General features: G+C 49.7%; 1 long non-coding RNA gene across 1 annotated transcript; it reads left to right on the top strand.

The window, feature by feature from the left end:
• Positions 1–30,947: 30,947 nt before the first annotated feature.
• On the top strand, positions 30,948–46,813 carry LOC143942399 (uncharacterized). The gene is made up of 2 exons (XR_013264766.1): positions 30,948–31,161; positions 46,378–46,813. It is a non-coding gene; the product is annotated as an uncharacterized LOC143942399 (long non-coding RNA).
• The last annotated feature ends 25,276 nt before the right edge of the window (positions 46,814–72,089 follow it).

The raw sequence follows: 72,089 nt of genomic DNA, 5'->3' as shown, positions 1-72,089 counted from the left end.
TGCAACCTGTAGAATTTTTTAAATGTCGCTTATGGAGATTTTTAAGGGTAAAAGTTTGACGCCATTCCACGAGCGGGCGCAATTTTGAAGCGTGACATGTTGTGTATCAATTTACTCGGCATAACATTATCTTTCACAATATAAAAAAAAATTGGGCTAATTTTACTGTTGTCTTATTTTCTTATTCAAAAAAGTGATTTTTTTTTTAAATTGCGCTTGTAAGACCGCTGCGCAAATACGGTGTGATAAAAAGTATTGCAATGACCGCCATTTTATTCTCTGGGGTGTTAGAAAAAAACAGTAATGTTTGGGGGTTCTAAGTAATTTTCTAGAAAAAAAAAACGTTTTAAACGTGTAAACACCAAGTATGAAAAAGAGGCCTGGTCCTTAAAGCGGGGTTCCACCCTAAAGTGGAACTTCCGCTCATCGGAACCCTCCCCCCTCCGGTGTCACATTTGGCACCATTCGGGGGGGTACAGATACCTGTCTAAGACAGGTATTTGCACCCACTTCTGGGCATAGACTCCCACAGGAGTTTATGCTTCTTCCTGTCCCGGCTGCTGTCTGCTGGGACACACACGGGTCCCAGAGACAGCGCAGACCATTCCTATTACGCTGCGTGAATTGTGCATGTGCAGTAGGGAACTAGGAAGTGAAGCCGCAACGCTTCACTTCCTGATTCCCTGACCGAGAATGGCGGCGGTAGCCGCTGAGAGCCGAGCGATTGATTGCGTACAATCGCGTAGTGGCGACAAACTACATACATTTTTAAAAGCCTTTACAGAGGAGGTCTACTGCTAAAATTACTGCCCTCGATCTGACCTTTGTGGTGATACCTCACATGCATGGTGCAATTGCTGTTTACATATGACGCCAGACCGATGCTTGCGTTCGCCTTTGCGCAAGAGCAGGGGGGGACAGGGGTGCTTTTATTTTGCTTTTTTAATTTATTTTTCAACTGTTCCTTCCAGTTTTGTTTTTTTTTATCATTTTTATTGTTATCTTAGGGAATGTAAATATCCCATATGATAGCAATACGTAGTGACAGGTACTCTTTTTTTTTTTTTTAAATGCCCTCAAAGCATCTGACCACACCAAGTTCAGTGTGAAAATGCTTTCCCAATTTCCCAATGGCAATGTTTATATCCGGGAGGGGAGACATTCCCTCCCACTGCTTGTAAAAGCAGTCTAGAGGCTAATTAGCCGCTAGGACTGCTTTTACATGAAAGCCATTCACTGGCTGAAAAGAATGATACCAAGATGATACCTAAACCTGCAGGCATCGTTCTGGTATAACCAAAGTCCAGCAACATACCAGTACGTTGCTGGTCCTTGTTGGACATATATTGTAATCTTTTTTTTTTTTTTCATGCAGCCTGTTGGCTGAACGAAAAAAAAGAGATTGATCGGTGGGTATGCCCACCATTAGAATACCTCCCTTCATCCACCCACTTCTAAGGATGGGCATACATGCACCATTTATATATGCCGAAGCATGGGGGCATCGGCCCCAAAAGTTAGGAGCAAATTGCTCCTCCGCCCCTGCTGCCCCCATGCTTCGGCATATATGCTCTTTTTTTTGTTGTTTAACTGTGGTGGTGAAATCACCTCCTACAGCGTTGGAGTCACGGCTTTATGTATCTTGGGAGCAAACGCTGTTGCTGTCAAGATAAATAAATCCGCGCTGCAACTGAATGGAGCACCTGAAAACAAAAAAATGGTTAACCATAAAACAGTAAACAGTAAAGTATAAAAAAATTGCATACCTGAAAAGCAAACAGGATGAAATATAATAACAATAAAACACCTTCTTGAACCTTCCTAACTTCCTGAAATGGGTTTTGGGCTGTGGGCTTTGGCAGTGGCGGCTGGTGAAGTTTTAGGACGAGGGGGCACCCCGCCCCTTCAGATCTGGCCCCTCCCACTTCTCACAAGCCACACCCCATATCAAAATCAAATCAACATATACCAGGCTGCACATTATACACAGGGCTCTACTAAAGCAGATGAATCGTGCCCATCTTGTGTATAACCACATCAGACACCTTTTCTGCAACCTGTAAATCGCACATATTTGCATTCTGCAACCTGTAAATCACACATATCTGTATTCTGCAAACTCTAAATCACACATATCTGCATTCTGCAACCTGTAAATCACACATATCTGCATTCTGTAAATCGCACATAACTGCATTCTGCAACCTGTAAAATGCACATATCTGCATTCTGCAACATGTAAATTGCACATATCTGCATTCTGCAACATGTAAATTGCACATATCTGCATTCTGTAAATCACACATCTGCATATTGTAAATTGCACATATCTGCAACCTGTAAATCGCACATATCTGCATTCTGCAACCTGTAAATTGCCCATATCTGCATTCTGAAACATGTAAATTGCACATATCTGCATTCTGTAAATCGCATTCTGTAAATCGCACATATCTGCATTCTGTAAATCACACATCTGCATTCTGTAAATCGTACATATCTACAACCTGTAAATTGCACATATTTACAACCTGTAAATAGCACATATCTGCATTCTGTAAATCGCACATAGCTACAACATGCAAATCGCATATATCTACAACCTGTAAATCGCACATATCTACAACCTGTAAATAGCACATATCTCCATTCTGTAAATCACATTCTGTAAATTGCACATATCTACAAACTGTAAATTGCACATATCTAGCCTAGCCGCGTACGGGGCACGCAAAAACCAATCACCGCCTGCAGGCTTTCTAAGGGTGTAAATTTTTGATTTCACTCCTCACTACCTATCTCAGTTTCGAAAGGCCATAAACTGCCAAGATAGCACAAAAAAAGTGGTCTGCAAAATGCTCACCATACCTCTCAGCAAATGGGTCATTGGGGTGTCTACTTTCCAAAATGGGGTCATTTGAGGGGGTTTTGAACTATCCTGGCATTTTATGCACAACATTTAGAAGCTTATGTCACACATCACCCACTCTTCTAACCACTTGAAGACAAAGCCCTTTCTGACACTTTTTATCTACATGAAAAAAAATATTCGCAAGAAAATGACTTTGAATCCCCAAACATTATATATTTTTTAAAACAAAGGCCCTGCAGATTAAAATGGTGGGTGTTTCATATTTTATTTATTTTTTTCACACAGTATTTGCGAAGGGATTTTTCAAACGCATTTTTTTGGGGAATAAACACACTTTCTAAAATTTGAATGCGCTAAAACACACTAAATTGCCAAAATGTTTGATGAAATAAAAAAGATGATCTTTGGCTGAGTAAATGGATACTAAATACAACCTGCTTTAAAATTGAGCACAAACGTGCAATGGCGTCAAACTACATACATTTTTAAAAGCCTTTAAAAGCCTTTACAGGGTACCACTTTAAATTTACAGGGGAGGTCTACTGCTAAAATTACTGCCCTCGATCTGACCTTCGCGGCGATGCCTCGCATGGTGCAATTGCTGTTTACATTTGACGCCAGACCGATGCTTGCATTTGCGCAAGAGCAGGGGGACAGAGGTGCTTTTTTTTTTTAAATGGGTTTTATTAGACCCTAGATCTCTCCTCTGCCCTCAAAGCATCTGACAACACCAAGATCGGTGTGATAAAATGCTTTCCCAATTTCCTAATGGCGCTGTTTACATCCGGTGAAATCTAAGTCATGAAATGCTCGTAGCATCCGGTTTCTTAGACCATAGAGATGATTGGAGCCATTCTGGTCTCTGATGAGCTCTATAGTCAGCTGGCCGAATCACCAGCTGCATTCTCAGGCTCCCTGTTGGGACAGGAGAGCCAGAGAAGAACATGGAAGATGGTGGGGGGGGGCATGGGGGCATTCCCTCCCACTGCTTGTAAAAGCAGTCTAGAGGCTAATTAGCCCTTAGGATTGCTTTTACATGAAAGCCGACCGCTGCCTGAAAAGGATTATACCTAAACCTGCAGGCATCATTCTGGTATAACCACTCAGTCCAGCAACATACCAGTACGTTGCTGGTCCTTGTTGGGCATATATTGTAATCTCTTTTTTTTTCATGCAGCCTGTGGGCTGAACGAAAAAAAGAGATTGATCGGTGGGTATGCCCACCATTAGATACCTCCCTTCATCCACCCACTTCTAATGATGGGCATACGTGCACCATTTATATATGCCGAAGCATGGGGGCATCCGCCCCAAAAGTTAGGAGCAAATCGCTCCTCCGCCCCTGCTGCCCCCATGCTTCGGCATATATGCTCTTTTTTTCGTTGTTTAACTGTAGTGGTGAAATCACCTCCTACAGCGCTGGAGTCACGGCTTTATGTATCGTGGGAGCAAACGCTGTTGCTGTCAAGATAAATAAATCCGCTCTTCAACTGAATGGCGTACCTGCTAAACAAATGATGGTTAACATGCAAATCGCACATATCTACAACATGCAAATCACATATATCTACAACCTGTAAATAGCACATATCTCCATTATGTAAATTGCACATATCTACAAACTGTAAATTGCACATATCTAGCCTAGCCGCGTACGGGGCACGCAAAAATCAATCACCGCCTGCAGGCTTTCTAAGGGTGTAAATTTTTGATTTCACTCCTCACTACCTATCTCCATTTCAAAGGCCATAAAATGCCAAGATGGCACAAAAAAATGGTCTGCAAAATGCTCACCATACCTCTCAGCAAATGGGTCATTGGGGAGTCTACTTTCCAAAATGGGGTAATTTGAGGGGGTTTTGAACTATCCTGGCATTTTATGCACAACATTTAGAAGCTTATGTCGCACATCACCCACTCTTCTAACCACTTGAAGACAAAGCCCTTTCTGACACTTTTTGTTTACATGAAAAAAAAATTTTTTGCAAGAAAATGACTTTGAATCCCCAAACATATATTATTTAAAGCAAAGGCCCTGCAGATTAAAGTGGTGGGTGTTTCATTTATTTATTTTTTTCACACAGTATTTGCGAAGCGATTTTTCAAACGCATTTTTTGGGGAATAAACACACTTTTTGAAATTTGAATACACTAAAACCCACTAAATTGCCCAAATATTTGATGAAATAAAAAAGATGATCTTTGGCTGAGTACATGGATACGAAACACGACCTGCTTTAAAATTGAGCACAAACGTGCAATGGCGTCAAACTACATACATTTTTAAAAGCCTTTAAAAGCCTTTACAGGGTACCACTTTAAATTTACAGGGGAGGTCTACTGCTAAAATTACTGCCCTCGATCTGACCTTCGCGGCGATGCCTCGCATGGTGCAATTGCTGTTTACATTTGACGCCAGACCGATGCTTGCATTTGCGCGAGAGCAGGGGGGACAGGGGTGCTTTTTTTTTTTTTTTTCTTTTTTTTTTTAAATGGGTTCTATTAGACCCTAGATCTCTCCTCTGCCCTCAAAGCATCTGACAACACCAAGATCGGTGTGATAAAATGCTTTTTTACCAATTTCCTAATGGCGCTGTTTACATCCGGCGAAATCTAAGTCATGAAATGCTAGTAGCTTCCGGTTTCTTAGACCATAGAGATGATTGGAGCCATTCTGGTCTCTGATGAGCTCTATAGTCTGCAGCCGGTGATTCAGCCAGCTTTCTCAGGCTCCCTGTTGGACAGGAGAGCCAGAGAAAAACATGGAAGATTGTGGGGGGGCATTCCCTCCCACTGCTTCTAAAAGCAGTCTAGAGGCTAATTAGCCGCTAGGATTTCTTTTACATGAAAGCCGACCGCTGCCTGAAAAGGATGATACCTAAACCTGCAGGCATCATTCTGGTATAACCACTCAGTCCAGCAACATACCAGTACGTTGCTGGTCCCTTGTTGGGCATATATTGTAATCTTTTTTTTTTTTCATGCAGCCTGTGGGCTGAATGAAAAAAAGAGATTGATCGGTGGGTATGCCCACCATTAGATACCTCCCTTCATCCACCCACTTCTAATGATGGGCATACGTGCACCATTTATATATGCCGAAGCATGGGGGCATCCACCCCAAAAGTTAGTTCCTCCGCCCCTGCTGCCCCCATGCTTCGGCATATATACGCTTTTCATTTTATTTTTTTAACTGTGGTGGTGAAATCACCTCCTACAGGGCTGGAGTCACGGTTTTATGTATCGTGGGAGCAAACACTGTTGCTGTCAAGATAAATAAATCCGAGCTGCAACTGAATGGCGTGCCTGCTAAGCAAATGATGGTTAACATTCAAATCGCACATATCTACAACCTGTAAATCGCACATATCTACAACCTCTAAATCGCACATATCTACAACCTCTAAATCGCATTCTGTAAATCACACATATCTGCATTCTGTAAATCGCATATATCTGCATTCTGTAAATCACACATCTGCATTCTGTAAATCGCATATATCTACAACATACAAATTGCACATATCTACAACCTGTAAATCACACATATCTACAACATGCAAGTCGCATATATCTACAACCCGTAAATTGCACATATCTACATGCAAATCGCACAAATCTACAACATGCAAATCGCACAAATCTACAACATGCAAATCGCACAAATCTACAACCCGTAAATTGCACATATCTACAACATGCAAATCGCACATATCTACAACCTGTAAATAGCACATATCTGCATTCTGTAAATCGCATTCTGTAAATCGCACATATCTACAACCTGTAAATTGCACATATCTACAACATGCAAATTGCACATATCTACAACATGCAAATTGCACATATCTACAACCTGTAAATAGGACATGTCTGCATTCTGTAAATCACACATCTGCATTCTGTAAATCACATATATCTACAACCTTACAATCGCACATATCTACAACATGCAAATCGCACATAATGATGGGCATACGTGCACCATTTATATATGCCGAAGCATGGGGGCATCCGCCCCAAAAGTTAGGAGCAAATCGCTCCTCCGCCCCTGCTGCCCCCATGCTTTGGCATATATGCTCTTTTTTGTTGTTGTTTAACTGTGGTGGTGAAATCACCTCCTACAGCGCTGGAGTCATGGCTTTATGTATCGTGGGAGCAAACGCTGTTGCTGTCAAGATAAATAAATCCATGCTGCAACTGAATGGCGTACCTGCTAAGCAAATGATGGTTAACAATAAAACAAAGTAACATTACAGTATAACAGTAAGACATATCATACCTGCAAAGCAAATACAATAAAAAAAGAATGAAAAAAAAAAACATTTTTAACGCAATCTGTGCCTTAAATATATGCCAAAGCAATTTGTAAATTGCAACCTGTAAATCACACATATCTACAACCTGCAAATCGCACATATCTACAACCTGTAAATAGTACATATCTCCATTCTGTAAATTGCACATATCTACAAACTGTAAATTGCACATATCTAGCCTAGCCGCGTATGGGGCACGCAAAAACCAATCACCGCCTGCAGGCTTTCTAAGGGTGTACATTTTTGATTTCACTCCTCACTACCTATCTCAGTTTCGAAGGCCATAAAATGCCAAGATGGCACAAAAAAATGGTCTGCAAAATGCTCACCATACCTCTCAGCAAATGGGTCATTGGGGTGTCTACTTTCCAAAATGGGGTTATTTGAGGGGGTTCTGAACTATCCTGGCATTTTATGCACAACATTTAGAAGCTTATGTCGCACATCACCCACTCTAACCACTTGAAGACAAAGCCCTTTCTGACACTTTTTGTTTACATGAAAAAACTTTTTTTTGCAAGAAAATGACTTTGAACCCCCAAACATATATTTTTTAAAGAAAAGGCCCTGCAGATTAAAAAGGTGGGTGTTTCATTTATTTATTTTTTTCACACAGTATTTGAGAATCGAATTTTCAAACGCATTTTTTGGCGAATAAACACACTTTTTAAAATTTGAATGCGCTAAAACACACTAAATTGGCCAAATGTTTGATGAAATAAAAAAGATGATCTTTGGCTGAGTACATGGATACGAAACACGACCTGCTTTAAAATTGAGCACAAACGTGCAATGGCGTCAAACTACATACATTTTTAAAAGCCTTGAAAAGCCTTTACAAGGTACCACTTTAAATTTACAGGGGAGGTCTACTGCTAAAATTAATGCCCTCGATCTGACCTTTGCGGCGATGCCTCACATGGTGCAATTGCTGTTTACATTTGACGCCAGACCGATGCTTGCATTTGTGCGGGAACGGGGGGGGACAGGGGTGCTTTTTTTTATTTTCAATTTTTTTTTAAATGGGTTCTATTAGACCCTAGATCTCTTCTCTGCCCTCAAAGCATCTGACAACACCAAGATCGGTGTGATAAAATGTGTTTTTACCAATTTCCTAATGGCGCTGTTTACATCCGGCGAAATCTAAAGCCGCGTACACACGGGCGGACTGTCTGGCCAACTAAGTCCGTCAGACAATCCGACAGACAGTCCGTCCTACTTTTGAATGAACGGACTTGACCACACACACGATGAACAGACAGTCCGCTGAAAGCTTGCGCGATGACGTGTACAGCACGTACGACGGGACTAGAAATACGACGTCCAATACGCTGCAATGCAACCTTCGGCCGTGTAAATCCTTTCTGAGCATGCCCCATACTTAGTCCGTCCAACTTGCCTACTCACGAGCGGACTGTCCGCTGAAACCAAAGTTGGACGGACAATATTACGGAAATTCCGAAAGACTTAGTCCGCCAGACTGTCCGCTGAAAAAGTCCGCTGAAGCCCACACACGAGCGGACTGTCCGCTGAAACATGTTTCAGCGGACTAAGTTGGACAGACAGTCCGCCCGTGTGTACGCGGCCTAAGTCATGAAATGCTCGTAGCTTCCGATTTCTTAGACCATAGAGATGATTGGAGCCATTCTGGTCTCTGATGAGCTCTATAGTCAGCTGGCCGAATCACCGGCTGCATTCTCAGGCTCCCTGTTGGGACAGGAGAGCGAGAGAAAAACATGGAAGATGGTGGTGGGGGCATTCCCTCCCACTGCTTGTAAAAGCAGTCTAGAGGCTAATTAGCCGCTAGGATTGCTTTTACATGAAAGCCGACTGCTGCCTGAAAAGGATGATACCTAAACCTGCAGCCATCAATCTGGTATAACCACCACTCAGTCCAGCAACATACCAGTACGTTGCTGGTCCTTGGGCATATATTGTAATCTTTTTTTTCATGCAGCCTGTGGGCTGAACGAAAAAAAGAGATTGATCGGTGGGTATGCCCACCATTAGATACCTCCCTTCATCCACCCACTTCTAATGATGGGCATACGTGCACCATTTTTATATGCCGAAGCATGGGGGCATCCGCCCCAAAAGTTAGGAGCAAATCGCTCCTCCGCCCTTGCTGCCCCCATGCTTCGGCATATATACTCTTTTTTTTGTTTAACTGTGGTGGTGAAATCACCTCCTACAGTGCTGGAGTCACGGCTTTATGTATCGTGGGAGCAAACGCTGTTGCTGTCAAGATAAATAAATCTGCGCTGCAACTGAATGGTGTACCTGCTAAGCAAGTGATGGTGAACATGCAAATCGCACATATCTACAACATGCAAGTCGCATATATCTACAAACCTGTAAATAGCACATATCTCCATTCTGTAAATTGCACATATCTACAAACTGTAAATTGCATATATCTAGCCTAGCCGCATACTGGGCACGCAAAAACCAATCACCGCCTGCAGGCTTTCTAAGAGTGTAAATTTTTGATTTCACTCCTCACTACCTATCTCAGTTTCGAAGGCCATAAAATGCCAAGATGGCACAAAAAAAAGGGTCTGCAAAATGCTCACCATACCTCTCAAATGGGTCAGTGGGGTGTCTACTTTCCAAAATGGGGTAATTTGAGGGGGTTCTGAACTATCCTGGCATTTTATGCACAACATTTAGAAGCTTATGTCGCACATCACCCACTCTTCTAACCACTTGAAGACAAAGCCCTTTCTGACACTTTTTGTTTACATGAAAAAAATTTTTTGCAAGAAAATGACTTTGAACCCCCAAACATTATATATTTTTTAAAGCAAAGGCCCATGCAGATTAAAATGGTGGGTGTTTCATTTATTTATTTTTTTCACACAGTATTTGCGAAGCGATTTTTCAAACGCATTTTTTGGGGAATAAACACACTTTTTAAAACACACTAAATTGCCCAAATGTTTGATGAAATAAAAAAGATGATCTTTGGCTGAGTACATGGATACGAAACACAACCTGCTTTAAAATTGAGCACAAACGTGCAATGGCGTCAAACTACATACATTTTTAAAAGCCGTGAAAAGCCTTTACAGGGTACCACTTTAAATTTACAGGGGAGGTCTACTGCTAAAATTACTGCCCTCGATCTGACCTTCGCAGCGATGCCTCGCATGGTGCAATTGCTGTTTACATTTGACGCCAGACCGATGCTTGCATTTGTGCGAGAGCAGGGGGGGACAGGGGTGCTTTTTTTTTTTTTTTCAATTTTTTTTTAAATGGGTTCTATTAGACCCTAGATCTCTCCTCTGCCCTCAAAGCATCTGACAACACCAAGATCGGTGTGATAAAATGCTTTCCCAATTTCCTAATGGCACTGTTTACATCCGGTGAAATCTAAGTCATGAAATGCTCGTAGCTTCCGGTTTCTTAGACCATAGAGATGATTGGAGCCATTCTGGTCTCTGATGAGCTCTATAGTCAGCTGGCCGAATCACCGGCTGCATTCTCAGGCTCCCTGTTGGACAGGAGAGCCAGAGAAAAACATGGAAGATGGTGGGGGGGCATTCCCTCCCACTGCTTCTAAAAGCAGTCTAGAGGCTAATTAGCCGCTAGGATTTCTTTTACATGAAAGCCGACCGCTGCCTGAAAAGGATGACACCTAAACCTGCAGGCATCATTCTGGTATAACCACTCAGTCCAGCAACATACCAGTACGTTGCTGGACCTTGTTGGGCATATATTGTAATCTTTTTTTTTTCATGCAGCCTGTGGGCTGAATGAAAAAAAGATTGATCGGTGGGTATGCCCACCATTAGATACCTCCCTTCATCCACCCACTTCTAATGATGGGCATACGTGCACCGTTTATATATGCCGAAGCATGGGGGCATCCGCCCCAAAAGTTAGGAGCAAATCATTCCTCCGCCCCTGCTGCCCCCATGCTTCGGCATATATACTCTTTTTATTTTATTTTTTTTAACTGTGGTGGTGAAATCACCTCCTACAGCGCTGGAGTCACGGTTTTATGTATCGTGGGAGAAAACACTGTTGCTGTCAAGATAAATAAATCCGCGCTGCAACTGAATGGCGTGCCTGCTAAGCAAATGATGGTTAAAATGCAAATCGCACATATCTACAACCTGTAAATTACACATATCTACAACCTGTAAGTAGCACATATCTGCATCCTGTAAATCGCATTCTGTAAATCGCACATATCTGCATTCTGTAAATTGCACATCTGCATTCTGTAAATCCCACATATCTACAACATACAAATCGCAAATATCTACAACCTGTAAATAGCACATATCTGCATTCTGTAAATCGCACATATCTACAACCTGAAAAAAGCACATATCTGCATTCTGTAAATCGCACATATCTACAACCTGTAAATTGCACATATCTACAACCTGTAAATTGCACATATCTACAACCTGTAAATTGCACATATCTACAACATGCAAATCGCACATATCTACAACCTGTAAATCGCACACATCTACAACCTGTAAATCGCACACCTCTACAACCTGTAAATAGGACATATCTGCATTCTGTAAATCGCACATATCTACAGCATGAAAATCGTACATATCTACAGCATGAAAATCGCACACATCTACAACATGCAAATCGCACATAATGATGGGCATACGCGCACCATTTATATATGCCGGAGCATGGGGGCATCCGCCCCAAAAGTTAGGAGCAAATTGATCCTCCACCCCTGCTGCCCCCATGCTTTGGCATATATGCTCTTTTTTGTTTTTGTTTAACTGTGGTGGTGAAATCACCTCCTACAGCGCTGGAGTCACGGCTTTATGTATCATGGGAGCAAACGCTGTTGCTGCCAAGATAAATAAATCCGCGCTGCAACTGAATGACGTACCTGCTAAGCACTTGATGGTTAACAATGAATGAATAATCAAGAATTTCTAAGCTGCCATGCGGCAGCCCCTTACCTCTCAGGCGGGCAGAACAGAGAAGTGCCGTGCCAACGTCACTTCCTTGAGTGACGTCGGAAGCACTGCCCACTGCTCACTCATGTACAAGTCTATGCACTTGCACAGCATCTGTCGCGATCGGCTGCGCCGCAGAGTGCTCTTTTTTGGCCAAAGGAAGCGCCTCGTCTGCAATCTTGTGATTGTTTAGATGTGGCGTTTCCTTAATTGCACTGCGCCCGGCGCCAGTGCACATAGGGAGGGTAATTTTAAAAACAAAAATTCTTAAAGGGACATGTTTAAAAAATATATTTTTTTTGTATTTTTTTTTTTTTTTTTTTACTACATGGGAGGGGAGTGGGCAGCTCCTGGGCGCCCCCTATGGACGGACCTCCACTGGGCTTTGGGCTGCAGGTTTTGGGATATGGGCTGTGGGCTTTGGACTGTGAGCTAAAGGAGAGGTTTGGGAATTAATGGAGAATGACAGAGGGAGGCACAAACATACAGAGACAATTCCATGACAAATAGTTTACAAGGACGTTAACTAAAATGTCTATCTTTATATTTGATTATTTTTTTTAAAACAAGACCAAAAACATACATACTATTGTATCATATCACTATCCTATCTCTATTTACAAAATATATATATAATTTTTTTATTTTTTTTATTTTTATTTTTCAAACAGAGGTGAGGGGAAAGGGAGGGGTTTGGGAGTTAACAGAGGATGTGACGAGGAATCGGAAACGCACATAAGAAACAATTTCATGACAAATAATTTACAAGTACATTGACTTAATAATATCCATCTTATCTATAAAAATCTATACAAGAACAAAAATCATACATACTGTCTTATCATATCACTATCTTATCTATGTTTACTTTTTTTTTTTTTACTTTTTTTTTTTTTTTTTTCAAACAGAGGTGAGGGGAAAGGGAGAGGTCCGGTAGTTTAACCACTTCATGCCCAAAGTATGTGATATGATGTCATAGACTTTGAGGGGGATATCTGAATGATGCCTGTATTGTATTTTTTCAGCCAGCGACACTGCGCACCGTAAGAACAATCCCAACAGCTCAGCCGCTTGACCGTTCTTACAGGCGGCGGGAGGGGATGTCTTCCCCCCCCCCCACTCTCTGGTGCTCTTCATGGGCTTGCCTGTACAATTGGCGACCCAGAGAAAGAATCGTCACCAACGGAAGTTTACCGTAGAGATTTATGACGTTATGTCACGTCCGGGCTGGCGGATGTAAACAAAGCCGAGAGCGTTCATTTTATTTTTTTATTTTTAACGATCTCAGCCTTTCCAGCCTGGAGGAGAGATGTGGGGTCCATAAAGAGGACCTGTCACACACTACTCATATAGTAAACTCTGTTTTAAAAGTATATATTCAATTTAAGTATGTGTTCTTAACCCAAAAAAGTAGCTATGGGCTTTTGGACTGTGGGCTTTCTCCCCAATTAGCCGCCCAATCACACTTCTTTTGTGTACTTTGGTAAAGAAGAAGTGACACTAAACTCCGGTCCCTTCATTTATTTTATCATCCAACTTCCTGAAAAGGGCAATGGGCTTTAGACTTTATGCTATGGGCTATAAGATTTGGCCTAAAATCTTTGGGCTCTGGGCTTTGTAGTGTTCATAGAGCAGTGTACATGACTGCAACTAACGTGCACTGCTCATTCGAAACAGACGTGAGGGGAAAAAGAAGGGGTGTAGGAGGACCATTAACTAATGGATGTGTATGAATTTTTAATGAAAAATAAGGATATTGTTTAGTGGAAAAAAAAAATCCGGCCTCCTCCACCCCTTATACCCAACAATCCCTCTCCATCTTTGTAAGATTAAAAAAAAAAATGTGTTTTGCTGTTTATATGTTGAGTTTGTAACTACATTTTGTAGTCTGGTCTGGAATCCTCAACTTCATCAGAATGAAGGGACCCCTTTTCGGTAGTAATTGTCTGGAGCGCCAACCTGGAAAGCGTGACGCTGCATCAGGATGAGGCGACCCCTTTTCGGTAGTAATTGTCTGGAGCGCCAACCTGGAAAGCGTGACGCTGCATCAGGATGAGGCGACCCCTTTTCCGTAGTAATTGTCTGGAGCGCCAACCTGGAAAGCTTGACGCTGCATCAGGATGAGGCGACCCCTTTTCGGTGATAATTGTCTGAAGCGTTCAAATGGAAAGCTTGAAGCTGCATCAGGATGAAGCAACTCCTTGGGCACTGATGAGATGGCACTGATGAGCACTGATTGGCTGCACTGATGAGGTGGCTTTGAGGTTGGAACTGATGGGCACTGACAGGAAGCACTGATGGGCACCAATAGGCAGCACTGATGTGCCACTGATGGGAACTGATAGGTGGCACTTATAGGCAACACTGAGGTGGCACTGATGGGCACTGATAGGCAGCACTAACATGTGGCACTGACAGGTGACACTGATGGGCAGCACTGACAGGTGGCACTGAAAGGTGGCACTGGGCAGCACTGAGGTGGAACTGGTTGGCACTCGCAGGTGGCAATGGTTGGCACTGGCAGGTAGCACTAATTGGCATGTGTCACTAGTTGGGATTGGCAGATGGCACTGGATGGCAATGGTGGGTTTCACAGCCGATAGTGTAACTGAATGCTCTCTGCAGCACTGCGGTGTGTGAAACTGTATGGAGAAAGAGAGGCGCTGACAAATTCAGAGTGATGTTGGAGGTGGTCGGAACACGGGGTGGTCGGAACACGGGGTGGACGGGACCCGGCAGCTATCCAGCCAATGATTGGGCTGTTTAAGAAAGGGGCAGGTGTTGGATAGCTGGGTCTCGCCCATCCCGGGTCCCGCCCACCCCGACATTCAACCTCAATTTTGACAGCTCCTCTCTCTCTCCATACAGTTTCACACCGTGGCGCTGCTCTGCCAACAGAGTGTGGAGAAGGGAGGAGGAAGCTCTCGCCATGTCAGCGGCTGTTGCGTTGCTCCCTTCCTGCTCCATCCCCACTCCTGCCGCTAATAACTTTACCGGACAGTGCTCTGTGTGTGGAGGGCCTACGAGGCCTGCAAGGCATCTCCACTTTCCTGGTCAAGACCCCACAGCCCGCCCTGTAGCAGGGGCACCTGTCACTGACAAAAGCCCAGGTGCCAGGGCACAATTTCTATTCGCAATGGTGACCTGGCGCCTGGGATTTGTCGAGCCCTGCTCTATAGGGATCATTACCACCTATGAATTACCTCAAACTCAATGTCCTCTTCAGAAATCTGAAAGTAAAGCATCAGCTGTTCAATGTTAAAGTACCACACATTACCAATTTCATCAAGCTGAACCTCAAACCTGACGTTGCGCCACTCATCGATGTCAAAGTGGATTCCGTGGTCCTGCTGGTCCTGCTGGTCCTGCTGGCCCTGCTGGGGGATGGGAATAGGAGCACGGCACAGTGGACAGGTTGCGCTTTGCTCGATCCAACGTTGGATGCAGCCCATGTGGAACTCGTGAGCGCAGGTCAGAATGGCCGTGTCTTCTCCAGGTTCACACCCTAGAAGACAAATTGTACATCTCACCTCCTCCTCGCCACGCAGCTCCATGGCCGGCGGCGGTGCTGGAAGATGTTCAGCCACCCTGTCGCGGTCTCTCGGCGAACGGCTCCTGTTCCTGGGTGGGTCTGCCTCCTGTCTCCGCTGATGTGGGGCTCTGGATCGCGTCCTGTGGGCAATTGGTGACTCGTCGCTGTCCTGGCGTGAGCGCCTTCGCCGGGATCTGGGACGTGAAGGCCGAGGCATCTTGTTGAAAGTTTGTATACCTGCAAAAAACTACAAAATTAATGATAATATTCTAATAAGGGTTAGTAATAGCGATAAATATCAATAAAAAATGATAAAAATTGTGGTTATTTGCCATCAGTCGCTGAAAATCGCAGTGAAATACGGGAGCTCATAGGTTTGCTAATCTGACAGAACTTCGCTGCTTTTAAAATTCAACATCTAAGCAGTCAGACGTTCTAAGTCCTGTATTTCACTATAGAAACTAACTTTACTGTTATAAATACGTCTAAAATGCAAAACTCTGGTGGGTGTAACATCTACCCCCCATCAACCCCCTTCTGTGTTCACTCATCTACCCCTCATAACTCCCCCTCTGTGTTCACTTATCTACCCCCATCACCCCCCTTCTGTGTTCACTCATCTACCCCCATCACCCCCCTTCTGTGTTCACTCATCTACCCCCATCACCCCCCTTCTGTGTTCACTCATCTACCCCCATCACCCCCCTTCTGTGTTCACTCATCTACCCCTCATAACTCCCCCTCTGTGTTCACTCATCTACCCCTCATAACTCCCCCCTCCGTGTTCACTCATCTACCCCTCATAACCCCCCTTCTGTGTTCACTCATCTACCCCTCATAACTCCCCCCTCCGTGTTCACTCATCTACCCCTCATAACTCCCCCCTCCGTGTTCACTCATCTACCCCTCATAACCCCCCTTCTGTGTTCACTCATCTACCCCTCATAACTCCCCCCTCCGTGTTCACTCATCTACCCCTCATAACCCCCCTTCTGTGTTCACTCATCTACCCCTCATAACTCTCCCCTCCGTGTTCACTCATCTACCCCTCATAACCCCCCTTCTGTGTTCACTCATCTACCCCTCATAACTCTCCCCTCCGTGTTCACTCATCTACCCCGGATCACCCAACCGTGTTCACTCATCTGCCCCTCCATCACCCCCCCTCCTAGTTCACTCATCTGCCGCCATCACCCCCCCCCCCCCCGTGTTCACTCATCTACCCCTCATAACCCCCCCTCTGTGTTCACTCATCTACCCTGGATCACCCAACCGTGTTCACTCATCTACCCCTTAATCACCCCCCCCTCCTTGTTCACTCATCTGCCCCCCATCACTCCCCCCCCCCCCCGTGTTCACTCATCTACCCCTCCATCACCCCCCCTCCATGTTCACTCATCTGCTCCCCATCTTCATTCATGTATCATCCCCCCTCCCCCAATTACCTCCCTCAGTGCTCACTAACCCCCCATTCACTCATCTGCCCCATCACCCCCCTCCCCATCCATGCTCACTAACCCCCCATGTTCACTCATCTATTTCACCCCCCACCTGTTCACTCATCACCCCCCCTTCCCTAATCAACACCCCTGTATTCACTCATCTGCCCCCATCACCCACCTCAGTGCTCACTATCCCCCCCCCCCCCCTTGTGTTCAGCACCACCTGAATCGGATGACCAATTCCCAATAAGTACTTCCTGTATTATTTTTGCTGATATTTGAATTGTTGGTGTGAAATTTAATGCGTTCAGCTGGACATTTCTATCCCCTCCATGTCATCCTCCTGGAAGAAGTCTGTTTTTTTTATCAGCAAAACAAGCTGTCATGCAGATGTAGCAGTTAGAGGGTTGAGCCAAACCATGTGCCACTGATAGGTGATTGCAGTGATCAGCTCTTTTATATTATTTAAATCTGTTGTTCTAACTGCTTGTGAGTCTAAAGTGTGACCTGGAGATTGGCTCCAATTTGGTAGTATATGTAAATCTGCTAGTACATCTAATACCCCCCTCCCCCCAGACCAACAATGCTTCTGTCCTAAGATGTGCCCCCTGTGCTCCTTCATCCAGAGTGGGGGCAATCTAGTACAGGAGTTGTGTTACTGGCCAGATTACCAAGGGGAAAAGCCTTCAGTCCCTTTCACACGGGCGGACCACTCAGGTCCTCCTGTCAGTTTTTAAGGGGCGACCTGAACAGAGGCTCCATACAGGTCTATGGAGGGTCGGATGTCAGCGGTGACATGTCCACCGACATCCGACCCGCTAAAGTCAGATGGATGGAAACCCTATTTTCCATCCATCTGGCGGATCAGATGAAGACAAACTCTACAGTCTATCTTCATCCCATCCCCCATAGGGGAGAGCGGAGCTCTGATAGGTCCGTCCTGCACAGTGTACAGAGATGGAGCTGTCATCCACCTGCTGAGCGGGGATCAACGGAGCGATCCCTACTGAGCATCGCAGAGTCCGTACACGGACATGTCTATGTGAAAGAGTCCTTAAAAAAGAAAACGAATACAGCCACCACATCTACTGATCGTTAAGCTGCAATAGATGACATCCAATCAGGTGGCTGGCTGAACGTGTCGCCATACGTCTGTTTTTAGCGGTTCGGATGGCAGGCGGGTGTCGGGGGACACATCTCTGCAGACATCCGTCTCCCCATAGGAGTCAATGGGGGGCCCGCTCAGATCCACCTGAAAAAACGCACAGATCAGAGTGCGCCGATCATGTGGGAGGGGCCAAAACGTTTGTGTGCATCCCGAGTTCCTTTATTTACTCTTCAGGTACATTTCATGTTATATTCCAATGGAGAAGACGATTGAAGTGGGAAATAACGGTGACATATGTAAGGAGATGTCAGGAACACTTAGGGCTGCTTCACTCCGCAAAAACACCTTCCGCATGCGTTTTGCATGAATGTGTTTAATGCGTTTTTGGTGCGTTCCGGTGTGTGTTTGATGCACTTCCAGATGCTTTTTTCTATTTTTTTCAGTTTTTCACTGTACTGGGGTCTGGTGCATTTTTGATGCATTCCAGTGCAGTTTTCTATGCGTTTTATTGCCTTCCAGTGTAGCAAAAATGCCGCTTTTTTTCCTGGAACTGGAAAGCCCCGGGGCACTGCACTGGGGGGACCTATGTCATTGGAAATCATATAACCTACTTTCTAATGCGTTTGGGGGAAAAATGCACTGGACTGAATGTGGTGTGAATTACGTTTTTTTTTTATATATATATTTCGGACATTAACCACTTCAGGTCCAGAAGATTTACCCCCCCTCCCCCATAATGACCGAGCCATTTCTTGCGATATGGCACTGCGTTATTTTAACTAACAATTGCACGGTCATGCGACTCTGTACCCAAATAAAATGTCCTTTCCCCCCCCCCCCCACAAATACAGCTTTCTTTTGGTGGTATTTGATCACCTCTGCTTTTTGTTTTTTTGCTCTAGAAACAAGATAGATAGAAAAAAAAAGACAATTTTGGAACAAATAAATATTTTTTGCTTTGTGCTATAAGGGCCGATTCACACTGGTTCGCTGTGTGAGATCGCATGTGATTTTCACCGCACTGCAGTGCAATTCACATGCAATGTCCGTGGGATGCGATTTCAGCCATACAGATAGTCGCATTCGGACCAAACTCGCACAGGAAACTATTTTTGGTCTGCTGGTCTGCACAAGAATTGAATCGCAGGGGTGTTCACACCTATGCGATCCGATTCATGGCCGAACTGACAGTTCGCAGTGCGGTATGCCAGCTGAAATGGGGGCGTTATTAACATTATATTGACACTCAGAGTGGTTCGCATATGGCAATGTGAAGTGCTGTGCGAGTCGGGTGCGATGCGGGAACTCGCAGGGTTTCTGCATCGCACTGGTGTGAACCCAGCCTTAAACACATCCGATAAAAAATGTAAAAAAAAAAAAAAAAAAAAAAAAATCACATTTCATTATCAGTTGAGGCCAATATGTATTCTGCTACATATTTTTGGTACAAAATCCCAATAAGCGAATATTGATTGGTTTGCACAAAAGTTATTGTGTTTACAGACTATGGGATATATTTATGGAATTTTTTTTATTTATTTATTTTTTTACTAGTAATGGCGGTGATCAGGGACTCATAGCGGGACTGGGAGATTGCAGCTTTAAAACTGGACACCTTACATCACATTTTTGTGAACCAGTGACACCAATACAGTGATCAGTGCTAAAAATATGCACTGTCACTGTACTAATGACACTGGCAGGGAAGGGTTTACCAACTTGGGCGATCAAAGGGTTAAATGTGTGACCAACGTGTGGCACTGTGTGTGCTCTGTGCGGTTTTCTACTTCCTGCTTTGCAGGGAAAAACAAACCGCACATTGCTGCTGTCAGAAGAGATTACATGGGGCTCTCTCTCAGTACATATTGTTAGCACTGATCGCTGTATTAGTGTCACTGGTTCCCACAAAGTGTCAAAAGTGTCACTAATGCCGCGTACACTCGAGTGGAATGTCGGACAGAAAGAGTCAGACGGAATCTTTTCATCGGATATTCCTATCGAGTGTGGGCCTCATCTGACTTATTTTTTTTCAAAAATTCTGACGGACCTAGAAATAGAAAATAGTTTTAAATATTTCCGGCGGAACCAATTCCTATGGGGAAAACCCTCGTCTGTTTGCTGTTCCACAAACGACGCATGCTCTGAAGTACGAGACGGCAGCTATTGGCTACTGGCTATTGAACTTCCCTTTTCTAGTCCCATCGTACGTGTTGCACGTCACCGCGTTCTAGGCGGTCGGACTTTGGTGTGATTGTGTGTAGGCAAGACACGCGATTTTCCATCAGAAAAACCTTCGAAGTTTATTCCGACGGGAAAACCAGTCGTGTGTAAGTGGCATTAGTGTACGATTTGTCCACCGCAATATCGCAGTCCCGCTATGAGTCACTGATTGCTGCCATTACTAGTAAAAAATAAAAATATGTTCCCGTATTTCATTTTAAAAATCTGGTCGCCTTATTTTAGGGTGAAATATGTAACTTGTTTCCAGTGCTGTAGCTGCCCTACAAAGTCCACACCTCATCAGTGCCACCTATCAGTGCCCATCAGTACTGCATATTAGTGTCACTGTCACATGACATAAAAAAAAAAGTATCAGCAATCGGTATCAGCAAGAATTTTATAAAAAAATGATCAGTACTTGTACTCAGTCTTAAAGTGGTATTGGGGCAACCCTATTTAAAAATGGAAGTATGGGTAAAACGTTTTATTTTTGGATAGAGCAAGAGAGGGTTATAACCCCTGCCAGATTTTTTTTATTATTATTATTATTATTATTATTATTATTTGTTTTCACCATCTGTGTCCCATTTTGGAGATTTTCCTTCACTTCCTGTCTCATAGCCAAACAGGATGTGAGAGGAAGCATACAGTGCCAGACCATCAGAGCCCATGCCATAAATGGCGGCTCCTATGCGCATGGGCGGGAGTGACGTCAAAGCGCCCATGGCCACTCATGTACCTGGAGGCCATGAACCCGGGAGGCCGGATGAAGATGGAAGTCCTGTCAGCAGTGAAAGTGCGCCATTGCATGGCTTTGTTTTAAGTTAAGTCTCTATTAATGTGCTAGTATACGATACATACTAGCACATTATGACATTGCCTTACGGGGGACGTTTTTTTTTGCTTTGTTTTACTGCAGTTTACTACCGCTTTAAGGGAATCCCTTGGGGAACCCCAAGTGACCAGAACTGGGGTCCCCATTGGAAGATTTCCTCCCAATTACTTTTCTGGGGACACCCCAAAATGTGGGATTTTCTTTACGTTCAATGATAATGGTAATATATATAATATATATACCTTATATACATATATATTTTGTTATAAAATGTTGAAAACTGGAAATTTTTCTCCTTCATTGATGTACAAATGATAAAACTGCTTTGATGGCCACTGATGAGGTGGCACTGAAGGGCATTGATAGGTGACACTGGTGGGCACTGAGAAGGGGTACTAATAGGTGGCACTGGTAGGTGACACTGATAGGCAGCACTGCAAGGTGGCACTGATTGGCATCACTAGTGAGCATTGATAGATGGCACTGATTTGTGATTCGTGCCACTGTGGGCACTGGCAGGCGGCACTGGTGGGCACAGATGAGATGGCTGTGCATCTTCCTCTTCGGGACTGATATCCTTTGCACAGAAGCCAGTGATTGGCTATTTTTTCTCCTCGTGCTCCTCTCATTGACTCGGTGATCACAGTGCGGGGGGGGGGGGGGGGGGGACGTCTATTGATGGCCTCCTGGCAATGTAGGTCCACACTGTAGCCGTCATTCGGCTATAATGCGGATCTGAAGGGGTTAATATTATAAAGCACTTTAATTCTGTATTTTGCTTGGGGATCTATTCAGGTTAAATATCTGGGGCAGGCACTAAAGCCATATTATTTCTAGATTTTGTATATTCTTTATTACATCAGGAGATTCATTTTTGATTTTTTTTCAATGAAAACAAATGGACGTCCAGATGTATTTCTAGCCCCCCCCCCCCCCCTGCTTTTTTTATTCGTTTTTTTAAAGGACTAACGTTTATAGTGCAACTCTTGGTTCAAACACCCCCCTCCCCCCCCCCCCCCCCCCATTACCCCAGTAGTATTTTCAACTTTTATTAATCTTTATTTTCTTGCTCTCTTCATTTTTTTCCCCCACTGCTTGTGTGTGAAAAATGACATTTTTCCCATTTATTTACAGTATATATCTCAATTTGCTGATATTGACTCCATTATAATATATTTGTTTAAAAAAATAAAGAAAAACATTAAAACACAATTATGGTTTTGTTAATGTGTCTTTTTTTATTTATTTTCTATTCAGTCCAGCAGACATTGTGTGTGGTATTTGCAAGGCTGTTTAAATGGTCTTTTTCATGCATCCTCTGCAGCATTAAAAGGGTATACTGCAGGCCACATATTAACGAGGTGCATTGGCTCCATCCAATGGCGTAACTAGAACCTTCAGGGCCCCAATGCAAGAAACCATGAAGGGCCCCCCTGGACCCCAGCCAGGGCCCTTCCCTCTGAGTCCGGCGGTGAAACTCCAGGGCTTGGTCACAGGTATGATCTTTGTGAGCCCTGTAGTTCCACCACTGGTATCAGTAGTTTTTTTTTATTATTTTTTTTTTATTTTTAGGTGCCCCATTGGGGGACTGTCCCGGCTGAGGACACAGGTCATGCGGGGAATGCACAACTAAAGAGCAGCCAGTGCGATAGTTGAGCATGGAGCTCTGCTAGTCAGACTCCACCTCCAGCCACACATGTGCATGGTGCACTGGTACCCCTAGCTGCCTATGCTGCTGCTGGCCATATGTAGAGGGGGCTGCATGGGCCCCCTCCATCACAGGGCCTGGTTGCGGTCGCGACTGCTGCACCCCCTATAGTTACGCCCCTGGCTCCATCAGATTCAGGGTGAAAGTGTGTTCCGCTAACTCCAAGCCAGGGTGTGGTATGAGCGGGGAAAAGTGGACCAGAGGTATGTGGCCTGAGCAGGCTAAGGTGTGTGCGAAGAGATCCAGTCAGGCGGGGCAAAGGGAGAAGCTGCCCCGGGCCCAAAGCAGCTGCCCCTTGAGCCCAGGGTTGCTCATAGCTACAGGGGCCCATGCTGCCTCCCTATCATATCAGTGTAGCTGAGCGCTCTCCCCTCACACCGCTGCACAGGCATTACAGGTCTCGGGTCTGCTGTGCTATCACAGGGAAAAGACGCAGCTGCAGGTTGTCTGTGCGCTCGCAACCTCCTGCCCCCCCCTCCTGTCAGCACCAGCCCTGTCTAATCACTGCTCGCTCCCTCTTCCCCCTCTCTCCAGCTAAGAAGAATGAGCTGCCAATCAGAAGAGACTTGAGGGGCATGAATGGGACATGTAGTCTCAAGGAATGGCCTATTCACCAAAGTCCATGGGGCCTGAACTCAACCCTGCTTTTTGTAAAGGGAGCAAGATTTGCCCAGGCAAAAATTCACCAGGATGGTGCAGTGTTATGGGAGAGTTGGTGAGCGGTACAGCAGTACAGTTCCCCCTGTGAGAGACTGAGCTGCTGAAAAACCACCAAGCGAATACTATGTGGGGGAGACTGGAAGAGTGAGAAGATGTGTTGCTGAGCCACTGCCAGGATATAGACCTTGCTGCAGTGCCTACTGGAGATGTCACAGGCAACCAAGCAGTGAGCTTTAATGATGTGCTGTTGTCTCTAGCAACCATTAAGTGGTAATGATGCACAGTAACCAATAGCAGGGGGTCGTCCAACTACGGCCCTCCAGTTGGTCAGAAACTACAATTCCCATCATGCCTAGTCATGTCTGTGAATGTCAGAGTTTTACAATGCCTCATGGGATGCGTAGCTCCAACAGCTGGAGGGCCATAGTTTGAGGATCCCTGACCTATAGCAACCAATCAGTGAGCTGTAATGTGCAGTAACTTTTAGCAACAAAGCAGCCGTAATGTGTGCTGTTTCCTCTAGCAACCAGTTATTGAGTGGTAATGATGTGCTGTATTCTCTGGCAACCAATCTCAATTGCTGCCTGATCTGCTGTAGTAAGCTGATTTTGAGTCTAGCTGCTCTCCTAGCAGTTGGAGAGCATAATTGCATGGCACCAGCGGCGGTGTGTTTATAAAGGGCACAGGAGTGTTGCCAACCCTCCCCCCCCCCCCGTCTCCTGGCACCGCTCTAATCCCCACCGTCGGCTCTAATAGGCGCCCAAAAACTCAGCTGTATGTTAGCAAAACAAAGGGATTCATTTTGCTAACATTGAACCCCCTATCAGCCAATCAGGTGCGCAGGGTTTGTGTTACCTGTCACCTGATTTGTTGAAACGACAGGCTCTGTGATTGGACATGTGATAGGTGTCCAATCATAGCAGAGGAGGAGCAGGCTGGAGAAGACATCAGGGTCAGGGAAGAAATTGGGGACACCGGACATCACCGTCACCCGATGCCCACCCGAGACAAGGCAAGTGCTGGGGAGATGGGCGGCACAGTGGCAGCTTTTTCAGGCTTGTCGGTGATTACACAACAAGGATCGAAGAACCTCAATGGATATAGGCGTGGAAACAGTTTATTTAAAACATTTTGCTTGTCTTGCAAAACACTCTCAAACCAAGGTTTTACTGTATATGTAAAGTGCTGTGTAAATTGATGGCTCTATAACAGTATCTCATGGACAGAGGACAGAGTGGGGGGTTGTAGTCAGTGGGGGGGGTTGTAGTCAGTGACGCCTCCTTCGCTGGCCCCGGCTACCTGGAGACGCGCTCAAAATGAGCGGACTTTTCTCTGGGCGGGAAAAGTCCGTTCATTTCAAAAGTACGGCGGACTGGCACACGCACGGCCGGATTGTCCGCTGAAATGCGAGTCCGACGGAAAGATTGGACTGCAAAACTACTTTCTAAGTCCGCCGTACTTTTGGGTAAAAAAAAAGTCCGCCTGAGGCTACACACGGGGGGATTGTTTGATCGTGTGTACGCGGCATAAGAGTACCTGAACTTCCTTTCCAACCCTCTGATCCCATGTTAAGAGACTGTTCATTGTCTACGGTTTTTGCAAATAAAATCCATTTAAGTGGATCTGTCGTCAGTCTCTCAAGTTACTGGGCCATCTACCACGGGACACCCCGTGGCCCAATCTAACCAGCAGCTCCTTCGGGGGTTAGCGCTACATTTGTATATATCTCTTTGGGATGTGGTGCCCTTGATTCCCTGACATCTGGCAGGTTTAATACATCTTATTTTGGTGGTATTTCATGACAACTTTGTTTTTTTTAAATATATAAAAGTCCCGACCCCAACCTGATAGAACACCTTGGGGATGATTTAGAGCAGAGACTGCGAGCCAGGACTTCTCGTCCACATCAGTGCCTGACCTTACCAATGTTCTTCTGCAAGAATGGTCAAACATTCCCATAGACACACTCCAAAACCTTGTGGACAACCTCCCCAGAAGAGTTGAAGCTGTTATAGCTGCAAAGGGTGGGCCAACTCAATATTGAGCCCTACGGAATAACGGAATAAGACTGGGATGCCATTAAATTTCATGTAAAGGCAGGTGTCCCAATACTTTTGATAATATAGTGTTTGTATACACAGACGTTTAGAAATAAATGTAAACAAACATATTAAAACATGAAATCATGGATGGTGTCAATAGGGCAGTGGCCAGTGTCAGTAAAACAGGGGAATATGTGCCGCATGTGGTGATTAGGATGTGCCCAGGCTCACCCTGTGGGCATACTGTTGGGAATGCCACAACCCTGGTATCCTCTTCAACAGCGGGCGGTCCGCTTTCAGATAAAAGTGGTCTCTGCAATGGATTTGTCGCAAGATCACTTATCGTCGGAGGGAGAAGGGCCCCCCCCCCGCCGTGCTGCGTCATCTCCACCGCTTACCAGAGCCGTCTGTAGTGGCAGAGACGATCGCGTCCTCTTCCCTGTGAGGCTGGATGCCACGTGAGGGAAAGATGCCCCCACTCTGCTCCATACCATTGGATGGCGGAAGAGACTTCAAAAGGTCACTTCCCCCTAATGGTCTTAAAAGGGGATTTTTTTTGTAAATAAAAAAAAGAAATTTAAGTGTAAATGTGATATCTGAGGTCTGCTTGACCCCCAGAACTTTTTTTCTATCACTTTTTTTAAAAGGACAGAGTACAAGTAAAATAAAGAAGAAAATTATTTTTTTAGGTAACCCGCCGAGCTCGCACGCAGAAGAGAACGCATACGTTAGTTGTGCCCGCATGTGAAAACTGTGTTAAAATGCCTCTTTACCCCTCACACACCCCCCTCTCTACCCCTCACACCCACACCTAGGGTTGCCTAGGTATGGGAGAGGCACAGACATGGCAGGATCCGGGGGGGGGGTGCTGATTTACACCCAGATTTCTGTTGTGCCCTCCCTTTGATGTGATGCCTGATTGGCCACTGATCTCCCCCCACCATCGCCCGCACTCAGAGCTGGGAAAAGGCAATGGCACCCTGCAGCAGTGAGAGGAGAAGTGGCAGAGTGGAGAGATGGCATCAGACTGTACACACACACTTTGATTACCGCCCCCCTATCTCCTCCAAGGGCTGCTCATCTCCTGGTGTTCTGTTGAGAAGTGCCCCCCCATCAAATAGTGCCCGGTATGTACTGCGCATGCGCCGTAAGGAACAGCACAGCAGCTGATTTGCCGGTCAGATGGGCTGACGTAATCAGAGCGCATGCGCACACCGTAGGAGATGTCTCTCGATGGGAGATACCATTTCACAGGTACAATTTAAATCTATACAAACAGCGGGGGAGACCGTAGTTCTCAGATTGTGCATCGCTGCTGCTGGAGGGCGGCTAGTGTGTGTTGAAGAGCTGGTTTTGTCTGTGTTGCAACCCGACCTTTCCCACAGGCAAAACCGGCCGTTCAACACAGCAAACCCGCCTGCGACACAGACAAAACCGCACCATCATCACACTGTAAAGCCGCCCGCAACAGCGAGGCACAATGTGAGAACTACAGTCTCCCCCCGCTGTTTGTATAGGTTTCAATTGTGGCCCTGAAATTGTATCTCCCATCGAGAGATGCCACCTACGACACCCTGGTCACGTCACTCCAGGTGATCGGCAAATCTGCTGAAGTGCGGCTCCGTCCTGCGCATGTGCGGACACTATTCCATGGGGGGGCACTTCTAGACAGAACACTGGCAGCAGGAAATGTGGATGGGGCGGTAATGACACTGTGTGTGTACAGCCCAATGTCATCTAAGAGCAATCCTGTCTCATGTGCTGGAGGAGCGCTGTAGTGACAGGAGAGGATGAGGAGGGGAAGGTCACAGGGAAATTGTACACAATGGAGGAGGGGAGGGGGGGTAAAAGTTTGTGCTTTGGATGTTTGTGGAGAAGGGGGGTGGGCATTTATCTGTGCTGTGAGGTGTAAACAGGATGGGGGGTGTATTTGATAGAAGGAGAAATAGGGGGGATATGTGCTAGGGAAGTTTTGGGGGATTTGAGCCGGACGGGGAATGTTTGCCCTAAGGGTGTGGGAATTTCTGCTAAGAGGGGGAAATTTCTTCTGGGGGGAGATTTGGGTAGGGAGGAAGAATGTGTGCTAGGAAAAGGGTAATTTGGAGGGGTTTGTGGATTTGTGGGGGGATTTACTCTTGAAGAAGGGATTTAGGGATTTTTTTTGCTAGGGGGATTTGTGTTAGGAGTGAGGGCTGGGGGGGATTTGTGCTGGGAGTGGGGGTTGGGGGGGGATTTGTGCTGGGAGTGGGGGATTGGGGAGGATTTGTCCTGGGAGAATGGATTGGGGGGGTTATTGCTAGAAGGGGGGATTGGGAGGATTTTTGCAAGGAGGAGGGACTGGGTGGATTAGTGATTTGGGGGATTTGTTCTAGGAGGAGGGATTGGGGAGTAGATTTCTGCTAGGAGGGGGGATAGGGGTGGGATGTGAGTTGGTGGGGGGGCATATAACTGTGCAGTGGATACTCCCACTTTAAATTATATATAATGATGAAAAGTGACCCGCTGCCGCAGGCACCCGATATCTTATGGGTATGTAATGTGATTGGTATATATATGGAATGGAGGGGCTGTTGTAGTGATTGGCAAATTAATTGATGCATCAAAGCTGACATGACATCGGTGTACAAGGATGTAATTAATGGCGATTCCAATAATGTGACAATAATGAGCAAATAAATATCCAACACGTGAGAATTCATATAATACAATCCAGAGCACTTTAGGTGCTGATAACAGTAATAAATATATGAAAAGAAGGTGGAGATGAATGTATAAAATACGGAGGATTCATCTGTCAATGTGCAGCGATTGCTATGAAGACAGCAGAATATTAATAGTGATTTATAAACAGACGACTCCGAAGTAAAGGGGGAGATGAGAAATCTGTGGCGACTTTCACACTGAAAAATAGCGGCAATTTACCGCCGATACCCCCACCCCCCCCCCCCAGTGTGAAAGTGCCCTAAATTGTTCTCTCTTGTAATCCTTTAATGTAATGGGGTGTCCCTTTCCAGTGTTGTAGGGGGGATTGAGGGGATTTGCGCTGGGAGGAGGGGGGCCCCTGTCATGGAGGAAGTCAGGGGGCCCCTGTCAGGAAGTCGGGGGGCCCTGTCATGGAAGAAGTCGGGGGGGCCCTGTCATGGAGGAAGCCGGGGGGCCCTGTCATGGAGGAAGCCGGGGGGGCCCTGTCATGGAGGAAGCCGGGGGGGGCCCTGTCATGGAGGAAGCCGGGGGGGGCCCTGTCATGGAGGAAGCCGGGGGGGGCCCTGTCATGGAGGAAGCTGGGGGGGGGCCCTGTCATGGAGGAAGTCGGGGGGCCCCTGTCAGAAGTCGGGGGGCCCCTGTCAGAAGTCGGGGGGCCCCTGTCAGAAGTCGGGGGGCCCCTGTCAGAAGTCGGGGGGGCCCCTGTCATGGAGGAAGTCGGGGGGGCCCCTGTCATGGAGGGTATGGGTTGCCCTTATCATGGAGGAAGTTTGGGGTCCCTGTCATGGAGGGTGTCAGGGGCTCCTGTCATGGAGGAAATTGGGGGCCCCTGTCATGGAGGAAGTCGGGGGATTCTGTCATAAAGGAAGTTGGTGGGCCCCTGTCATGGAGGGTGTCGGGGGCACCTGTCGTGGAGGGAGTCGGGGGCCCCTGTCGTGGAGGGAGTCGGGGGCCCCTGTCACGGGGGGTGACGGGGGGCCCCTGTCAGGAAGTAAGTCGGGGGCCCATGTCAGGAAGTAAGTCGGGGGGCCCCTGTCAGGAAGTAAGTCGGGGGGCCCCTGTCAGGAAGTCGGGAGGAGTCATGGAGGAAGTTAGGGGCCCTGTCATAGAGGAAGTCTGGAGGGTGTCGGGGGGCCCCTGTCATGGAAGAAGTCGGGGGCCCCTGTCAGGGAGGGTGTCGGGGGCCCCTGTCAGGGAGGAAGTCGGGGGCCCCTGTCAGGGAGGAAGTCGGGGGCCCCTGTCATGGAGGAAGTCGGGGGCCCCTGTCATGGAGGAAGTCGGGGGCCCCTGTCATGGAGGAAGTCGGGGGCCCCTGTCATGGAGGAAGTCGGGGGCCGCTGTCATGGAGGAAGTCGGGGGCCGCTGTCATGGAGGAAGTCGGGGGCCGCTGTCATGGAGGAAGTCGGGGGCCGCTGTAATGAGGGGTGTCGGGGGCCCTGTCACAGAGGAGTGTCGGGGGCCCTGTCACAGAGGGTTCAGGGGCCCTTGTCACGGGGAGTGTTCGGGGTCCCTGTCACGGAGGGTGTCGGGGGTCCCCTGTCACGGAGGGTGTCGGGGGTCCCCTGTCACGGAGGGTGTCGGGGGTCCCCTGTCACGGGAGGGGTGTAGGGGGTCCCCTGTCACGGAGGAAGTTGGTGGGCCCCTGTCATGGAGGGAATCGGGGGCCCCTGTTATGGAGGGAGTCGGGGGCCCCTGTCATGGAGGGAGTCGGGGGCCCCTGTCATGGAGGGAGTCGGGGGCCCCTGTCACGGAGGGTGTCGGGGCCCCTGTCACGGAGGGTGTCGGGGGGCCCCTGTCACGGAGGGTGTCGGGGCCCCTGTCACGGAGGGTGTCGGGGGCCCCTGTCATAAAGGATGTCAGGGGGGCTGTCACGGAAGGTGTCGGGGGGCCCTGTCACTATAGGTGTCGGGAACCCCTGTCACGGTGGATATGGGTGCCCTGTCACGGGGAGTGTCGAGGGACCCTGTCACGGAGGGTGTCGGGGCCCCTGTCACGGAGGGTGTCGGGGGCCCCTGTCACGGAGGGTGTCGGGGGCCCCTGTCACGGAGGGTGTCGGGGGCCCTGTCACGGAGGGTGTCGGGGCCCCTGTCATAAAGGATGTCAGGGGGGCTGTCACGGAAGGTGTCGGGGGGCCCTGTCACTGTAGGTGTCGGGGGGCCCTGTCACTGTAGGTGTCGGGGACCCCTGTCACGGTGGATATGGGGGCCCCTGTCACGGAGGGTGTCGGGGCCCCTGTCACGGAGGGTGTCGGGAGCCCCTGTCACGGAGGGTGTCGGGGGCCCCTGTCACGGAGGGTGTCGGGGGCCCCTGTCACGGAGGGTGTCGGGGCCCCTGTCACGGAGGGTGTCGGGGGCCCCTGTCACGGAGGGTGTCGGGGGCCCCTGTCACGGAGGGTGTCGGGGGCCCCTGTCACGGAGGGTATGGAGGGTCACTGCCTGGAATTTCTCTTCCCTCAGACCAGAAAGGAGGGGAGAAAACACTGACTGATCATTACACAAGCCCGCCCACATCCCGACACTGGACCCGCCCGCCGTCAGGTGACATCGGTCATATGACACTTACTGTCTCTCCAATAGATGTGCTATGAAGAATGGGGGGATGTAGTCTCCGATGTGTCCTCTATAGGGCACTGTGTCCTGTCAAAACAGCTCCGAAAAGCAACACTCCCTCTTCCTGGCACAGCAGCAGCTAAGTGACGCGGCTCGGGCTGCCTGAGCCTTATAATGTATCCACTCTTCATCTGATTGGAGGACTCGATCGTCATCTGATTGGCCGAGGTGAGCATCTCCATCTCCATGACAACGGGGGACACAGGCTGGTTCCCATGTCACTGGGGGGGGGGCAGTCTAGATGTCACAAGGGGGAAAGTCTGTGGGGGGGGGGCAAGTCTGGATGTCACCTGGGAGGGGGCAAGTCTGGATGTCGCATGGGGGGACATCCAAACTGGCCCCCCCTGGTGGATGTCACCTGGGGGGGCAAGTCTGGATGTCACATGGGGAGACATCCAAACTGGCCCCCCTGGTGGATGTCACCTGGGGGGAGCAAGTCTGGATGTCACGGGGCCCAAGTCTGGATGTCACCTTGGGGGGCAAGTCTTGTTTTTTTTTCAGGGGGGCAAGTCTGGATGTCACCCAGGGCAAGTCTATCATGGGGGGGCAAGTCTGGATGTCTTTTGGGGGCAAGTCTGGATGTCACCCAGGGCAAGTCTGTCACGGGGGCAGTCTGGATGTCAGGGGGCAAGTCTGGATGTCACCTGGGGGGGCAAGTCTGGATGTCACCTTGGGGGGGCAAGTCTGGATGTCACCCAGGGCAAGTCTGGATGTCACCCAGGGCAAGTCTGTCACGGGGGGGCAGTCAGGATGTCACATGGGGCAAGTCTGGATGTCAGGGGGCAAGTCTGGATGTCACCTGGGGGGGCAAGTCTGAATGTCACTTGGGGGGACATCCAGACTGCCCGTGTGACATCCAGACTGCCCCCCCGGTGGATGTCACCTGGGGGGGCAAATCTGGATGTCACATATGGGGGGCAAGTCTGGAAGTCACCTGGGGGGGGCAAGTCCTGAATGTCTTTTGGGGGAGGCAAGTCTAGATGTCACCCAGGGCAAGTCTGTCACGGGGGGCAGTCAGGATGTCACATGGGCAAGTCTGGATGTCACCGGGGGGCAAGTCTGGATGTCACCAGAGGGGGGCAAGTCTGGATGTCACCCAGGGCAAGTCTGTCACGGGAGGCAGTCTGGATGTCACACGGGGCAAGTCTGTCACCGGGGGAGGGCAAGTCTGGATGTCACCGCGGGGGGGCCCAAGTATGGATGTCACCGGGGGGGGCCATGTCTGGATCTCACCTTGGGGGGGCAAGTCTGGATGTCACATATGAGGGGGCAAGTCTGGATGTCACCTGGGGGGGCAAATCTGGATGTCACCTTGGGGGGGGCAAGTATGTATGTCACACCGGGCAAGTCTGTATGTCACATATTGGGGGGCAAGTCTAGATGTCACATATGGGGGGGCAAGTCTGGATGTCACATATGGGGGGGCAAGTCTGGATGTCACATATGGGGGGGAAGTCTGGATGTCACCTTGGGGGGGCAAATCTGGATGTCTTTTGGGGGGGCAAGTCTGGATGTCACCCAGGGCAAGTCTGTCACGGGGGCAGTCTGGATGTCAGGGGGCAAGTCTGGATGTCACCTGGGGGGGCAAGTCTGGATGTCACATATGGGGGGAAAGTCTGGAAGTCACCTGGGGGGGCAAGTCTGGATGTATTTTGGGGGAGGCAAGTCTGAATGTCACCCAGGGCAAGTCTGTCACGGGGGGCAATCAGGATGTCACATGGGGCAAGTCTGGATGTCACCAGAGAGGGGGTAAGTCTGGATGTCACCCAGGGCAAATCTGTCACGGGGGGCAGTCTGGATGTCACACGGGGCAAGTCTGTCACTGGGGGAGGGCAAGTCTGGATGTCACATATGGGGGGACAAGTCTGGATGTCACCGGGGGGCCTCAAGTCTGGATGTCACCTTGGGGGGGGCAAGTCTGGATGTCACCCAGGGCAAGTCTGTCACGGGGGGGTGCAAGTCTGGATGTCTTTTGGGGGGGCAAGTCTGGATGTCACCCAGGGCAAGTCTGTCACGGGAGGCAAGTCTGGATGTCACCTTGGGGGGCAAGTCTGGATGTCACCTGGGGGGACATCCAGACTGCCCCGTGTGACATCCAGACTGGCCCTCCTGGTGGATGTCACCGGGGGGGCAAGTCTGGATGTCACATATGAGGAGGCAAGTCTGGATGTCACCTTGGGGGGGCAAGTCTGTATGTCACACCGGGCAAGTCTGTATGTCACATATGTGGAGGAATTATAGATGTCACATATGGGGGGAAGTCTAGATGTCACGTATGGGGGGGCACAAGTCTGGATGTCACATATGGGGGGGGCAAGTCTGGATGTCACATATGGGGGGGAAGTCTGGATGTCACCTTGGGGGGGCAAGTCTGGATGTCTTTTGGGGGGCAAGTCTGGATGTCACCCAGGGCAAGTCTGTCACGGGGGGGCAAGTCTGGATGTCTTTTAGGGGCAAGTCTGGATGTCACCCAGGGCAAGTCTGTCACGGGGGGCGGTCAGGATGTCACATGGGGCAAGTCTGGATGTCAGGGGGCAAGTCTGGATGTCACCTGTGGGGGCAAGTCTGGATGTCACCTGAGGGGACATCCAGACTGCCCCGTGTGAAATCCAGCCTCGCCCCCCTGGTGGATGTCACCGGGGGGGGCAAGTCTGGATGTCACATATGGGGGGAAAGTCTGGAAGTCACCTGGGGGGGCAAGTCTGGATGTCTTTTGGGGGAGGCAAGTCTGGATGTCACCCAAGGCAAGTCTGTCACGAGGGGGCAGTCAGGATGTCACATGGGGCAAGTCTAGATGTCACCAGGGGGCAAGTCTGGATGTCCCCAGAGGGGCGGCAAGTCTGGATGTCACCCAGGGCAAGTATGTCACGGGGGGCAGTCTGGATGTCACACGGGGCAAGTCTGTCACCGGGGGAGGGCAAGTCTGGATGTCACCTGTGAGGGGGCAAGTCTGGATGTCACATGGGGGTGAAATCTTAATGTCACATATGGGGGGCAAGTCTGGATGTCGCCCAGGGCAAGTCTGCCACGGGGGGCAAGTCTGTATGTCAGATATGGGGGGAGGTCTAGATGTCACATATGGGGGGAAGTCTAGATGTCACGTATGGGGGGGGCACAAGTCTGGATGTCACATATGGGGGGGGCAAGTCTGGATGTCACATATGGGGGGGAAGTCTGGATGTCACCTTGGGGGGGCAAGTCTGGGTGTCTTTTTGGGGGGGCAAGTCTGGATGTCACCCAGGGCAAGTCTGTCACGGGGGGGGCAAGTCTGGATGTCTTTTGGGGGCAAGTCTGGATGTCACCCAGGGCAAGTCTGTCACGGGGGCGGTCAGGATGTCACATGGGGCAAGTCTGGATGTCAGGGGGCAAGTCTGGATGTCACCTGGGGGGGCAAGTCTGGATGTCACCTGGGGGGGCAAGTCTGGATGTCACCTGGGGGGACATCCAGACTGCCCCGTGTGACATCCAGACTGGCCCCCCCTGGTGGATGTCACCTGGGGGGGGCAAGTCTGGATGTCACATATGGGGGGAAAGTCTGGAAGTCACCTGGGGGGGCAATATCTGGATGTCTTTTGGGGGAGGCAAGTCTGGATGTCACCCAAGGCAAGTCTGTCACGGGGGGCAGTCAGGATGTCACATGGGGCAAGTCTAGATGTCACCGGGGGGCAAGTCTGGATGTCACCCAGGGCAAGTATGTCACGGGGGGGCAGTCTGGATGTCACACGGGGCAAGTCTGTCACCGGGGGAGGGCAAGTCTGGATGTCACCTGGGAGGGGGCAAGTCTGGATGTCACATGGGGTGAAATCTTAATGTCACATATGGGGGGCAAGTCTGGATGTCGCCCAGGGCAAGTCTGTCACGGGGGGCAAGTCTGGATGTCGCCCAGGGCAAGTCTGTCACGGGGGGGCACAAGTCTGGATGTCACCGGGGGGGCGCAAGTCTGGATGTCACAGGGGGCAAGTCTGGATGTCACAGCAGGGGGGGCAAGTCTGAATGTCACCCTGGGCAAGTCTATCACTGGGGGGGGCAGTCTAGATGTCACATATGGGGGGCACGTCTGGATGTCACATATGGGGGAGTGGCAAGTCTGGATGTCACATATGGGGGAGTGGCAATTCTGGATGTCACCTGGGAGGGCAATTCTGGATGTCACCTGGGAGGGCAAGTCTGGAGGTCACCTGGAGGGGCAAGTCTGGATGTCACCTAAGATGGCACATGTCTGAATGTCATCCAGGGCAAGTCTGTCACAGGGGGGCATTCTGGATGTCTCACCGGGGGCAAGTCTTGATATCACAGCAGGGGGGCAAGTCTGGATGTCACCCAGGGCAAGTCTGTCACAGAGGGGCAGTCTGGATGTCACACGGGGCAAGTCTGGATGTTACCGGGGGGAAGGGCAAGTCTGGATGTCACCGGGGGGAAGGGCAAGTCTGGATGTCACCTTGGGGGGGCAAGTCTGTATGTCACACCGGGCAAGTCTGTATGTCACATATGGGGGGGCAAGTCTGGATGTCACATATGAGGGGGCAAGTCTGGATGTCACATATGGGGGGCAAGTCTGGATGTCACATATGGGGGGGAAGTTTGGATGTCACCTTGGGGGGGCAAGTCTGGATGTCACATATGGGGGGGGCAAGTCTGGATGTCACATATGGGGGGGACATTTGGATGTCACCTTGGGGGGGCAAGTCTGGATGTCTTTTGGGGAGGCAAGTCTGGATGTCACCCAGGGCAAGTCTGTCACGGGGAGGGCAAGTCTGGATGTCACCTGGGAGGGAGCAAGTCTGGATGCCACATGGGAGTGAAATCTTAATGTCACATATGGGGGGCAAGTCTGGATGTCGCCCAGGGCAAGTCTGTCATGGGGGCAAGTCTGGATGTCGCCCAGGGCAAGTCTGTCACGGGGGGCGCAAGTCTGGATGTCACAGGGGGGCAAGTCTGGATGTCACAGCAGGGGGGGCAAGTCTGAATGTCACCCAGGGCAAGTTTATCACTGGGGGGGCAGTCTGGATGTCACATATGGGGGGGCAAGTCTGGATGTCACATATGGGGGAGGGGCAAGTCTGGATGTCACGGGGAGGAAGTCTGGATGTCACCTGGAGGGGCAAGTCTGGATGTCACCTGGGAGGGGGCATGTCTGAATGTCATCCAGGGCAAGTCTGTCACAGGGGGGCATTCTGGATGTCTCACCGGGGGGGCAAGTCTTGATGTCACAGCAGGGGGGCAAGTCTGGATGTCACCCAGGGCAAGTCTGTCACAGAGGGGCAGTCTGGATGTCACACGGGGCAAGTCTGGATGTCACACAGGGCAAGTCTGTCACCTAGTGGGGGCCAGTCTGGATGTCACCTGGTGGGGGCCAGTCTGGATGTCACGGGGGGGCCAGTCTGGATGTCCCACGGGGAAAGGATGTCACCTGGTGGGGGCAAGCCTGTATGTCACATATGGGGGGGCGGCAAGTCTGGATGTCTCACGGGGCAAGTCTGTGACGGGGGGGAAAGTCTGGATGTTACAAGGGGGGGCAGGTCTGGATGACTCACGGGGTAAGTCTGTCACAGGGGGCAAGTCTGTATGTCACACCTGGCAAGTCTGTGTGCCACATATGGGGGGCAAGTCTGGATGTCACATATGGGGGGGTAAAGTCTGGATGTCACATATGGGGGGGGCAAAGTCTGGATGTCACATATGGGGGGGGGGCAATTCTGGATGTCACATATGGGGGGGCAAGTCTGGATGTCACATATGGGGGGGCAAGTCTGGATGTCACATATGGGGGGGCAAGTCTGGATGTCACATATGGGGGGGGGCAAGTCTGGATGTCACATATGGGGGGGCAAGTCTGGATGTCACATATGGGGGGGGCAAGTCTGGATGTCACATATGGGGGGCAAGTCTGGATGTCACATATGGGGGCGGCAAGTCTGGATGTCACAAAGGGGGGGCGGAAAGTCTGGATGTCTTTTGGGGGAGGCAAGTCTAGATGTCACCCAGGGCAAGTCTGTCACGGGGGGCAGTCAGGATGTCACCGGGGGGCAAGTCTGGATGTCACCAGAGGGGGGGCAGTCTGGATGTCACATGGGCAAGTCTGTCACCGGGGGAGGGCAAGTCTGGATGTCACATATGGGGGGCAAGTCTTGATGTCACCTTGGGGGGGCAAGTCTGGATGTCACCCAGAGCAAGTCTGTCACGGAAGGGGGGGGGTGCAAGTCTGGATGTCTTTTGGGGGAGCAAGTCTGGATGTCACCCAGGGCAAGTCTGTCATGGGGGGCAGTCAAGATGTCACATGGGGCAAGTCTGGATGTCACCTGGGGGGCAAGTCTGGATGTCACCTGGGGGGACATCCAGACTGCCCCGTGTGACATCCAGACTGGCCCCCTGGTGGATGTCACATATGAGGGGGCAAGTCTGGATGTCACATATGAGGGGGCAAGTCTGGATGTCACCTTGGGGGGGGCAAGTCTGTATGTCACATATGGGGGTGCAAGTCTAGATGTCACATATGGGGGAGCGCAAGTCTGGATGTCACATTTGGGGGGGCAAGTCTGGATGTCACATATGGGGGGGCAAGTCTGGATGTCACATATGGGTGGAAGTCTGGATGTCACCTTGGGGGGGCAAGTCTGCATGTCTTTTGGGGGGGCAAGTCTGCATGTCACCCAGAGCAAGTCTGTCACGGGGGGCGGTCAGGATGTCACATGGGGCAAGTCTGGATGTCACCTGGGTGGGCAAGTCTGGATGTCACCTGGGGGGACTTCCAGACTGCCCTGTGTGACATCCAGACTGGCCCCCCTGGTGGATGTCACCTGGGGGGGCAAGTCTGGATGTCACATATGGGGGAAAGTCTGGAAGTCACCTGGGGGGGCAAGTCTGGATGTCTTTTGGGGGAGGCAAGTCTGGATGTCACCCAAGGCAAGTCTGTCACGGGGGGGCAGTCAGGATGTCACATGGGGCAAGTCTAGATGTCACCGGGGGGCAAGTCTGGATGTCACCGGAGGGGCGGCAAGTCTGGATGTCACCCAGAGCAAGTATGTCATGGGGGGCAGTCTGGATGTCACACAGGGCAAGTCTGTCACCGGGGGAGGGCAAGTCTGGATGTCACCTGGGAGGGGGCAAGTTTGGATGTCACATGGGGGTGAAATCTTAATGTCACATATGGGGGGGCAAGTCTGGATGTCGCCTAGGGCAAGTCTGTCACGGGGGGGGCAAGTCTGGATGTCGCCCAGGGCAAGTCTGTCACGGGGGGGCAAGTCTGGATGTCGCCCAGGGCAAGTCTGTCAGGGGGGGCGCAATTCTGGATGTCACCGGGGGGGCGCAAGTCTGGATGTCACAGCAGGGGGGCAAGTCTGAATGTCACCCTGGGCAAGTCTATCACTGGGGGGGCAGTCTGGATGTCACAGGGGGCAATCCAGATGTCACATATGGGGGGGCAAGTCTGGATGTCACATATGGGGGAGTGGCAAGTCTGGATGTCACCTGGAGGGGCAAGTCTGGATGTCACCTGGAGGGGCAAGTCTGGATGTCACCTGGAGGGGCAAGTCTGGAGGTCACCTGGAGGGGCAAGTCTGGATGTCACCTGGGATGGGACATGTCTGAATGTCATCCAGGGCAAGTCTGTCACAGGGGGGCATTCTGGATGTCTCACCGGGGGGCAAGTCTTGATGTCACAGCAGGGGGGCAAGTCTGGATGTCACCCAGGGCAAGTCTGTCACAGAGGGGCAGTCTGGATGTCACACGGGGCAAGTCTGGATGTCACCGGGGGAAGGGCAAGTCTGGATGTCACCGGGGGGAAGGGCAAGTCTGGATGTCACCAGGGGAAAGGGCAAGTCTGGATGTCACCGGGGGAAGGGCAAGTCTGGATGTCACCGGGGGGAGGGCAAGTCTGGATGTCACCGGGGGGAGGGCAAGTCTGGATGTCACTGGGGGGGCATTCTGGATGTCACTGGGGGGGCATTCTGGATGTCACCGGGGGGGCCACTCTGGATGTCACATGGGGGGCAGTCTGGATGTCACACAGGGCAAGTCTGTCACAGGGGGGGCAAGTCTGGATGTCACCTGGTGGGGGCCAGTCTGGATGTCACGGGGGGCCAGTCTGGATGTCACACGGGGCAAGGATGTCACCTGGTGGGGGCAAGTCTGTATGTCACATATGGGGGGCGGCAAGTCTGGATGTTACAGAGGGGGGGCAAGTCTGGATGTCACAGAGGGGGGGCAAGTCTGGATGTAACAAGGGGGGGCAAGTCTGGATGTCTCACGGGACAAGTCTGTCATGGGGGGGCAAGTCTGGATGTCACAGAGGGGGGGCAAGTCTGGATGTTACAAGGGGGGGCAGGTCTGGATGTCTCACGGGGTAAGTCTGTCACGGGGGGCAAGTCTGTATGTCACACAGGGCAAGTCTGTATGTCACATATGGGGGGGCAAGTCTGGATGTCACATATAGGGGGGCAAGTCTGGATGTCACATATGGGGGGGCAAGTCTGGATGTCACATATGGGGGGGGCAAGTCCGGATGTCACATATGGGGGGGGGCAAGTCTGGATGTCACATATGGGGGGGGGGCAAGTCTGGATGTCACATATGGGGGGGCAAGTCTGGATGTCACAAATGGGGGGGGCAAGTCTGGATGTCACATATGGGGGGGCAAGTCTGGATGTCACATATGGGGGGGCAAGTCTGGATGTCACATATGGGGGGGCAAGTCTGGATGTCACATATGGGGGGGCAAGTCTGGATGTCACATATGGGGGGGAAGTCTGGATGTCACACATGGGGGCGGCAAGTCTGGATGTCACATATGGGGGGGGCAAGTCTGGATGCCACATATGGGGGCGGCAAGTCTGGATGTCACATATGGGGGGGCAAGTCTGGATGTCACATATGGGGGGGCAAGTCTGGATGTCACATATGGGGGGGGCAAGTCTGGATGTCACAGGGGGGTGGCAAGTCTGGATGTCACAGAGGAGGGAGGGCAAGTCTGGATGTTACAAGGGGGGCAAGTCTGGATGTCTCACGGGACAAGTCTGTCATGGGGGGGGCAGTCTGGATGTCACAAGGGGAGGCAGTCTGAATGTCACACGGGGCAAATCTGGATGTCACATGGGGCAAGTCTGTCACAGGGGGGGCAGTCTGGATGTCACAAGGGGGGCAGTCTGGATGTCACATATGGGGGGGGCAAGTCTGGATGTCACATATGGGGGGGCAAGTCTGGATGTCACATATGGGGGGGAAGTCTGGATGTCACATATGGGGGGGGGCAGGGCAAGTCTGGATGTCACATATGGGGGGGCAGGGCAAGGCAAGTCTGGATATCACATATAGAGGGGGGCAGGCAAGTCTGGGTGTCACATATGGGGGGGCAGGCAAGTCTGGATGTCACATATGGGGTGGAGGGCAGGCAAGTCTGGATGTCACATATGGGGTGGGGGGCAGGCAAGTCTGGATGTCACATATGGGGGTGGGGAGCAGGCAAGTCTGGATGTCACATATGGGGGGGCGGCAGGCAAGTCTGGATGTCACATATGGGGGGGCAGGCAAGTCTGGATGTCACATATGGGGGGGTCAGGCAAGTCTGGATGTCACATATAGGGGGGGAGGCAAGTCTGGATGTCACATGGGGGGGGCAGGCAAGTCTGGATGTCACATATAGGGGGGGCAGGCAAGTCTGGATGTCACATATAGGGGGGGCAGGCAAGTCTGGATGTCACATATGGGGGGGCAGGCAAGTCTGGATATCACATATGGGGGAGTAGGCAAGTCTGGATGTCACATATGCGGGGGGGGGTGTAGGCATGTCTGGATGTCGCATATGGGGGGGCAGGTAAGTCTGGATGTCACATATGGGGGGCAGGCAAGTCTGGATGTCACATATGGGGGGGTGGCAGGCAAGTCTGGATGTCACATATGGGGGGTGGCAGGCAAGTCTGGATGTCACATATGGGGGTGGGGGTGGCAGGCAAGTCTGGATATCACATATGGGGGGGTAGGCAAGTCTGGATGTCACATATGGGGGGGCAGGCAAGTCTGGATGTCACATATGGGGGGGGCAGGCAAGTCTGGATGTCACATATGGGGGGGCAGGCAAGTCTGGATGTCACATATGGGGGGGCAGGCAAGTCTGGATGTCACATATGGGGGGCAGGCAAGTCTGGATGTCACATATGGGGGGGCAGGCAAGTCTGGATGTCACATATGGGGGGGCAGGCAAGTCTGGATGTCACATATGGGGGGGTAGGCAAGTCTGGATGTCACATATGGTGGGGTAGGCAAGTCTGGATGTCACATATGGGTGGGGGGAGGCAAGTCTGGATGTCACATATGGGTGGGGGGGGGAGTCTGGATGTCACATATGGGTGGGGGGGAAGGCAAGTCTGGATGTCACATATGGGGGGGGGCAGGCAAGTCTGGATGTCACATATCATATGGGGGGGCAGGCAAGTCTGGATGTCACATATGGGGGGGCAGGCAAGTCTGGATGTCACATATGGGGGGGCAGGCAAGTCTGGATGTCACATATGGGGGGACAGGCAAGTCTGGATGTCACATATGGGATGGGGGGGCAGGCAAGTCTGGATGTCACATATGAGGGGGCGGGGCAGGCAAGTCTGGATGTCACATATGGGGGTGCAGGCAAGTCTGGATGTCACATATGGGGGGGTAGGCAAGTCTGGATGTCACATATGGTGGGGTAGGCAAGTCTGGATGTCACATATGGTGGGGTAGGCAAGTCTGGATGTCACATATGGGTGGGGGGAGGCAAGTCTGGATGTCACATATGGGTGGGGGGGGCAAGTCTGGATGTCACATATGGGTGGGGGGAGGCAAGTCTGGATGTCACATATGGGGGGGGGTAGGCAAGTCTGGATGTCACATATGGGGGGGGAGGGGGCAGGCAAGTCTGGATGTCACATATGGGGGGGAGGGGGCAGGCAAGTCTGGATGTCACATATGGGGGGGGCAGGCAAGTCTGGATGTCACATATGGGGGGGAGGCAAGTCTGGATGTCACATATGGGTGGGGCAAGTCTGGATGTCACATATGGGGGGGCAAGTCTGGATGTCACATATGGGGGGGCAAGCAAGTCTGGATGTCACATATGGGGGGCAGGCAAGTCTGGATGTCACATATGGGGGGCAGGCAAGTCTGGATGTCACATATGGGGGGGCAGGCAAGTCTGGATGTCACATATGGGGGGGCAGGCAAGTCTGGATGTCACATATGGGGGGGAGGGAAGTCTGGATTTCACATATGGGGGGGCAGGCAAGTCTGGATGTCACATATGGGGCAGGCAAGCCTGGATGTCACATATGGGGGGCAAGTCTGGATGTCACATATGGGGGGGGGCAGGCAAGTCTGGATGTCACATATGGGGGGGCAAGTCTGGATGTCACATATGGGGGGCAAGTCTGGATGTCACATATGGGGGAGCAAGTCTGGATGTCACATATGGGGGGGAAGTCTGGATGTCACACATGGGGGCGGCAAGTCTGGATGTCACATATGGGGGGGGGCAAGTCTGGATGCCACATATGGGGGCGGCAAGTCTGGATGTCACATATGGGGGGGCAAGTCTGGATGTCACATATGGGGGGGCAAGTCTGGATGTCACATATGGGGGGGGCAAGTCTGGATGTCACAGGGGGGTGGCAAGTCTGGATGTCACAGAGGAGGGAGGGCAAGTCTGGATGTTACAAGGGGGGCAAGTCTGGATGTCTCACGGGACAAGTCTGTCACGGGGGGGGCAGTCTGGATGTCACAAGGGGAGGCAGTCTGAATGTCACACGGGGCAAATCTGGATGTCACATGGGGCAAGTCTGTCACAGGGGGGGCAGTCTGGATGTCACAAGGGGGGCAGTCTGGATGTCACATATGGGGGGGGCAAGTCTGGATGTCACATATGGGGGGGCAAGTCTGGATGTCACATATGGGGGGGGAAGTCTGGATGTCACATATGGGGGGGCAGGGCAAGTCTGGATGTCACATATGGGGGGGCAGGGCAAGGCAAGTCTGGATATCACATATAGAGGGGGGCAGGCAAGTCTGGGTGTCACATATGGGGGGGCAGGCAAGTCTGGATGTCACATATGGGGTGGAGGGCAGGCAAGTCTGGATGTCACATATGGGGTGGGGGGCAGGCAAGTCTGGATGTCACATATGGGGGTGGGGAGCAGGCAAGTCTGGATGTCACATATGGGGGGGCGGCAGGCAAGTCTGGATGTCACATATGGGGGGGCAGGCAAGTCTGGATGTCACATATGGGGGGGTCAGGCAAGTCTGGATGTCACATATAGGGGGGGAGGCAAGTCTGGATGTCACATGGGGGGGGGCAGGCAAGTCTGGATGTCACATATAGGGGGGGGGCAGGCAAGTCTGGATGTCACATATAGGGGGGGCAGGCAAGTCTGGATGTCACATATGGGGGGGCAGGCAAGTCTGGATATCACATATGGGGGAGTAGGCAAGTCTGGATGTCACATATGCGGGGGGGGGTGTAGGCATGTCTGGATGTCGCATATGGGGGGGCAGGTAAGTCTGGATGTCACATATGGGGGGGCAGGCAAGTCTGGATGTCACATATGGGGGGGTGGCAGGCAAGTCTGGATGTCACATATGGGGGGTGGCAGGCAAGTCTGGATGTCACATATGGGGGTGGGGGTGGCAGGCAAGTCTGGATATCACATATGGGGGGGTAGGCAAGTCTGGATGTCACATATGGGGGGGCAGGCAAGTCTGGATGTCACATATGGGGGGGCAGGCAAGTCTGGATGTCACATATGGGGGGGCAGGCAAGTCTGGATGTCACATATGGGGGGGCAGGCAAGTCTGGATGTCACATATGGGGGGCAGGCAAGTCTGGATGTCACATATGGGGGGGCAGGCAAGTCTGGATGTCACATATGGGGGGGCAGGCAAGTCTGGATGTCACATATGGGGGGGTAGGCAAGTCTGGATGTCACATATGGTGGGGTAGGCAAGTCTGGATGTCACATATGGGTGGGGGGAGGCAAGTCTGGATGTCACATATGGGTGGGGGGGGGAGTCTGGATGTCACATATGGGTGGGGGGGAAGGCAAGTCTGGATGTCACATATGGGGGGGGCAGGCAAGTCTGGATGTCACATATCATATGGGGGGGCAGGCAAGTCTGAATGTCACATATGGGGGGGCAGGCAAGTCTGGATGTCACATATGGGGGGGCAGGCAAGTCTGGATGTCACATATGGGGGGACAGGCAAGTCTGGATGTCACATATGGGATGGGGGGGCAGGCAAGTCTGGATGTCACATATGAGGGGGCGGGGCAGGCAAGTCTGGATGTCACATATGGGGGTGCAGGCAAGTCTGGATGTCACATATGGGGGGGTAGGCAAGTCTGGATGTCACATATGGTGGGGTAGGCAAGTCTGGATGTCACATATGGTGGGGTAGGCAAGTCTGGATGTCACATATGGGTGGGGGGAGGCAAGTCTGGATGTCACATATGGGTGGGGGGGGCAAGTCTGGATGTCACATATGGGTGGGGGGAGGCAAGTCTGGATGTCACATATGGGGGGGGTAGGCAAGTCTGGATGTCACATATGGGGGGAGGGGGCAGGCAAGTCTGGATGTCACATATGGGGGGGAGGGGGCAGGCAAGTCTGGATGTCACATATGGGGGGGGCAGGCAAGTCTGGATGTCACATATGGGGGGGAGGCAAGTCTGGATGTCACATATGGGTGGGGCAAGTCTGGATGTCACATATGGGGGGCAAGTCTGGATGTCACATATGGGGGGGCAAGCAAGTCTGGATGTCACATATGGGGGGCAGGCAAGTCTGGATGTCACATATGGGGGGCAGGCAAGTCTGGATGTCACATATGGGGGGGCAGGCAAGTCTGGATGTCACATATGGGGGGGCAGGCAAGTCTGGATGTCACATATGGGGGGGAGGGAAGTCTGGATTTCACATATGGGGGGGCAGGCAAGTCTGGATGTCACATATGGGGCAGGCAAGCCTGGATGTCACATATGGGGGGCAAGTCTGGATGTCACATATGGGGGGGGGCAGGCAAGTCTGGATGTCACATATGGGGGGGCAAGTCTGGATGTCACATATGGGGGGGCAAGTCTGGATGTCACATATGGGGGGGCAAGTCTGGATGTTACATATGGGGGCGGTGGCAAGTCTGGATGTCACATATGGGGGCGGTGGCAAGTCTAGATGTCACCCAGGGGGGTGGCAAGTCTGGATGTCACCCAGGGCATGTATGTCACGGGGGGGTGGCAAGTCTGGATGTCACGGGGGGTGGCAAGTCTTACTGCACTTCCGCGGACACAGGCTGGGACGCTGGCTGCACTACCGCGGACACAGGCTGGGACGCTGGCTGCACTACCGCGGACACTGGCTGGCTGCATCTGACGGGCATTGGTGAGGCTGTATTGATCTCCTGCACCATGTCCCCAGTCTCTGACCATCTCCTGTATAAAAATATTTTTAAAAACAGTCACTTTTCGGGATCGGTGTTATTCAGTTTTCGCGATCAAAGAAGATTTATTTTCGGTATCAGTTTCGGCACCAAAAAACCCATTCCGTGCATCCTTACCTATTTTCACGGCCTGCATTACTGGAGGGGATACCTATTTTAAATGCTTTCATTACAACAAGAGGGATGCCTATTTTCATGGCCTGTGATCTTATAAGAGGGGATACAGAATTTCACGACCTGCATTAGTACTATTGTGGGAGGAAACAAACTTAACCCCCCAACTGTCATAGAGGGGAAAAAGGAAACTGGTAGCAGTTATTATTGTCATTAGTTGGGGGTGACGTGTATTAGTGACAGGGGCTCAGTCTGGTGTTTCAGTTGGATGGGGGTCAGTCTGAGGTGTCAGTAGTTTGTTATGGGGGTGTCAGTCTAGGGGGTGGTGATCTATCTGTCTGTGTAGCCAGCGGTTGGGGTAATTCCTAGTTTTTAGTGGTTTGGAGTAGGTAGGTTTCCTCACTCCTCAGTGTACTTATTATATTTCAATTAAACTATCTTTTACAAACTTTGTGACCGGGTTCACACTATTGCGAATTGGATGAGGGTTTCCACCGCATCTGATGCGCATAGCAGGAGATTGTGGCCAACTCTCTATGGAGCCGCTTCACACATCTCTGCAGTCTCCAGTGTGAATTGCGCATCTTTTGGTTCCTTTCAGGTCTGAATTCAGCCAAAATTGGACCTGAAACATTGAATGGAGACGCACCGGACTCCTGCTGTGAGCCGCTGCATTCCCCATGTGAGCCCAGCCAGTTCTAAATGGAAATTTAAATCCCTGGCCCACCCATTTTTTAGTTAACCAACGTTAGAGGTATGTTACCATGTATTTCTAAATTTGTCAGTTTCTGACTCTTTAATGTTTTTTTCTTTTTCAGCTTCCCCCATCTGTTTTGGCTGTCACCATGCAGATCTGCAATTTTCTCATCCGCCTGTGATTGGCCGTGTACTTTTGGAGTGGAAACATATATACCAGTTCTTTATGCACCTCACCTTTACATTTTTCCAATCTTGTATCGTCCGTCAGCATAAATGGTTTCTACAATCAAGCTGACCTGGTCCACCCTTCCTTTCCTAATCCTAGCTATTCTTTGTTAGGGATATTGGGGCCCAGTTTTTTTTTTTTTGGTAAACGTGGTTAAATACTTAAATGGACTATTGTATAGTTTGAGTCTTGCTGTGTGAGATTGTGTCGGGTATTTATTTGCTTTTGTTTTCATGCCACATTTTTTGAATAAAATTCACTGTTTTTAAAAGTTTCAAAATAATATGCTTTTAACATCCAATAAAATAGTCAGTGCCTTTTGTTGCTCATACTCTTGTCTTGTTGCTTATTTCCTTAACTTTTTGTCTTTCAGTTTGTTGTTTGTTTTTGACCTCCCAGAAGGTTTTACCCCCTTTATGACCATAATATTGTTTGCTATCCAGCACTGTGCTACTTTCACACTGGGGGCGTCGGCGGTAAAGGGCCACTTTACCATTGTTTTTGCGGCGCTATTTGGCCACTAGCAGGGCGCTTTTAACCTCCGCCAGCAGCCGAAAAAGCACTTTGTCGGCGGTTCGGAGACGCTGCCCATTGATTTCCAATGGGCAAGGGCGCTGTAGGAGCGGTGTATACACTGCTCCTACAGCGCCTCAAAGATGCGGGTAGCAGGACTTTTTTTTTTTTTTTACCGTTCTGCCAGCGCACCGATCCATGAGTTAGATTAGAAGGGATGGAGGCCCAGAGACATGTCCAGGGTACACTGAGGATACATGGGATAGATTAGATGGGATGGATGTCCAGGGAAAACAGAGGAGGCCTCCATCGCTACTAATCTATCCCATGTATCCTCTGTGTACTCTGGACATGTCTCTGGGCCTCCATCCCTTCTAATCTTACAGGGGGAACTCTGCGAACCCTGATGTACAGGGCAATGCTGCAGACCCTGATGTAAGTGGGAGAAGGGGGTCCCTGACCTCAGAGGGGTGAAAGGGGGTCCCTGTCCTCCAGAGGGGTGAAAGGGGGTCCCTGTCCTCCAGAGGGGTGAAAGGGGGCCCCTGTCCTCAGAGGGGTGAAAGGGGGCCCCTGTCCTCAGAGGGGTGAAAGCGGGGCCCCTGTCCTCAGAGGGGTGAAAGGGGGCCCCTGTCCTCGGGGAAGATGGAGTAGGATATGGGATGGTCTCACCATGACATGCAGGTCCCTCATTTATGGCCGTCTGGGATACCCTCCAGCAGCACGGATGGGTGATCAGCATATCCCCAGGGAGCACAGCTACGGCTTGACAATCTGGCAGCAATTGATGGGTACAGTGGCTGCGTTTGATGGCACAGTGGCGGCAATTTATGGGCACAGTGGTTGCGTTTGGGCGCAGTGAAGCTGTGTTTTCTGGGCGCAGTGAAGCAGCGTTTTCTGGGTGCAGTGAAGCAGCATTTTCTGGGCACAGTGAGGCGGCATTTTCTCGGCATTTGCTGAGCACAGTGAGGCATTTTCTGGGTGCAGTGAGTTTGATGGGCACAGTTATGTTGCATTTTCTGGGCGCAGTGAGGTGTTTGGGCACAGTGAGGCGTCATTTTTTGAGCCTAATGATCCGTTTTCTGGGCGCAGTTCGGCTGTGTTTTCTGCTGGGCACAGTGGCAGCGTATTTATTGGCAGAACAATGTACTATGCATGGGGGCCTGTCCCCCTCTCCAAGCTCCTCTCTATCTCCCCCTCCCTCCAACTCTCCGCCTCCACCTGCCCCCTCGCGTCCATAATTTTTCTGGACCCTTGGCATGCATAAGATTCGTGCAATTCGCAGAGTGAGAGCATATTTCTCGACCAGCTCCCGTGCATGCGCGATCAAGGGCTATGAAATCGCGCATGCGCAGGAAAGCCCCGCCGTCAGCTTGTGTAGCACGATTAGCTCCCGCGCATGTGCTGTTAATAGCAGTGAAGTGGCGCATGCGCAGTAAAGCCCCACCGTCAGCTGTTTCAGTGACGGAGCTGCACCGGAAGTGACGGGGTTTGCTTTCTGCATGAGTCGCAGAAAATTTTACTACACCGGCCCCTACCCTCATTCTTGCCTAGGCCAGATTAACATGTTTTATTGCTCCAGCCTTTTGGGGTGTCTGCATAAGGCTGGATTCACATCTATGCATTTTTTGTGCATTTTGCAGATTTGCACTACAGTCCATTTAACATGGTTTCCTATGGAACATGTTCTGTACAGCAAATCTGAAGAATGCAAAAATCACTAAAACTACATAGGTGTGAATCCAGCCTTAGATATCCTGGGAGGCATCGGCATTCATAGAGGAGCAAGAGGCAGCTGCAAGAACCACGAAGAAACAGCCGGCTGTCTGATGTCAGAGGGGAAGAGGGTGGCATGGTGGCGTACAGACAATGCTGGATGGGTATGTTATAGAGGAACTTCTATCTTTAAAAAAAAAAAAAATGGCAACTACAAATACAGTAGCGGCTGACCCCCTCCGAAAAAAAGAACCCTGTAAGACAAAGGCATAATGAGCTAGTATGAATTGCATACTAGCTCATTATGAAATTACTTACCTTAGATCAAAGCTGTTGCAGCGGTCCTCTTGCACCTCTGTGACCGGCGACATGTCTCCAGTAGGGATGAGCTCCAGCGTGTTCTCGTATTCCACGTGCTGAGCCCGCCAGGAAGTCGGTGCTGCGCTTATCACAGGCAGTGAGACATTTCCCAATCCCAGCAGCCGTGCATCAGGAAATGTTTCACTGCCTGTGATTAGCGTAGCGCTGCACCGACTTCCTGGCAGGCTCTGCACGTGGAGTGTGCGAACACGCCGGAGCTCATCCTTAGTCTCCAGGAGTTATTTCAGGGTTCACGGACTCAGTCGCTGTGATTAGCCGGAGCCGTGATGATGTCACTTCCACGCGGGCATGGCTGCTGAAGAAACGACACAAGCGCCGATGACGTTGGCGGTGTATGTGATAAATATCTCCTAAACCTGATATTTAAAGTACCTACGGGTAAGACTTAATATAAGCTCACCTGTACAAGTGGTGTAACTGGGTGGTTTGCAGCCACTTTAATATACATGCACTTACCAGGCCAGGTGTCTGTGTGCTGTTTTCACCTGGGTCGGTACCCCACCAGTTTTTGGGCCCCCGGCACCACCATCTTGGCTGTACAAAACCAGTTATGACTTTCTTGCAGTTTCACAGCAACCTCTCTACTGCGCATGCGCTGGACAAGCTGCACTTTAGAGCCGGGACTCCGCGTTTTTTTTTTTTAAAAGCCAGCAGCTACAAGTACTGCAGCTGCTGACTTTTAAAATAGTGACACTTACCTGTCCAGCGCGCCCGCGATGTCGGCACCCAAAGCCGATCTCTAGATCGTCTGTCGGGTGCTGCCGCCGCCATCTTGGGTATGGGAATCAGGAAATGGAGCCTTTCGGCTTCATTTCCCGGTTCCCTACTGCGCATGCATGAGCCGCACTGCGCAATAAGGACAGTCCCCGCTGCCTCTGGGATCTGTGTGTTTCCCAGCAGGCAGCGGGGCACTTGCGGAAAGGGGCGGGCACTTGCGGAAAGGAGCGTAATCTACGCCCCTTTCCGCAGAGAGCTATCCCGGAAGTGGGTGCAGAATACCTGTACTGTACAGGTATCTGCACCCCCCTCCCCCCTGAAAGGTGCCAATTGTGGCGCCGGAGGGGGGGGGGGGTTCCAATGAGTGGAAGGTCCACTTTAGGGTGGACCTCCGCTTTAAGACTGGTCCTGCAGCCTCCTGGGACATGTGACATGTTGATGGTTGGGGGGATCTCAACTTCTGCATTTCTCATCTAGGAGGATTGTGTGAGTAGGAACCTGTCAGAAAATGGTACCCACTCCAAGAAAAAAAAGAAAATATTGATAATAGAGGAGGAGGATGAGTGGAACTTTCACTTTTAAGTGAAGCTCTTCTTTAATTGAGGACAATCAGCATGACAATAGGAGGATATTCAGATGAATGAGCTGGAGGTTCGTTGACGCATTGCAATGCTATTAATGTTAGCACCTAAGTGCCCATGCTTCAATGAACAATAGAGGATTGCAGCAATCATTTTGTGACACATCTGATTTTGGGACATTTTAGTGTGTCGGAAGCACAATGATTTCGGTGGGTTGCCTTAATGCAATGTACATTAACCGCTTAAGGACCAGCCGCTGCAGTTATAGTGCAGCTGGTTGACTCCCCTGGGTGAGTCGTCGTAGCTGTACGTCGGCCAATTTAAGAGCACTAGGGTGCGCCTGTGGCGCGATGACGGAGCCGATGCTCGTGCCCGGCAGTCGCTCATGAGAGAGACAGAACGGAGGTCTGTCATTGTAAACAGACAGATCTTCGTTCTGTCAGAGGTGAGGAAACTGATCTGTTACTACTGCTTAGGAACAATGGTCGGTCCCCTCCCCCAGGCAGGCCCAATCCCTCCACAGTTATAAACGCTCCCTAGGACACACAACCCCTTGATTGCCCCCTAGTGTTATCCCCTTCCCTACCAATGACATTTATACATTAAAGCGGAGTTCCACCCAAAAGTGGAACTTATGCTCATTTGTCTCATCTCCCTCTCCGGTGTCACAATTGGCACCTTTTGGGGGGAGGGGGGCAAGATACCTGTCTTTAACAGGTATCCTGTTCCCACTTCCAGGAATCAGCCGTGGGGCTCCCTCCTCCTCTCCCTGTCGCCAGGCCAGTAGGAGAGAGGAGCGGCGCCTTGCAAATGCACAGTAAGGATCCCGGCGTGCAGCCATAAGGCTACGCTGCCAAGTACCCTTACCCGCAATTGTGGCAGCAGCCCCCAACAGCTGATGGAAACATCAGCAGCAGTGCCGACATCGCTGGACTCCAGGACAGTCAAGTGTCCTATTGTTAAAAGCTAGCAGCTGCGGTATGTGTAGCTGCTGGCTTTTAAGCTATTTTTTTGCTCTGATCGCTGTATAAATGGCAATGGTCCCAAAAAAGTGTCCAGTGCTGCAGTCCCAATAAAGATGGGAGATCACCACCATTACTAGTGAATAATAAAAATGGCATAACATATTATTTTTTATTTATTTATTTTTTTATCACAATTCTGTAAAAGAATACATATCAGCCTAAACTGAGGAATATATTTGTTTTTTTCTATTTTGCAAAAAATGGCCTGGTCATTAAGGGGGAAAATCTTCCGGGGCTTTTTCACCTTAATGCATAGGATGCATTAAGGTGAAAAAACACGAACCTTTACAACCCCTTTAACCACTTCAGACCCATGCTATAGTCGAATGATGGCTACAGTGCAGACCTGCTTTGCCGAGACTACGTCTATTGATGTCTTCCCATGTCCGAGCAGCCTGCGCACCCCTTGTGATCAGCGAGTCTATGAGACTCCCTGGATCACAGATCGGTGTAAGGGGTTGATCCCAACCCCTTACCACGTGATCAGCTGTCAGCCAATGACAGCTGATCATGTGATGTCAACAGAGCTGGTAATCGGATTTTTTTTCTCCTCGCGCTGACAGCGTGAGGAGGGAAAAAAAAAGCCTACAGCTACAGGCATCATTCAGATATCAGGTTTTTCAGCTGGCGATTCCCTACACCATAAGAACAATCATAGCGGCTGCTCCACTGCCTGATCATTCTTATGGGAGGCGAGAGGGGACACCCCCCCCCCCCCACCGCCCTCAGGTGCTTCTACTGACTCAACGCTACGATCGAAGCCAGAATCGTTTTTTTTATTTGTTTTATTTCAGGCTTCCCAGCCTAGTGGTGACATGTGGGGTCTTATTGACCCTATATCTCACTGTAAAAAGGACCTGTCATGCCATATTCCTATTACAAGGGATGTTTACATTCCTTGTAATAGGAATAAAAGTAATCAAAAAATGTATTTTTGGGGAAAAAGTGTCAAACTAAATTAAATTAAAGTAAAATGAACAATAAAAAAAAATAATATTTTAAAGAGCCCCTGTCCCCGTGTGCTCACATGCAGAAGCGAACGCATAAGTAAGCCCCAAATATGAAAACAGTGTTCAAAGCACACACGTGAGGTATCGATGGGAACGTTAAAGCGAGTGCAATCATTTTGGCCCTAGACCTCCTCTGTAACTCAAAACGTGACCAGTAAAAAACTTTAAAGCGTCGCCTATGGGGATTTTTAAGTAGCGAAGTTTGGTGCCATTCCACGAGTGTGTGCACTTTTGAAGGGTGACATGTTGGGTATCTATTTACTCGGCATAACTTCATCTTTTACATTATGCAAAAATATTGGGCTAACTTTACTGTTTTTTTTTTAAGGCACAAAACAGTTTTTTTCCACCAAAAAAACTATTTTGAAAAATGCCGCGCAAATACCATGTGGAATAAAATGTTTCAATGACCGCCATTGTATTCTCTAGTGTCTTTGCTAAAAAAAAACATATATAATGTTTTGGGGTTCTATGTCATTTTTTAGCAAATAAATGATGATTTTTACATGTAGGAGAGAAATGTCCGAATTGGCCTGGGTGCTCCAGAATGCCTAAAGGTGCTCCTTGCATGTTGGGCCTCTGTATGTGGCCAAGCTGTGTAAAAGTCTCACACATGTGGTATCGCCATACTCGAGAGGAATAGCAGAATGTGTTTTGGGGCATAATTTGTGGTATGCATATGCTGTGTGTGAGAAATAACCTGATTATATGACAATTTTGTGAGAAAAAAAAGGAAAAAAAATCTTGATTTTGCAAAGAATTGTGGGAAAAAATGACGGCTTCAAAAAACTCACCATGCCTATTACTAAATACCTTGGAATGTCTTCTTTCCAAAAAGGGGTCATTTGGAGGGTATTTGTACTTTTATGGCATGTTAGGGTCTCAAAAAATGAGATAGGCCGTCGGTACATCAGGTGTGATAAATTTTCAGATATTGGCACCATAGCTTGTAGACTCTAACTTTCACACAGACCAAATAATATTCACCGATTTGCACTTATTTCTAGTGATGGCCGAACGGTTCGCCCGGCGGTCGTTTCGCGGCGAATTTCCGACATTCGCGGTCCGCACGTTCGAACGCCTTTTTCCGTCGTTCGCCGCGGCGGACTTACGTGTTTAATGTATACAAGAACTTTAACCTTTGGTGACACGTTTATCATGTGATACAGGACAGCCAATTGAGACATGACAGCACATGGACACTTGTACATTCCCCCTAACCTATAAATACACCCGATCCGGTGGCCATTTTACATTCTTTCTTCTGTTAAGATAGGGACAGGTTCCTGTGTGGAGTAGGGAGAGATAAACCACTAGCTATTTGGTACACAAAAGTTCTTTTCAGGACTGGTATAGGTGTTAGGTGTTGATAGGTTTGCTGTGCTGCTGATTCTTGCAGCAGCCTGAGTGTCTTTTGTTAGTTTAGAGAAAGGGAAAGGACGGTGTATGCTACAGGGACAGCCAGATTAGTCTTTCATCATCATCATCATCATCATCATCATTAGCTGTTACTATCAAGGTCCACAAAAGAGCTGTTCCAGTAACCACTAATCGTTCTCTTTTTTTGCCAATTTGTATAGGGACAGGAAGGAAGCAGTGTTGTCAGGCAGTGAGGGTAATTTTAAAGACTTGCTGTTATTATTAGTTCCACAAAGGTTCTTTTCAGGACTGGTATCAGTGGTACAGTAATAGGCTTGTACATGTATAATATTCTTTCTTCCAAATATAGAAAGGATATTATACTTGACTGCTGCCCTTCTGCTGCAGTCTGCTAAACATTCACAACTCACTTGTTCCACAAAAGTTCTTATAAGGACTGGTAACTTGGTATAGGGTGCTACGGTACATAGGCTTGAGTGCGGTACAGTCTGCTGTTCTGTAAGGACCGCTATCGGTCCACAATAGATAGGGTTGACGTGCACCACTGCTGACCGCTGCCCTATACTGCAGCAGTCCTTCAGCGGTATAGGGACTGACGTACAGTCTGCTAATCACTAACACACAACCTGCTTGTTCCACAAAAGTTCTTATAAGGACTGGTAACTTGGTATAGGGTGCTACGGTACATAGGCTTGAGTGCGGTACAGTCTGCTGTTCTGTAAGGACCGCTATCGGTCCACAATAGATAGGGTTGACGTGCACCACTGCTGACCGCTGCCCTATACTGCAGCAGTCCTTCAGCGGTATAGGGACTGACGTACAGTCTGCTAAACACTAATACACAACCTGCTTGGTCCACAAAAGTTCTTATAAGGACTGGTAACTTGGTATAGGGTGCTACGGTACATAGGCTTGAGTGCGGTACAGTCTGCTGTTCTGTAAGGACCGCTATCGGTCCACAATAGATAGGGTTGACGTGCACCACTGCTGACCGCTGCCCTATACTGCAGCAGTCCTTCAGCGGTATAGGGACTGACGTACAGTCTGCTAAACACTAATACACAACCTGCTTGGTCCACAAAAGTTCTTATAAGGACTGGTAACTTGGTATAGGGTGCTACGGTACATAGGCTTGAGTGCGGTACAGTCTGCTGTTCTGTAAGGACCGCTATCGGTCCACAATAGATAGGGTTGACGTGCACCACTGCTGACCGCTCACCTATACTGCAGCAGTCCTTCAGCGGTATAGGGACTGACGTACAGTCTGCTAATCACTAACACACAACCTGCTTGTTCCACAAAAGTTCTTATAAGGACTGGTAACTTGGTATAGGGTGCTACGGTACATAGGCTTGAGTGCGGTACAGTCTGCTGTTCTGTAAGGACCGCTATCGGTCCACAATAGATAGGGTTGACGTGCACCACTGCTGACCGCTGCCCTATACTGCAGCAGTCCTTCAGCGGTATAGGGACTGACGTACAGTCTGCTAAACACTAACACACAACCTGCTTGGTCCACAAAAGTTCTTATAAGGACTGGTAACTTGGTATAGGGTGCTACGGTACATAGGCTTGAGTGCGGTACAGTCTGCTGTTCTGTAAGGACCGCTATCGGTCCACAATAGATAGGGTTGACGTGCACCACTGCTGACCGCTGCCCTATACTGCAGCAGTCCTTCAGCGGTATAGGGACTGACGTACAGTCTGCTAAACACTAATACACAACCTGCTTGGTCCACAAAAGTTCTTATAAGGACTGGTAACTTGGTATAGGGTGCTACGGTACATAGGCTTGAGTGCGGTACAGTCTGCTGTTCTGTAAGGACCGCTATCGGTCCACAATAGATAGGGTTGACGTGCACCACTGCTGACCGCTCACCTATACTGCAGCAGTCCTTCAGCGGTATAGGGACTGACGTACAGTCTGCTAATCACTAACACACAACCTGCTTGTTCCACAAAAGTTCTTATAAGGACTGGTAACTTGGTATAGGGTGCTACGGTACATAGGCTTGAGTGCGGTACAGTCTGCTGTTCTGTAAGGACCGCTATCGGTCCACAATAGATAGGGTTGACGTGCACCACTGCTGACCGCTGCCCTATACTGCAGCAGTCCTTCAGCGGTATAGGGACTGACGTACAGTCTGCTAAACACTAATACACAACCTGCTTGGTCCACAAAAGTTCTTATAAGGACTGGTAACTTGGTATAGGGTGCTACGGTACATAGGCTTGAGTGCGGTACAGTCTGCTGTTCTGTAAGGACCGCTATCGGTCCACAATAGATAGGGTTGACGTGCACCACTGCTGACCGCTGCCCTATACTGCAGCAGTCCTTCAGCGGTATAGGGACTGACGTACAGTCTGCTAAACACTAATACACAACCTGCTTGGTCCACAAAAGTTCTTATAAGGACTGGTAACTTGGTATAGGGTGCTACGGTACATAGGCTTGAGTGCGGTACAGTCTGCTGTTCTGTAAGGACCGCTATCGGTCCACAATAGATAGGGTTGACGTGCACCACTGCTGACCGCTGCCCTATACTGCAGCAGTCCTTCAGCGGTATAGGGACTGACGTACAGTCTGCTAAACACTAATACACAACCTGCTTGGTCCACAAAAGTTCTTATAAGGACTGGTAACTTGGTATAGGGTGCTACGGTACATAGGCTTGAGTGCGGTACAGTCTGCTGTTCTGTAAGGACCGCTATCGGTCCACAATAGATAGGGTTGACGTGCACCACTGCTGACCGCTCACCTATACTGCAGCAGTCCTTCAGCGGTATAGGGACTGACGTACAGTCTGCTAATCACTAACACACAACCTGCTTGTTCCACAAAAGTTCTTATAAGGACTGGTAACTTGGTATAGGGTGCTACGGTACATAGGCTTGAGTGCGGTACAGTCTGCTGTTCTGTAAGGACCGCTATCGGTCCACAATAGATAGGGTTGACGTGCACCACTGCTGACCGCTGCCCTATACTGCAGCAGTCCTTCAGCGGTATAGGGACTGACGTACAGTCTGCTAATCACTAACACACAACCTGCTTGTTCCACAAAAGTTCTTATAAGGACTGGTAACTTGGTATAGGGTGCTACGGTACATAGGCTTGAGTGCGGTACAGTCTGCTGTTCTGTAAGGACCGCTATCGGTCCACAATAGATAGGGTTGACGTGCACCACTGCTGACCGCTGCCCTATACTGCAGCAGTCCTTCAGCGGTATAGGGACTGACGTACAGTCTGCTAAACACTAATACACAACCTGCTTGGTCCACAAAAGTTCTTATAAGGACTGGTAACTTGGTATAGGGTGCTACGGTACATAGGCTTGAGTGCGGTACAGTCTGCTGTTCTGTAAGGACCGCTATCGGTCCACAATAGATAGGGTTGACGTGCACCACTGCTGACCGCTCACCTATACTGCAGCAGTCCTTCAGCGGTATAGGGACTGACGTACAGTCTGCTAATCACTAACACACAACCTGCTTGTTCCACAAAAGTTCTTATAAGGACTGGTAACTTGGTATAGGGTGCTACGGTACATAGGCTTGAGTGCGGTACAGTCTGCTGTTCTGTAAGGACCGCTATCGGTCCACAATAGATAGGGTTGACGTGCACCACTGCTGACCGCTCACCTATACTGCAGCAGTCCTTCAGCGGTATAGGGACTGACGTACAGTCTGCTAATCACTAACACACAACCTGCTTGTTCCACAAAAGTTCTTATAAGGACTGGTAACTTGGTATAGGGTGCTACGGTACATAGGCTTGAGTGCGGTACAGTCTGCTGTTCTGTAAGGACCGCTATCGGTCCACAATAGATAGGGTTGACGTGCACCACTGCTGACCGCTGCCCTATACTGCAGCAGTCCTTCAGCGGTATAGGGACTGACGTACAGTCTGCTAAACACTAATACACAACCTGCTTGGTCCACAAAAGTTCTTATAAGGACTGGTAACTTGGTATAGGGTGCTACGGTACATAGGCTTGAGTGCGGTACAGTCTGCTGTTCTGTAAGGACCGCTATCGGTCCACAATAGATAGGGTTGACGTGCACCACTGCTGACCGCTGCCCTATACTGCAGCAGTCCTTCAGCGGTATAGGGACTGACGTACAGTCTGCTAAACACTAATACACAACCTGCTTGGTCCACAAAAGTTCTTATAAGGACTGGTAACTTGGTATAGGGTGCTACGGTACATAGGCTTGAGTGCGGTACAGTCTGCTGTTCTGTAAGGACCGCTATAGGTCCACAATAGATAGGGTTGACGTGCACCACTGCTGACCGCTCACCTATACTGCAGCAGTCCTTCAGCGGTATAGGGACTAAGAGTTTTGTCACAGGGTCATTTAAAAAATGACATGCAGAGGAAGAGGCAGGCCCTTCCGCAGGGGTGGTAGGGGTAGGGCAGGAGCAACAGGCTTGAGCCAAAGTGGGAAGTTGCAGAAGGTGCGTTCAATTACTTTAAAGGATGCACCAGACTTGGTTGAGTGGCTCGCTCAGCCTTACTCTTCTGCACCCTCCTCATCCTCTCGATCTGCACCCTCTTCTTCACTCTCTGCTATGTGCACCCCCAAAGACACTACCACCAACAACACGACCACCACCACCACCACCACATACCTTCCGCTTGAGTCACTGGAATTATTTTCCGATCCATATCAAGAGGACATTTCTGATGCGCAGCCACTCTTGGTATTGGATCAGGAAGAGGAGGTAGCAACAAGCGCTACTCAGCAGTCTGACGCCAGTACCCAGATCAGCCCAAGGAGGAGGTTGGTCCCCGGTGTTGCTGCCTACTCTACTTATAGCGGTGGGGAAGGTGACGTTGATGATGACGTGTCTAGTGATGTCACGTGGGTGCCCACAAGAGAGGAAGAGGAGGGGAGTTCAGAGGGAGATATGGACCAGCAGATAGGGAGGAGAAGCAGCAATGACTTACATTGCACAGCAGGGACAAAGCAGACTGCAAATGTATCAGGAGCGAGTCATCGACCATGTACGGTCACATCTGGCGCTCCCAGGACACCGGCACATGGCTCCGCAGTGTGGGCTTTTTTTAACGTGTCCGCTGCTGACAATAGCGTTGCCATCTGCAATCTTTGCAGTCAACGCGTTAGTCGCGGTAAGCCCAATACTCACCTAGGGACGACCGCCTTAAGAAGGCACATGAGCAGCCATCACCGAGCCCAGTGGGAGCAACGGAACACACAAAGCCACACTGCAGGCTCTCACCGTCCAGCCTCGTCTTCTACTTCTCCTTCTCCTCTCTCCTCACAATTGTCCTCCACTCCACCTTCCATCACGCCAAGCTCACATTTTTCTGCAAAAAGGCAGGCTTCCGTGGGCCTAATGTTTGAGCGTAAAAAAATGATGACGCCGGATAACCCTCTTGCCCAACGGTTGGCGGCTGGCTTGTCAGAACTCATAGCCCGCCAACTACTGCCATATAAACTGGTGGACTCGGAGGCCTTTCGCAAATTTGTGGCCATTGGAACACCACAATGGAAGGTCCCAGGAAGGAAGTATTTCTCAGAGAAGGGCATCCCAGAGCTATATGGCCATGTTCAGCGGCAAGTGAATGTATCTCTGGCACACAGTGTCGGTGCCAAGATACATCTGACCACAGACACGTGGTCTAGCAAACACGGGCAGGGAAGGTATATCAGTTTTACTGCCCACTGGGTGAACCTTCTGACGGCCGTCAAGCATGTAACCCGTGGCACCCGTGTAGATTTGGTTTTACCGCCACGGATTGCATGCAGGCCTGACTCTTCTTCTCCTCCTCCTACTCCATCCTCCTCCCTCTCCTCCTCAGCTGCCTCCTCCTTTTCCGCTGCTAGCGTCTCTTCCACTGCACCGCCCAAGCTCCCCAGAACCTATTCCACATGCCAGGTGAGACGTTGCCATGCCGTGCTGCGTCTGTTGTGCCTGGAAGCAAAGAGCCACACTGGCCCGGCACTCCTTTCAGCTTTGCGTTCACAGGCAGATGAGTGGCTAACACCGCTCAATTTGACAGTTGGTAAAGTGGTGTGTGACAACGGTGCCAATCTGCTTAGCGCATTGAAACAGGGCAAAATCACGCACGTGCCGTGCATGGCACACGTCTTAAACTTGGTCGTGCAGCGATTCCTTGTCAAATACCCTGGGGTCCAGGACATCTTGCGGCAGGCAAGGAAAATCTCGGCCCATTTCAGAAGATCTTACACGGCCATGGCTCGCCTTGCTGACATTCAGCGGCGACACCATCTGCCGGTCAGACGTCTTATTTGCGATTGCCCGACGCGATGGAACTCAACCTTCTATATGCTTGATAGGCTGCTCCAGCAGAAACGTGCAGTTAACGTCTACCTGTATGAACTCTGCGAAAGAAACGGTTCTGGGGAGCTGGGTTTTTTTTCACCGCGCCAGTGGCTGCTCATGCGCGACACATGCAGACTTCTGCGGCCATTTGAGGAGATCACCAAACTGGTCAGTCGCAGCCATGGCGCCATCAGTGACATGGTACCTTATGCCTTCTTTCTGGAGCGTGCATTGCGTCGTGTCATTGATCAGGCTGTGGAGGAGCAGGAGCGGGAAGATGAGGAAGTCGCAATGCTGGATGAATTCCCAGGGGGGGCTACTCTATCTGAGACAAGTCAACAACAGGAGTCTGATGAGGAGTCAGAGGAGGATGGTGCCGGGGCGGATGAGCAGGAGCAAGAAGAGCATGCTTTAAACCTTTCTGGGATCCCTGTTGTGCGAGGATGGGGAGAGGAGAATGAAGAGGACGACATTATCCTGGATGATGAGCAGGAGCCAGGCCACCACACCGCTTCCACTTTAGTGCAAATGGGGGCCTTCATGCTCCAGTGTTTTAATAGGGACCCCCGTATAAAAAGCATGAGGGTCAAGGACCAGTACTGGGTGGCAACGTACTTAGACCCCCGGTACAAACACAAAATGGCGGAAATGTTACCGCCGTCGCAGAGGGCTGTCAGAATGCAGCACTTCCAGGCCTTGCTTCGAGAAATGCTGCATTCTGCTTTTGCGTGCGCTGGCAGAGGAGCAATTCCCACTCCCAGAGAAGGATTTGCGGGTACCAATCCAACAGCGCCTGCAAGAAGAGGCCGGTTTGAAGATGTGTTGGTGACTTCGGATATGAGGTCATTCTTTCAGCCGACCCATCGACAGGTGTCATCCGGATCCAGCATCAGGGAACGCCTAGACCGTCAGGTGTCCGACTACATTGGGTTAACGGCCGATGTGGACGCTCTGAGGAGTGATGAACCCCTAGACTACTGGGTGGGCAGGCTTGACCTCTGGCCAGAGCTTGCCCAATTTGCAATCGAACTGTTGGCTTGCCCCTCATCCAGTGTCCTGTCCGAAAGGACGTTCAGCGCAGCAGGGGGGATTGTGACCGATAAGCGTACTCGCCTAGCTCACCACAGTGTTAACTACCTCACATTTCTAAAAATGAATGAGGCATGGATCTCGGAGGAATTCAACACATGTGATCAGTAGACCATGTATATGTCTATAAACAATTTTTGGAATCAAGCACACAGACCTTCTTAATTCATTTGGCTCACTTCCCTGACCCAAAAAAGCACACCGTACTATATGCCCCTACCCTCCTCTTTGAAGAGGTTGAGCGGTGTCATATTTCTACTGGGGCTGCTTATTATGAGGGGTTCCCACCATCCCTGTGCTGTGCTGACTTCCTCCTGGGTGTTCTTATTATGAGGGGCTCCCACCATCCCTGTGCTGTGCTGACTTCCTCCTGGGGGTTCTTATTATGAGGGGATCACACCATCCCTGTGCTGTGCTGACTTCCTCCTGGGGCTGCTTACGGTGCTGCTGTCAGCGCTGTATGTCACGGAGCTGCTGTCAGCGCTGTATGTCACGGAGCTGCTGTCAGCGCTGTATGTCACGGAGCTGCTGTCAGCGCTGTATGTCACGGAGCTGCTGTCAGCGCTGTATGTCACGGAGCTGCTGTCAGCGCTGTATGTCACGGAGCTGCTGTCAGCGCTGTATGTCACGGAGCTGCTGTCAGCGCTGTATGTCACGGAGCTGCTGTCAGCGCTGTATGTCACGGAGCTGCTGTCAGCGCTGTATGTCACGGAGCTGCTGTCAGCGCTGTATGTCACGGTGCTGCTGTCAGCGCTGTATGTCACGGAGCTGCTGTCAGCGCTGTATGTCACGGAGCTGCTGTCAGTGCTGTATGTCACGGAGCTGCTGTCAGCGCTGTATGTCACGGAGCTGCTGTCAGCGCTGTATGTCACGGAGCTGCTGTCAGCGCTGTATGTCACGGTGCTGCTGTCAGCGCTGTATGTCACGGAGCTGCTGTCAGCGCTGTATGTCACGGAGCTGCTGTCAGCGCTGTATGTCACGGAGCTGCTGTCAGCGCTGTATGTCACGGAGCTGCTGTCAGCGCTGTATGTCACGGAGCTGCTGTCAGCGCTGTATGTCACGGTGCTGATGTCAGTGCTCTGTATTACGGTGCTGCTGTCAGTGCTCTGTATCTCCTGCACCCTCTTGTTTGCCTACCCTGGTCCCTGACCTTCCCTCTCCTCCATTGCCTTCATTAGCTCCATAGTCCTGAATTGTCAGAACAATTTCCCAAATAAAAAAAAAATGCTTGTAGTTATCGATCCCAAATTCACCTCATACATGTATTATGCTATTGTCCAGGTGGTGGGACTACGTGCTACCCCCTAATAATTACCCCGTGGCCGCAAATTCGACCTAAAGGTTTGCGAAATTCGCCTCCCATTGAAGTCAATGGAGCCCGCGGCGAACGGTCGTTTTCGCGAACGTTTGTGTCCGTTCGCGTTTCGCGTTCGCGAAACGTCCCGTCGGAAGTTCGTCCATCACTACTTATTTCTTCCAAAGATATGTAGTAGTATACATTTTGGCCAAAATTTATGAAGAAAAATTACTAATTTGCTAAATTTTATAACAGAAACGAAGACTTTTTTTTTTTTTTTTTTACAGAATTTTCTGTATTTTTTCTTTTATAACGCAAAAAAAAACAAAAAAAAAAACTCAGTGGTGATTAAATACCACCAAAAGAAAGCTCTATTTGTGGGAAAAAAGGACAAAAATGTCATATAGGTACAGTGTTGCATAACTGAGTAATTGTCATTCAAAATGTGAGAGCACTGAAAGCTGAAAATTGGTCTGGTTATTAACCACTTGCTTACTGGGCACTTAAACACCCTTCCTGACCAGACCAATTTTCAGCTTTTGGTGCTCTCACACTTTGAATGACAATTACTCAGTCATGCAACACTTTACCCAAATGAATTTTGTGTACAAATACCCCCCAAATGACCCCTTTTTTGAAAGTAGATATTCCAAGGTATTTACTAAGATGCATGGTGAAGTTTTTGATGTTGTCATCTTTTTCCCACAATTCTATTTTTTTTTTTTTCTCACAAAATTTTCAATGTAATAGGTTATTTCTCTCACAGGGCATGTGTATACCACAAATGACACCCCAAAATACGTTCTGCTACTCCTTCTGAGTATTACGATACCAAATGTGTGAGGCCGCGTACACACGGGCGGATTGTCTGTCCAACTTAGTCCGCTGAACCGTGTTTCAGCGGACAATCCGCTCGTGTGTGGGCTTCAGCGGACTTTTTCAGCGGACTGTCTGACGAACAAAGTCTTACGGAATTTCCGAAATTTTGTCCGTTCAAACTTGGTTTTGTCCGTCCAAACTTGGTTTCAGCGGACAGTCCGCTCGTGTGTAGGCAAGTTGGACGGACTAAGTATGGCGCATGCTCAGAAAGGATTTACACGGCCGAAGGTTGCATTGCAGTGTATAGGACGTCGTTTTTCTACTCCCGTCGTACGTGCTGTACACGTCATCGCGCACGCTTTCAACGGACTGTCTGCTCATCGTGTGTGGTCAAGTCCGTTCATGCAAATTTTGAACGGACTGTCTGTCGGATTGTCTGACGAACTTAGTTGGGCAGACAATCCGCCCGTGTGTACGTGGCCTGAGACTTTTACACAGCCTGGCCAAGTACAGAGGCCCAATATTGAAATAGCACCATCAGGCGTTCTAGGAGCATAAATTACACATTTCATTTCTCAACCACCTATTACATTTTTGAAGGCCCTGGAGCACCAGGACAATGGAAATGCCCACAAAGTGACCCCATTTTGGAAAGCTAACACCCCAACGTATAATCTATGAGGCATATTGAGTCGTTTGAATGGTTCATTTTTTTTCCAGAAGTTTTGGGAAAATGTGGAAAAAAAATGAAAAAGCATTTTTTTTTACGCAAAGTTGTCCATTTATAAGATATTTCCAACACATAGCATGTACATAGCAAAAATGACACCCCAAAATACGTTCTACTACTCCTCCTGAGTATAACGATACCAAATGTGTGAGACTTTTACACAGCCTGGCCACATACAGAGGCCCAATATTGAAATAGCACCATCAGGCGTTCTAGGAGCATAAATTACACATCTTATTTCTCAACCACCTATTACAGTTTTGAAGGCCCTGGAGCACCAGGACAATGGAAATGCCCACAAAGTGACCCCACGTGGCACTGGTACACATGGAACTGACGACACGTGGCACTGGCAGATGGCACTGGAGGCAGATGGCACTGGAGGCAGATGGCACTGGAGGCAGATGGGGCTGGCACTGGCAGATGGCGCTGGCTATTTGCTCTGGCTAATTGCTCTGGCAAATGGGGCTGGCAGATGGCACTGGCAGATGACTTTGGCTATTTGCTCTGGCTAATTGCTCTGGCAGGTGGCCCTGGCACTGGCGGCACTGGGGCTGACGGATGGCACTGGCACGTGGCACTGGCACGTGGCACTGGCGGCACTGGGGCTGATGGATGGCACTGGGGCTGACGGATGGCACTGGCGGGTGGCACTGGCGCTGGCAGGTGGCACTGACGCTGGCAGGTGGCACTGGTGCTGGCAGGTGGCGCTGGTGCTGGCAGGTGGCACTGACGCTGGCATGTGGCACTGGCGCTGGCAGGTGGCGCTGGGGCTGACGGCACTGGGGCTGGCAGGTGGCACTGGCGCTGGCAGGTGGAGCTGGGGCTGATGGCGCTGGCAGGTGGCACTGGGGCTGACAGATGGCACTGGGGCTGACGGATGGCGCTGGCAGGTGGCACTGGGGCTGACGGATGGCACTGGGGCTGACAGATGGCACTGGGGCTGACAGTGTTAGTCACAGTATACAATTTGTGACTCACAGATCCTCTCTCTCCTCACACGCTGTCTCTGTGTGAGGAGGGAAAGACACGGCAATGGGAGATGATCTCATATGTTTACATTTGAGATCATCTCCCATTGGCAGCTGCGATCGCGCTGTGAACGGCCGCTTTGATTGGCCGTTCACAGCGATCTATGTTTGCCTGTCTCCGGGAGACACGGCGAATACAAAACTTCCGCGATGCGTGCCCCCGGCAGTGCGCATTGCGGAAGTAAACACAAGGACGTCCAGGGACGACCAGTCAAAGGAACCCGCCTGCTCTACGGCCGTCATTCGGCTATAGGGCAGGCGGGAGGTGGTTAAGGGGGTTTAAGTGCCCAGTGGTTAAGTGGTTAAACAGGCTGCTTGGTGCCATTACCATTGCTGAGCGTGCATGTGCGCCTATATGCATGCTGGTTATTGTGCACCCTGTGCTATCACATTTCTGGCAGTAACATTCTCAGAAAATATGAACACAATATTGACTGCAGTTACATGTCTGAATTCTTCCACACACAGTGAATGTATGAATACATTTCTCTAATTTGTAGGACTACAACTATGTCACTCACTGTGGCTGCTGCAGCATGTTTACTCATGGAAGATGTTGTGGAAGATTCAGCCCCCGTTCACACCGCTGTGACTTGTCATGCAATTTGATAGGCCCAAAATTGCATGACAAGTCGCACCCTATTGTCAGCAATGTAACTGTTCAAAGCACACTGATTTGAAAAAAAAAGGTTCCTTCACTTTGCGGTTTTCAGGTGCGACTTGCATAGACATCTGTGCATGAAGTCGCACAGATGTCAGCCAAGTCGCACTGACCTGCAGCTTTGAAATCGTGCAACTTCAAGGGAAGTCGTGCAATTTCAAAGTTGGATTCAGCGTGAACAGGGGCTCAAAGTATTCCATGAGGTTAAAAACTTCTGCCAACTGACATTTTCTGAGCACAAAATACACCTTCCTAAGGCCGCGTACACACGGGCGGACTGTTCGCCCAACTTTGTCCGCTGAACAGTGTTTCAGCGGACAGTCCGCTCTTGTGTGGGCTTCAGCGGACAGTTTCAGCGGACAGTCTGACGAACAAAGTTTTTCGGAATTCCCGTTAGACAGTCCGCTGAAACTTGGTTTGAGCGGACAGTCCGCTCGTGTGTAGGCTTGTTCGTCAAACTAAGTCTCGCGCATGCTCAGAAAGAATTTACACGCCGAAGGTTGCATTGCAGTGTATAGGACGTCGTTTTTCTAGTCCCGTCGTACGTGCCGTTCACGTCATCGCGCACGGTTTCAGCAGACTGTTCGTTCATTGTGTGTGGTCAAGTCCGCTCATGCAAATTTTGAGCGGACTGTTGGTCGTACTGTTTGACGAACAAGGTTGGGCGAACAGTCCGCGCGTGTGTACGCGGCCTAAGGCTTCACTTTTCTCAAAGTTGTGACGTTCCATCTTCTTACACCCCACACTCATCCACAGTAAGGATACACTAAGAATGGAGAAAGCAGACATGTTTACACCCAGCGGAGTTTTGCATTTTACACGTATTTATAAGACCCCTTTCACACCGCTGCGCCCATAGAGTCGTATTTGCAGCGCATTTCGGCTGCTAGCGGGGAGCTTTTACCCCCTGCTAGGGGCCAAGAAAGGGTTAAAACCGCCCGCAATAGCAGCGTTTTGCTGGCGATATTGCATCACTGCCCCATTGATTTCAATGGGGAGCAGCGGTGTAGGAGCGGTAAACACACGGCTCCTTCATCGCTCCAAAGAAGCTGCTGGCAGGACTTTTCCTGACATCCTGCCAGCGCACCGCTCCGGTGTGAAAGACCTCGGGCTTTCACACTAGAGACAATGGTGCAGCAGTTTGAGGGTGGATTGCAGGCGCTATTTCTAACGCTATAGCGCCTTCAAAAACGCCCTCGGTGTGAAAGGGGTCTAACAGTAAAGTTAGTTTATATAGTGAAATACAGTACTTAGAACTCCGTGTGACTAGTTAGATGTTGAATTTTAAAAGCATAAGGCATCCCTGCTCATCTCACAGATTTATTAATCTCACAGAAGTTCGCTGCTTTTAAAAATCAACATCTAAGCAGTCAGACGGAGTTCTAAGTACAGTATTTCACTATATAAACGCAGTTTACTGTTATAAATGTGTAAAATGCAAAACTCCGGTGGGTGTAACAACATGTCTGCTTTCCCCTTCTTAGTGTATCCTTACTGTGGACGAGTGTGGGGTGTAGCAAGATGGCGGCGACAGAACGTCACTTTCGTAGCAAATTGCAATGGGTCGCCGAATATGCTGTTACACGGCCTTCAAGTGTCTATGTCTTTTCACATGCAATAGAAGCTGAAACTAAAGTAGAATTCCAGGCAACACCTAACTTAAAAATGTCCCCTACCTCCTCCTACCAATTATGCAGACTAAGCTTTGTAAGAAAGATGTATGTACATCGGTCCGGTGACATAATCCGGCTCCCTTGTGTCAGTCTGCGGCAGCTGAAGGGGAGAGGAGGGATTCCTAAGTATATACTCCCTTCTTACACAGTTTAGTCAGCAAAGATATTAGGAGGGGGTAGGGGGCATTTTTAAGACTACATAGGCTTGGCCTGGAATTCTATGTTAAGGTTATTTTAACTGCTGTAAATGTTAGCCCTTGCACACACGGTCGGAGATTCCGACGGAATGTGTCCTATCGGAGAGTTTTGTTGGATAATCCGACTGTGTGTGGTCTCCATCGGAATGTTTCCGTCGGAGTATCCGACGGACCAAGTTTTCCAACTTGTCCGTAAAATTTTCTGACAAAATGCTCCGATCGGACATACTCCGATCATGTGTAGCCTGCTCCGACGGACAAAGTGCCACACATGCTCAGATCAAATTCCTAGACCAAAGCTATTGGCTACTAGCGTGAATGTAGTCCTGTTGTAAGGAAATAACGTTATCACGTTATGTACAAATGGATTTTCCAACAACTTTGTCCGACCGTGTGTATGCAACAGTTTCGGACAAAATCCAACGGATTTGGTTGTCAGAACGTCTAACTGTGTTGACAAGGGCTTAAAGGATAAGTTCACCTTTGGGAACCTGCTATTAGGATGGAACATGTAACATGTTCCCAATGCTGAAGCCTTAGCATGCCCATGCACGGCTCTACCCACGCGGTCATACTATTCATTCATCGAGTTCTGTGAATGAATGAACTACAAGTTTCAACAAACTTTACAGATGTCAGTTTGCAGTTCTCAATGAACTACCACGGTGCTGTGGATTGCCGTGGTAGTTCATGGATTCTTCCTGTCAGTGTAGCTGCTTGCCCGTACGGACACGCAGATACACTGACGGGTCTGCAGGAGACCTGCATGGCATGAGCAATCAGCTCATCGCTGGTGCAATGCTTTACAGACTCCAAAAAAAAAATGTTTTTTCCCCTGTGCATTTATAATTTCTTTTTAACCACTTGCTTACTGGGCACTTAAACCCCCCTCAGTCCCAGACCAATATTCAGCTTTCAGCGCTGATGCACTTTGAGTGACAATTGCGCGGTCATACAACACTGTACCCAAATGAAATTTTTATCATTTTTTTCCCACAAATAGAGCTTTCTTTTGGTGGTATTTAGTTACAGCTCGGAGTTTTATTTTTTGCTAAACAAACAAAAAAAGATGCAAAAAAAAAAAAAAAAAAATCATGTTTTAATAGTTTGTTATAAAATTTTGCAAACGGGTCATTTTTCTCCTTCATTGAAGTGCGCTGATTAGGCGGCACTGATAGGCTGCATTGGTGGGCACTGATGGGCTGCATTGGTGGGCACTGATGGGCTGCATTGGTGGGCACTGATAGGCTGCACTGGTGGGCACTGATAGGCATAGTTAAGGCGGCACTAATAGGCACAGATAAGGCGGCACCGATGGGCACAGATAAGGCGGCACTGATGGGCAAAGATGGGCACAGATAAGATGGCACGGATGGGTGGCACGGATAAGTGGCACGGATGGGTGGCACGGATGGGCACTGATAGGTACCACAGATAGATGGGACTGATGGGCACTGATAGGTGGCACTGATAGGTGGCTCTGATAGGTGGCACTGCTGGGCACTGATGGGCGGCACTGCTGGGCACTGATGGGCGGCACTGCTGGGCACTGATGGGCGGCACTGGGGTGCAGCACCTGAGGCAGATTTTGGGTGGCACTGTGGGTGGCACTGCTGGGTGGCACTGTGGGTGGCACTGTGGGCACTGCTGGGTGGCACTGTGGGCACTGCTGGGTGGCACTGTGGGCACTATGGGCACTGCTGGGTGGCACTGACAGGGGGGCACTTACTTTATTTCAGGATGGCACTGCGGGTGGCAGGTGGGCACTGGCAGGGGGCAGGTGTCCTTTTAAATTGCTGGCCGTGATCGGGACTGATGTCCCGAACACGGCCGCCGGCGATCGGCTTTTTTTTTTTCTCCTCGCGCTGTCAGCGCGAGGAGGAATACTAGCCGATTACCGGCTCCGTTTTATCACATGATCAGCTGTCATTGGCTGACAGCTGATCACGTGATAAGGGGTCGGGATCGACCCCTTACACGGATCGGTGATCAGGCGAGTCTCACGGACTCGCCGATCACAGAGCGCGCCGCGCGCGCCCCTCAGGGGGCGCGCAGGCCGCTCGTAACCGGGACTACGTCAATAGACGTAGTCCCGAAAATGTGGGTCCGCGCTATTGCCGTCATTTTGCAATAGCGCGGATCCCAAGTGGTTAAAAAGTGAACTTATCCTTTGAAGGAAAGATTTTCTGAAATGCTTCAGCATTAAGCCTCTGCTTGGTATTGGCATGTCAGGGTTTTATGACCCACTTATCGATTTAGTGGGTCCCATTGAATTCATGAGCTCATTTCCATTGGAAGTAGTGTTCCAAGATTTTATACATTTATAATTATTATATTATCAATTCCTGGAACGTGCAGGACCACAAATATTTCACTCACCGTGGCTGAATGACCACAGGCTAAACAAGAGAAATCTATGAGTTTATGGCTAGTATTATTTCTGCTTTAAAACACTATATTAAATAAAACCCTTTTGTGTCTTTGAAAAATGCAAACATTATTTAGGTAGTTATTATTTAGTCATTGTTAGGGATGAGCCGAACACCCCCCGGTTCGGTTCGCACCAGAACTTTCGAACGGACCCCAAATTCGTACGAACTTTAGAACCCCATTGAAGTCTATGGGACTCGAACATTCAAAATTAAAAGTGCTAATTTTAACGGCTAATATGCAAGATGCTGTCCTAAAAAGGGTTTGGGGACCTGGCTCCTGCCCCAGGGGACATGGGTCAATGCCTAAATTTTTTTTAAAAATGGCCGTTTTGGCGTGAGCACTGATTTTAATGACCATTAAAGTGAAAAAAAAGTGAAATATTCTTTTAAATATCATGCCTGGGGGGTGTCTGTAGTATGCCTGTGAAGTGCCACGTGTTTCCCATGTTTAGAACAGTCCCTGCACAAAATGACATTAAACGGAAATAACATAATTTAAAACTGCTTGCGGTTTTAATGTTATATCTGGTTCCTGCAATATGGTTGAAAATCATTGAGAAAAATGGCATGGGTAGCCCTCTCTGCCCATTACCAACCCCTTTGGGTCTTGTACGCATATTAAGGGGAACTCTGTACCTATATTAAAAAAAGGAAATGCGTGTGGCCCCCAGACCCTATATACTCAGAACAGCAGTATACAGGCGGTGCAAACAAGACAGGGACTGTGTAGGTTTGTTGTGTTAAGTTGAATCTGTTTGTAATTTTCAACTGGTACATTTTTAAAGTGTAGCTCCAGTCAAAAAAACTAAAAGCTTTTTGTAAAACATAGGGAAGGGTTATCACCCCTGTATAATTTGTTTTGCCGTCCGTCTTTTTTCATCTCACTTGCTGTTGTCTCCTTCCGTTTGCAAGTAGGAGATGTTTGTAAGTTGGATGTTTGAAAGTAGGGGCCTGCCCTATATGCTCTGCAGAAATGGCGGAACAAGGTGTTGGTTTTGCCACAACATTGTAAGCCCTCAAAGTGACTCTTGGTGGGCGCTGGAGCGCCCTGCTGTGAACGATTATATCAAGAATTGTAATTACATGCCATTGTTGAACAGTGGTAGAAAAATTGACCTTTGGTGGTTGTGGTGCTGGTGCCACAACACTATAAGTCCTCACAGTTACTTTGGGTGGGCACAGGAATGGGCCCTCCTGTGAAATATTATATCAAGAATTGTAATTACATGTCCCTGTTAAACAGGGGCAGAAAAATTGGGCCTTAGGCACTGGTGCTAGTGCCACGAAACTGCAACCTCTCCCATATACTCTAGTTTTATTGCAGGAATTAGCCCTGCTGCAAAGCATTGCATCAAAAAATTGTAATTAAACGCCCCTGTTAAACAGGGGCAGAAAAATTGGGCCTTAGGCACTGGTGCTGGTGCTGGTGCCACGACACTGCAACCTCTCCCATATACTCTAGTTTTATTGCAGGAATTAGCCCTGCTGCAAAGCATTGCATCAAAAATTGTAATTAAACGCCCCTGTTAAACAGGGGAAGAAAAATTGAGCCTTAGGCACTGGTGCTGTTGCCACCACACTGCAGCCTCTCCCATATACTCTAGTTTTATTGCAGGAATTAGCCCTGCTGCAAAGCATTGCATCAAAAACTATAATTAAATGCCCCTGTTAAACAGGGGCAGAAAAATTCGGCCTCAGGCACTGGTGCTGGTGCCACGACACTGCAACCTCTCCCATATACTCTAGTTTTATTGCAGGAATTAGCCCTACTGCAAAGCATTGCATCAAAAATTGTAATTAAACGCCCCTGTTAAACAGGGGCAGAAAAATTGGGCTGATGGCATCACCCAGAACCAGAAATGTTCTTCCAACATATCAGCAGAGGAAGAGGATAGACAATCAACATAACAGGACAGTCACTCAGCATCAGCATAGGAAGTCTTGAAGGGATGTGATATTTCAAAAAAAAAAAAATTCTGTTACATCAGCTTCAGGCACTTGGTAGCTGTGGGTTATCCAAGACTGATTCATCTTGATGAAGGTCAG

The sequence above is a fragment of the Lithobates pipiens genome, unplaced genomic scaffold (genome assembly GCF_037356315.1).
Source record: "Lithobates pipiens isolate NorthernLeopardFrog02 unplaced genomic scaffold, aLitPip1_a1.2 Scaffold_10, whole genome shotgun sequence".
In the NCBI taxonomy this organism is placed as follows: domain Eukaryota; kingdom Metazoa; phylum Chordata; class Amphibia; order Anura; family Ranidae; genus Lithobates; species Lithobates pipiens.
The sequence above is the reverse complement of the archived record's forward strand: the minus strand, read 5'-3'. Positions and strand labels throughout refer to the sequence as shown.